The sequence below is a fragment of the Glycine soja genome, chromosome 10 (assembly GCF_004193775.1).
Source record: "Glycine soja cultivar W05 chromosome 10, ASM419377v2, whole genome shotgun sequence".
In the NCBI taxonomy this organism is placed as follows: Eukaryota; Viridiplantae; Streptophyta; class Magnoliopsida; order Fabales; family Fabaceae; genus Glycine; species Glycine soja.
Window position 1 is genome coordinate 5,358,831 of NC_041011.1, and position 72,089 is coordinate 5,430,919.

General features: G+C 31.1%; 7 protein-coding genes across 10 annotated transcripts in view; 4 read left to right on the top strand and 3 right to left on the bottom strand.

Moving 5' to 3' along the window:
- Positions 1–476, bottom strand: part of LOC114372131 (RNA polymerase sigma factor sigF, chloroplastic-like) — a 5,461-nt gene extending 4,985 nt beyond the window's left edge. Inside the window, exon 1 of the mRNA XM_028329551.1 lies at positions 148–476. Within this exon, the coding sequence (XP_028185352.1) occupies positions 148–247 (100 nt within the window). The 5' untranslated portion in view covers positions 248–476. The remainder of the gene's footprint in view (positions 1–147) is intronic.
- Positions 477–7,229: 6,753 nt separating this feature from the next.
- LOC114370425 (transcription factor TCP11-like) lies at positions 7,230–8,160 on the top strand. The gene has a single exon (XM_028327774.1). It carries the CDS (start codon positions 7,314–7,316, stop codon positions 7,884–7,886), a length of 573 nt encoding a protein of 190 aa, XP_028183575.1. The 5' UTR covers positions 7,230–7,313; the 3' UTR covers positions 7,887–8,160.
- Positions 8,161–12,061: 3,901 nt separating this feature from the next.
- LOC114372532 lies at positions 12,062–18,729 on the bottom strand. Of its 3 annotated transcripts, none has more exons than XM_028330138.1 (11): positions 18,709–18,729; positions 16,062–16,478; positions 15,805–15,962; positions 15,192–15,265; positions 14,899–14,953; positions 14,688–14,762; positions 14,502–14,575; positions 14,354–14,402; positions 13,415–13,499; positions 12,928–12,984; positions 12,062–12,431 (listed from the first exon to the last, which is right to left on the bottom strand). In XM_028330138.1, exons 2-11 carry the CDS (start codon positions 16,381–16,383, stop codon positions 12,370–12,372), a joined length of 1,011 nt encoding a protein of 336 aa, XP_028185939.1. In that variant the 5' UTR covers positions 16,384–16,478; positions 18,709–18,729; the 3' UTR covers positions 12,062–12,369. The 3 variants fall into 3 exon arrangements, with proteins under 3 accessions (XP_028185939.1, XP_028185937.1, XP_028185938.1); XM_028330136.1 differs by lacking the exon at positions 18,709–18,729 and adding an exon at positions 18,397–18,700; XM_028330137.1 differs by lacking the exon at positions 18,709–18,729 and adding an exon at positions 18,580–18,698.
- Positions 18,730–25,195: 6,466 nt separating this feature from the next.
- On the bottom strand, positions 25,196–29,591 carry LOC114372323 (serine/threonine-protein kinase PCRK1-like). The gene is made up of 5 exons (XM_028329821.1): positions 29,104–29,591; positions 28,202–28,603; positions 27,254–27,514; positions 26,910–27,032; positions 25,196–26,192 (listed from the first exon to the last, which is right to left on the bottom strand). The coding sequence occupies exons 2-5, from the start codon at positions 28,580–28,582 to the stop codon at positions 25,662–25,664; spliced, it is 1,296 nt and encodes a 431-aa protein (XP_028185622.1). The 5' UTR covers positions 28,583–28,603; positions 29,104–29,591; the 3' UTR covers positions 25,196–25,661.
- A 5,436-nt stretch (positions 29,592–35,027) lies between these two features.
- Positions 35,028–46,352, top strand: LOC114369650 (putative white-brown complex homolog protein 30). 2 transcript variants are annotated; one of them, XM_028326885.1, is made up of 15 exons: positions 35,028–35,320; positions 35,993–36,066; positions 36,878–37,150; positions 38,354–38,417; positions 38,491–38,637; positions 38,818–38,852; positions 40,131–40,204; positions 40,501–40,753; positions 40,823–41,420; positions 42,733–43,029; positions 43,142–43,636; positions 44,156–44,304; positions 44,651–44,940; positions 45,494–45,627; positions 46,177–46,352. In XM_028326885.1, the coding sequence occupies exons 1-15, from the start codon at positions 35,130–35,132 to the stop codon at positions 46,331–46,333; spliced, it is 3,231 nt and encodes a 1,076-aa protein (XP_028182686.1). In that variant the 5' UTR covers positions 35,028–35,129; the 3' UTR covers positions 46,334–46,352. The 2 variants fall into 2 exon arrangements, with proteins under 2 accessions (XP_028182686.1, XP_028182685.1); XM_028326884.1 differs by having other exon boundaries at positions 40,501–41,420.
- A 15,328-nt stretch (positions 46,353–61,680) lies between these two features.
- Positions 61,681–67,671, top strand: LOC114372162. Its single transcript, XM_028329598.1, has 9 exons — positions 61,681–61,828; positions 63,557–63,615; positions 63,949–64,042; positions 64,572–64,624; positions 64,854–64,944; positions 65,424–66,046; positions 66,703–66,927; positions 66,999–67,052; positions 67,248–67,671. The coding sequence occupies exons 2-9, from the start codon at positions 63,565–63,567 to the stop codon at positions 67,449–67,451; spliced, it is 1,395 nt and encodes a 464-aa protein (XP_028185399.1). The 5' UTR covers positions 61,681–61,828; positions 63,557–63,564; the 3' UTR covers positions 67,452–67,671.
- Positions 67,672–72,010: 4,339 nt separating this feature from the next.
- The window catches only part of LOC114369579 (indole-3-acetic acid-induced protein ARG7-like), a 469-nt gene continuing 390 nt past the window's right edge, over positions 72,011–72,089 (top strand). The window contains exon 1 of the mRNA XM_028326815.1: positions 72,011–72,089. This exon is cut by the window's right edge and continues 390 nt beyond it. Within this exon, the coding sequence (XP_028182616.1) occupies positions 72,069–72,089 (21 nt within the window). The 5' untranslated portion in view covers positions 72,011–72,068.

Below are 72,089 nucleotides of genomic sequence, written 5' to 3' on the forward strand. Positions count from 1 at the left end.
GTAAATTTGGGAAAATTCAAATGCAGAGGCAGTTATAACGTTGGTATAAAAAGTAAAAACACTTGTTACTAGTTACTAGTTACTAGAGACAAAAAAAAAAAGGAAAAGAAAACGGAATTGTAACAATTGAGTTTATAATAACAGCACCGGAAGAAGTAGAAGAGGACGAGGGGAGAGTGCTCCAAGGGTGATGAGTTCTTGGAGGGAACGGTGGAGAAGAACAGAACATGGTCCTGGCGAATTCCATAGCTGAGGAGGGAACAACAAGAAGAAGAACAGCATAGTACGCTAATGTGGTTGCAGCGTGATCATTGTGCAGAGGAAACGGAAGTGGTGTTTGGTTGTTGCCACCACCATGGCGGGGTGGGATATTTGGATAGAAACGGATAGAATGGGAGAAGAAGGAACAAGGCTTTCGTATAGACGTAGCCTATTTCGGACCTCTGAATTTCTTTCGTTTTTCCGACACTGGATTAGGTTGCTCTTTTTATTTTTACATAAAATAAGAATAAGAATAAGAATAGTGTCATTTTTTCTGTTTGGGTTTGGGCCACCCTGTGGAATGCGGCTACTTCTAGCCCGGTTTCTATCTAACTCCACTAGTTTCAACTGTGACAAAAGTTTGGGACTTGAATCCTGCAACTTCCTTCTTAAACCCTGGACCTCCCATTATTTAGTGAAAAGACCATTATATCCTTAATGAAATTTTCACTTCCCATCTACCAATCCTAACACCTCCCTTCTTCATTCTCTCAATTTTAACACCCCCCTGCGACGGCATCTCCTTTGGCAGCCACCCTTCACGACAGCATCTCCCTCCCTCGACGGCCACCCCCCGCGACGACATCTCCGTCTCGCTCCCTCATTCTCATTCCTCCTCCCAAGAAGGTAAGTGGCTTCTCTAATCAAATTTAATCAGCTATAAAATAGCTTTCGGAATGGCAATTTTGTAAGCAAAAAAACCTTCTGAAATGACCTTTCCATTAGCAAAAAAAACTTCTAGAATGGTTGTTCCATAAGTATTTTTGCTTACGGAAAGGCAACTCCAAAAAAAGTTTTTAAAATCAAAAAGGAGGTTCTGAAAATCAAAAAAGCCCATTCCATAAGCAAAAACTACAACCCTAAGTAATATTTTTCTAGAAGTGTATTTGGCAACTTTCAAGAAGGTCATTTCAGAAACAAAAATAATAATCCAAAATAGTCTTTTTGAAAATACAATTTGTATCTTCTTAAATGATTGTTCTGGATAGCACTTTTTTTCTTACGAAAAAGGTGTTCCATAACAATTACATTCTAGAAGGATCACTTCGTAAGGATACTTGTACCCTTACAAAACTCCTGTTCTAGAAACAAATTCTCAACGTGAATGTGAATATGCAGAGTGGAGAGTTGGAGAAGGAGAAGGACTTTTGCAGCGTTGAATTGGACTTACTTTATACCTTCGATGGATGTGAGAGAAAGAGTTGAGTTGGAGAAAAAGAGAAGAACTAAAAAAGGAGTATAGACTTTCGCTACAGCAAGAAAAGAAGAACCAGAGCAGGTTGACTACAAAAAAAAAAAAAAAAGGAAGAAGGAAAAAAGAGAAAGAAGATAAAAGGGATAGGTTGAAACTTTTTTTTAAAAAAAATAGGAGATATAGTATTCAATTGCCCAAAAGTTTGAACCTATGAAAAAAGGGAAAACTGTCCCAAACCCAATTTCAAGATTTTGTTTCAATTATATGTTTTTGTGAATTTTTTTGAAAAAACAATCACAACCCTTGGAATTGAAATGTGTACATATTTAAATCAGGCTTAATCATACTTTTAACCTTTAACTTGTTATTTTTTGGTATATTTTACATCCAACAAATTAATTTGACTATTTTGTTCATAATTTTTTAAAATGCAAATTTTACCTTTTATTATTAAGCTTGCATGGCATGCTAAAATAACTGTCCTTTTTACTCTCAACTTTTTTTCTTACAACTTTTACCCTAAACTTTTTTACGTTTTAGCTAATTTTTCCTCAATTTTTTTTATTGACCAATTTTACTATCAACTTTTTACTTATTAGGAATTTTACCCTTAACGTGTACGCTTATGTGAGCATGTTCACCTAAAAGATGAAAGGTAAAATTTGTAATTTTTTTTTTAAAAAAATTAAAAATAAAATACATCAAATTAATTTGTTGGGAATAAAATTCATAAAAAAAATAAAAAAGTATTTAAACCTTTAATTTATATGTAGGCTGAATTTCAAAGTGTATGGCGGTTTTAAATTAGTTTATGGATTCGAGTAAATTAAAAAGAAATATTGAAAGTAATTTTCATCTTTCACATGATTTATTAGTTTCATATAGGTTCTGCATTTTAATGATAACATATAGTGCATGCATTAATAGAGGTCACAAAACAACAAAGTCATGTAATTAAAAAAGAAGAAAGATAAATAAAGTATAAGGATTGAGATTTGAAATAATCAAAGTTTTTTTTTCATGTTTTTTAAGAAGCACATGCATTAATAGATTAGTAATTTTATAATGTGCGTGCATTTATATTTTTAAAAAGTACATGCTACCCCTCCCGAAGCAGAATCTTTAGCCCTTCTCACACGAGTCACGGCTATCCAGTGAGTTGCTTCCAAGAACATGGCAAACGTTATTTTTGAGCTTGGTTGCAAACACATTGTTGTCTGCAGGCATGCAAAGAAGTACGTGAATAATGAGTTTGGAGATATTTTGAAGATTTCTGAACATAGGCTTAGATTTAAAAAAAAAAATTGTAATGTTGAGTTTGTTGACAGATAAGCAAATTAAGTCGTATATTATTTAATAACAGAGTCTAGATTTTATGTTAATCCGCACGTACTACGATTACATTTCAAATTGCATTGCTTCAATTCACATTTATTGAATAATGATATAATATGAGCTTTGTTTTGTAAAAAAAAATAAAAATACACACATTAATAGATACCAACATGTGACAGGGAGAAAATGCCCATCTTTGTTGCTTGATCATAACTCCATAGATTAATTTTGGCTAAACTATAAGAATAATCTTTTATAACTTATTTTGTATTTTTAAACTGGTCCCTTAAATTTTAAATATTTTAAAATGGTCCTTTTATTCAATGACACATTAAAAATATCAAACTTATCTCATTAAATTTACTTAGATGAAACTATAAAAATTAACTAATGTGAAAAAAAATACATATATAAACAAGTTAAAAATGATTGTGCATAAAAACTTATTCTTGTGAGCAATTAAAAAATATGCATTTAATATTGTCCTCTAAAGCATAAGGGAAGAACATAGATAATGATTTTTTATATTTATTTATAAGAATTAAAATAATTTAACGTAGTTACACTAAAAATGTATTAATAAATATTCTTATAAAATTTGTTCTATTTTATTGAAGGTTAAATTATTCATTTGGTCTTTATGGTTTCACGATTTATAATTTTTAATTTATATAGTTTGAAAATGATTTTTTTAGTTCATATAGTTTAAAAGTAGTCTTTTTAGTTCTTATAGTTTATATTTTAACTCTATTTTAGTCCATATAATTTAAAAGTGATATTTTTAATCCTATAATTTAAATTTTAATTATCTTTTAGTCCTTACTAAAAAGTATATAAAAATAATTAATTATAAGTTAGTTATAAATTATTAATTATTTTTTATTACAAATTATTTTACGATAAATTAGTTACTAATTACTTATTAATGTTTTTGTAATTAATTGTAACTAATAATATTACTCATATTGATAAGGATTAAAAAAAATTAAAACATAAAATATAAGACTAAAAAGATCATTTTTAAATTATAAATATCAAGAGAGATTGAGAATAATAAGAACTAAAATAACCATTTTGAAACTAAAGAAATGAGAAGAGAAGTAAAATATAAAATAAAGGATTAAAAAATACTTTAAAACTCTAAAAATTAAAAAATAAAAATAATAAAATTATAAAGATAAAATAAACAATTAAACCTTTCCTAAATTATCATTGATGGAAGGGAAAAAATATCCGTGCAAACGTGAACCAAACTTTCCACATCAGTTCATCACAATTTCCAAAAGTAGTCAACATGTCAGCACGTTAGTTGACTCAGCAAATTTGAGACAAACCACCTGAACTCCCACAGTCCTAACTCCTAAGAGTCTCTGATACGTATATATTTTTAAATGTTTATTTATTTGAATTTATATGCATTTTATCGACAAAGTAATTTCAAAACAGTTTTATTATTATATATATTGCATAGAATGGTTGGACGATAATGCTATACTTTTTCATAAATTTTTGTACTTTTTGATTTTTTAATCATTATTTTGCTTATGTTTGGTATATGGAAATATTTTATTTTCAATTAAATATTTATTTAGATTCTCATTTTAGGAATAGATGTGTTAGAAACTTCTATAAAATTTAATTGATTATCATATAACTTTAAAAAAATTGTGTTTACAATTAATTGTCGTGAGAAATTTTAATAATTTTACCGTCAACATGTAAAAATACATTTTCTCCTATAATTTTAGAAAAAATTCGTTTTTACTTATTCATAAATTAACAAAATATTTAAATGTTTTTAAGGGAGAAAATATTTATATTTAAAAAATAAATTTATTTCCTTTTATCAAAACATGTGAATGAAAACCAATAAATTGATCTAAGTAAGGTTTTAGATTCAAGTTTTGTGGATGAAAAGATATAATTTTAAAGAAATACTCTACTAAAGGTAACTCGTCATGAATAAAATGGATGAATGTCATAATGATAAAAAAAATATAAATGAAAATATTTTGAGATTAAGATATGATGAATAATTCATTTAGGTTTCAATTTAAAATTTTGTTATAGTTATTAATTTAAATTTAAATTCGACTCAATTAAGATTCAACAATAATATATAAGATATGGGTTGATTTGTTAACATATTTATTGATATTAAAATTAAATATAATTAAATCATAAAATTTAGAAAAAGTATATAACTTAAAAGAATATTTTATAATTTCCAATATAAATAATAATATTACTGCATCAATAGAAATATAATATCATGTTAAATAAAATATTACTTAATAAGACAAGAAGTTGAATTAGTGATATATAATTATTTAAAAATTATACTTTAAAAAAATATATAGAACATCAAATCAAGTTGTGATATTCAACTTATAACTCAATTTGTCCATAAAATACATGGAAGTTATTTTTTTTAATCTCAAACAAACCCATAAAAAAATAACTTCGAGCCGCACAAAACTAATGAGTTGGAATGAATCATAAACACAACCAATATTAAGGTGGACAATCTTGCGTATTATGAACCACTTTTATGCACAGTTAGATTAATCACATCTACACACACGTTTGTGTGATAGCACAAAGTATTATTTCGTGTGAAATAGTATTTTTCTTTTATATTTTGGTTTGGAAAACTAAAATTAAAATTCAAAAATAGAAAACAATCACACCCTATATCTCTCCCCCAAACATAATAATTTTTATTTTGTGTGTGTGTGCAATAAAAAGGCCACAAAAAACTAAGGGTGTGTTTGGTTTGCATTTTCATTTTCTGTTTTCATCTTCTGTTTCCATTTTCTGAAAACTGTTTTCATTTTCAAAAGATTTGAATTCTGAAAACATGTTTGGTTTGATTTCTTGTTTTCTGTTTTCATGAAATAAAAATACTGAAAATTTATGATATATTGACTTATTGTCTTTTTGTATTTTTAGATTTGCTTAAAACTACATTAATTGTCACCGTAATTTCATTTTAACCAAAATGAGGTTTATGTTCTCAACTGAAAATACTGAAAACGAAAATTTATTGTTTTCATTTTCTAGTTGTTTCCTGTTTTCATTTTCACTGAAAATGTTTTCAGAAATCAAACCAAACACATCTTCATCACCGTTTTCTGTTTTCAGTGAAAATGAAAACAGAAAACAACCAAACCAAATACCCCTAAACATTTGAGCCTAAACGAGCTAATCAGCTGACAAAAGATCATAATAATTATTCTAATAATAATGCATATTTGTTTCAATTTTTTTAGTTTTTTTTAACTTCAAATAATTAAATTAAATTGCAACAAACAACTATTGAATATTTTTAAAAATTATTTAATATTTTCTATTCTTAATTTTCCATAACAGGAAAAATAGTAAAGACACCAAAATGATATATTCATTCATCACTTTTGAAAATATCAATAAAATAAACCTTTGTCTTTTTTTAAAGGAGTTAAATACACATCTTGAATGCCAACATTACATTGTTCAAAATTTAAGCTGAGCCTTTATGTAAAATCTCAAATTCTAATATTGTGGATAAAAATATGTGATTGGGATAGGACACCATATTAAAAAGTGGTCAAATAGATTTTTCAACAAAAATTACTCATCAACAAAATTGATAGATATTTTACACATATTATATAATAACAAAAATAATATACATTTTGAATAATTTAAAATTTTATCTTTTAGAAAAATTCCAATAATAAATATTAATCATTTTTAATTATTTCAAAATGCATACTTATATACACATAATAAAAAGATAAAACAATAAAACATTAAAAATATTTATGACAGTATAAAAATTATTCAATATTTATCCATTTGTATTAGAAAAATTATTTAATGGTCACTTATTATTGATTGAGAAATGTTATATCTTATTACAAATCTTCATGTTACTTTATAAAGGAATTATTAAATGATAAAAATAATATATTTAATATTCAAAAAAAATATAAATTCATACTTATCATGTAAACAAATATCCCATGAAATATTTAGAATTATTTTAAGTTAAATAGTTATGCACTTGAATTGTAAAAAAATATTATTAAATAATTAAAATTATTTATAATATGAGTTTTCAAATAATTAATATAAATTTTTTCAAATTTTATATATGATAATTTATAATTAAATAAAAATATAAAAATTAATATAGATGATAATGATTTATATCTCTTAAATTAAAAAAAATTATTTCCTATTAATATCAGACAGTAAAAGAAATAAAAGAATTAAACTGTTGTATATTATTAATGTATAAAATATTTTATCTTATTCTTTTTATTAATTATGGATTTGGGTTACAAAGTGGGGACATTCAACATTGGGGAGTGGGGTGCGAAGATTTGAAAACGCAAAAGTGAAGGCCCACTCACTTCAAATCCACGCCACTATTACTATAAAACCCCTCACTCTCTCACTCCATCATCACTCTCCCTTGTGGGGTCACAATTTCAACAATCAAAACCCTAAATTCCCAAATTCACCAAACCCTACAATGACCTCACAAGTTGTCCTACACAACAATTTCGAAACCCAACCCTCCGTCACCGTCACCACCGCCACCAACACCGAGTCTCCACCCACCGCGCCACCGTCACTCGCCGTCGTCAAGAGACCCTCCACCAAGGACCGCCACACCAAGGTAAACGGCCGCGGCCGCCGCATCCGCATGCCACCGCTCTGCGCCGCGCGCATTTTCCAGCTCACGCGCGAGCTCGGCCACCGCTCCGACGGCGAGACGATCGAGTGGCTCCTCCGCCACGCCGAGCCCTCCATCATCGCCGCCACCGGCTCCGGCACCGTCCCCGCCGCCCCCGTCTCCTCCGTTGCGCCCTCCGCTCCCTCCTCCGAGCCCATGGTCGCCTGCCCCGTCACGGCGGTTGGCGCTCAGGGAATGTTCGCCATGGCGCCGCCGCAGCCGCAGCCGAATTGCCGACTCGACCTCTCTCCGCCGGCGGGGTTGGAATTCGCGGTGAATGGTTACCGGCACATGCCGTTCACGGCGCTGCTGTTGCAGCCGGCGACGGCGGAGGATAATCAGAACGACGAGTCTCTCGGCGAACAATGATAGCGGTTCGAACCATTGAAAGCTTTATTTTTTTAATTTTAATTTTAATTTTATTGATTTTAGGGTTAGTTTTTAGTTTTGCTTGAAATCAATGTGGGTGTGTGTGTTTGGTTACATTTACAAGTGATTTTGTTCTGTGATAGAAAGAACAAGGTCAAATGAAACAGTTATGTAAATTACTATTAGAAACCGTATGAATGTGAATTACTATAATATATTTGGACCTTTTTTGTTTGGCGGTTTAATGTGTATAAAATTTGGATTCGGATTTGAATTTGATGGTCATTGGGAGTATATAGGATAAGACGAGCATTTTTTTCGTCGTGTGAAAACTTGAATGATGAATGGTTTTGCCCAAAAGTTTTATGATGATTTTTTAGGGGTGTAAATGTGTGATCGTGTTTCTCTGTTGGCAAACGTGGTTGAGTGTTTTTCAATTTTGTTGTGTTTCTGTGATAAGTCCACCATACCGTAGCATTCGTCTAATTTTGGGTAAAAGTTTAGGAGAGTTTTTGGGCAATTGATATTGGTAGATTGAAATTGTATAGACATGATAAAAAGGGGTTTGGATGCAGTGAAATGGTAGTCTCTAACATGTAAACTAATGTTTAAATTCACAATAGTAAAAGTGTTTGCCTTTACACTTTGTTTGATAGGAAGAAAAGAAATAAGATATATATAAGTGAGAAATAGAATAGATTTAGGTGTTTGGACTTTGGATTACAAGAGAAATAGAGGTGGACAATCTCAAATAGCTAGATAAATAATGAGGACACAACTGGGGACCTGAAGACAAGATTCAAGTATGCCAAAACAAAACCAAGTAGATTTGGCTTGAGTGCCTCAAAGAGACTATTGATGGATGAGAAGGACTTGAATCAGTATGTTTCCATGCTGAAGATGAAGGCTAAGGAGCTCCTTCGTGCATCAAAGTTTGGATAAGAAGAAAAATAAGTCAAAGGTTGATTCTGGCAAGATAACTTCATCAAAAGTGTTGTGGAGAACAAAAAACCAAACACAGAAGAATCAAATATTAATATGGATAATCTATCAAGGAAAGCCAAGAGAAGGCGACATTTCAAGCCAAGAGAAGGCGACATTTCAAGTTATCACAATCGAGGCCTAAAGCATATGGAAAGATACCCTCAAAATCGAAGCAAGGAGGAAAGCACTGAAAGCTATTAATTATTTTATGAAGGTAATTACTTCACTGTTAAGTTAATTTGAACTAGTTATGTAAAAATAGGCAAAATTATAAATTTGTCTATTTGTCTCAGAATTCAATTTTGGTCCTCCTATAATTTAATTTACGAATTTAGTTTTCAGTTTTTTGTAATTCTGTTAATGTCGTACATTTAAATAATGTTAACCTCCAATAAAATTATGACACACGACAGTTAATGCTTAATAGAAACATAACATGTAACGGTCAAAACATAACATGTAACGGTCAACATTGACAAGTAACGATTAATGTATAATTTCAAAGATAAAGACTGAAATAACGAAATTACAAAAATGTATGATTTAGTATAGTAAAACATTTTCTTTCTGCTTAACAAAGACAATTTATTTTAACTTAATATGATTATATTCAGCCACAATAAGGTGATATTGGATTAAGTTTATTTATTTATTTTGGAAAAAGAATTGTCTACCTCCCCCTCCACAACCTTGCCTGCTTGTAACTTTTTTTGGTGTTTTGCATAAGGATTGGAGCTTAATATTGCAAAATACTACTGTATGGTGGATGTTTTGGCCAAGTGTTTTTATGGAGAAGTTTTGTTTGTCTTTGTGTTTTCTCCAAATGATTAGAGTCTATGGAATTTGTCAGTACAAAACTGTCAATTGGACCAGCAATTCAGTTTTGACCAAGTTGTGTTTTCATTATTGCATCTAAAATTGTGCTTTAATATTTGTCCGTCTTGCTGATTAACAAGTTATTTTTGATTGAAAACAAGTTGCAACTGTTTCTATAACTTCATTGGACCCAATTGATCTTGCCATACATACTAGGCATAGGATCCCAACTTCATTGAGCCGTGACATACATGTCACACTATCATGTGATCCATCACATCAGCATATCAATAGCACTTTATCACTAGCATATCACATCAACATTTTTTTGTTAAAATTACTTAATTTTAAAAACTTAAAAACCAAATGTGTAATAAAAAAAAAATTCAAAAATCAAAATTGTACATGGACCAAAAGTGAATTTAAGTTTGTATTTAATGATTCAAACAATTATTTTTTTTTCAAAAATTAAAACTCACCTTCAAAATGCTTATTTACATACAAGTTTTTTTTTCTACCATAACCCATTAATGGTCAATTGGTCTAGTTTGTCAAAATTGTGTCAAAATTAAAATTAGATGAATCCTAATTTGTTTTCAAAGTTTATACTGCTAATTCCTCAAACTACGGGCCTGCTTGTAACAATTTTTCATTAAAAAAATCCACACGTGTTTTAACTTTTCTAAATAATCAAAAACAAAAAATGATTAGAATATAAAACTATTTCAAATAATTTCTCATAAACACCAAGATATTGGTGGAGTAAATCGAAACACAATCTCACATTTGAAAGGTCACAAGTTCGAGCTTGCAATTGTTTCTGGACTTGGTTAAATCATTTAAATTAAGTTTAAAGGTAACATTTATCTCTTAAAGTTTGTCTCAATTTTGATTTTATTTATTACATTTTTTATATATAATTTAGTTTATATAATTTTAGAGTTTTATGATTATGCATGGATAATATTATTTTATATTATTATTACAAATCACTGTAGATATAACTTTTAAAATATATTATAAAAGTTAACATATCATTAATGATAATCTATAATTAAATAATGATGTAATTTTACATTATAACTTTTTTTTTCTCAATTTTAAAACTACTATAAATTAGTCTCTAGTAAGGGTATGTTTGGCCCAACTTTTTTATACTTAAAAGTTACTTTTAAATTTAAACTGTAAATACGAACTTAAAAAAATAAGTAAAAGTTGTTTGTTAATTTTTATTTATTTTAACTTAAAAACTCCTTTTAAATTAAAAGTTGGTTGATAATTTTTTTAAAAGATTTAGTTTTATTTAAAAATAATTATTTCTTCCAATGAAAAAGTATATTTATAATGTCAAAATATTGTGTAAAAATAATTTAATTTACATAAACTTATTTTGTTGATATTGAAAAGCATTAATTTAAAGCAATAATTTATGGAAATGTAAAATTTGATCTTTTATATATGGGTTTGCTAACATACTCTTATGTCAGTATTTTAGTAACCTATACCAAATTATTTGGATCAAAAACTTATTTTTTTTACAATAAATTTATTTTCAAACAATATGATAATTTAATATTTATATTTTTAAAATTTATTTAGTTTTTTTACCCCACTCATTCTCTCTCCTCTCTCTAATCCCTGTACCATTTTTACCTAATCAGTGAGGACCATAAATATAAACATTAAATTAATATATTGTCTCAAAATAAATTTATTATCACAAAAAAGAAGTAATTGAACTTTTGATTCAAATAATTTGGTGCAGGTTGATAAAATACTCCTACATGATAATATGTTAGCAAACCCCTTTATATATATGTGTGTGTGTGAACGTGTGTTCTTTACTGGCGTTGAAATTAGTCCACATTACAGGAATTTGAAGTTTTATTAAGAGGTGAAAAAGTGGTATACTTGAGAATCAAATGTGCATCCTCTAATAAGTTAGCGAAAAGTCAAATAAAGCTACTGGATTGAGCTTTTTTTACGATACTTTTTTTTTTTTTTCATTTTTTCTTTGTTAAAAATAAGTTCTTTTTTTTTTCAAGAGCTTTTACTAAAATGTGTTTGGCCCAACTTTTACTTATAAGGAGAAATTAAGCTAAAAAAAAAGCTGGGCCAAACACACCCTAAGTACCAGAAATAAAATGTAAGCTTGATGACAAGGATCAATTCTTAACAAGTTTAAAATTATAGGAACTTAAAACCAAACCTTTCAAGTATAAGAACAATATTAAATATGAAAGAAATTATAAGCATTAAAAACATATTTAAACTTTTAAATTGTGAAATAATTGTCATGTTCAAAATCAGTCCGAGCACAGGTACTCGTTATTTCAACCTAACAAACTTTACTGGATAGTACAGCACTAATATAACCTGGTGAATCAAGAAACAAACTAGATAAATTGTTATACTTAAACCCTTTATGTATAAAATGTCATTGGGATGTAGCTATTTGTAATTGATAAAAAGGAAAATCAAATCATTCATACAAAAATAAAAGAAATGGGAATATAAAAATTAAGGGCTATTCTATAGCACCCCAAAGGTTTGGTATCCCTGCTAAGTTGAAGGCATCCTTATTGGCTGTTGGCTGACTCTTGGATGAATTTTGATACACAGTCCAAAATGCAGAGGCACCAAATTTTTGGATACATGTTCAGGTTATATGTCAGCCACACTATTAATGCTTAGTCCCAAAGCTCCACCACTTTTTCTTCTTTCTTGACTCACTTGAAGGTATATCTGGATCAATAGGTTAATAATGTATATATGATAAACCAACTCCATACCATATATTTGGAAAATAATAAGGCTAAAATAAAATTTTGGTCCCTTGTCTGAATTTTTGGTTTCAGTTTGGTCCCTTAATGTGTTTCTGCTAGATCAAGTTTAGTCCTTTCATCAATTGATCACACTAATTTGGTGAACTCAGTAACACAAAACAAACTGTGAAAGATGTCACGTGAGCCAAAATTAATAGTTAGTGCCAAAAACTAACAAAAGGACCAATTTGGTCTAACAAACTTTAAAAGACCAAAATAAAACTTTTTTTAACTTAGAGGACCAAACTGAAACAAAAAATACAAATAAGGGACCAAAATTATGTTTTAGCCTAAATAAACATCTAAGTGCTAACACAGGATTTGTCAAATATATTAACTTCCAACCAAAGCATTCAAACTATGGGTGAGCTTGTTTCAAACTGATTCAAGCTAAATATAAAAATTCATAAAATTACCTCCTTGAGGATAGATGGAGTTGTAATGCACCTCTGCCCAAAAACTAAGGAAAATCACTGCCATAGAAATACAAAATCAATGCAAGTTGATTATATGTGATTGATGAATGATGAACAATGAAAAAATGGTTGTAAAGCAATCAAAAATAAAATGCCAAAGCCATCAATGGTTCACAAATTCATAGATTTAGTATAACACAGAATATTGATCCTGACACACAAATCAAACTTTATCCAACCAATTTCCATAATTAGGTTTCCAGATAACAGATATTGAAGTTACAGTATTGTTCATTAGCATCTTGTGAATGAAGGCACCAAAGCTTATAAATGAATGTCAAATTAACTAAGGAACAATTGAGAAAGATTTCAAGAAACAATGTGATGTGAACAGAGTTAACTAAGGAAACAAAAGTTTGAAGAGAAAATGAGACAAAAATAAAAAATAAAAATTTAGAACAGATAAACAGAATGAAGAAGATCTTACCTCCTTTTGGCTTCTCAAAATGAGGAAGTATCTCTATGCAACAGGTGTCCTTGAAAGAAGTTATCACAAATATTCTCACACCATACTGGAGAAAAAAGGAAAACAATTTCAGAGGTATCAGTCATAAATAAAAAGACATCATTTCATTGTCATTTTCAGATATTTTATTATTGCTATAAACTAAAAATGACATCATCTTAGGCATAATTAAATAGGAAAAGAGGGTCAACAGAATTAAATCGGATAAATTATGCCTGAAATTTTTGATACATGGATTCATCAAATTTAAATCAACACTTTCTTTTAAAGGATCACAACCCTGCATTAAAGACTATTTATTAACAGTTTAGTGCCTGTGATAATAATAAAATGTTAGGTAATGTGTTTTTAGACCTTGGGATTTGGAATAAAGAAGGAAAAGGAAAAGCCAAAAGCTCCTAAATAAAACTAAATTTTCTAAAGCTCTTTTTTTTTATAAAAAAAAATTTATTCATTAAAAACTTTTTTAGAAACATTTTAAAATTATATTTGGTCTAAGTTCTCCCTTTAATGAGAAGAGAAGCTTAAAATATGTTATGCCAAACATTACCTAACTGGCTAACTGTGACAATTGAAAATATTCCAACATCAATAAGGCAATAAATGGTCCATTTTGTAGGCACAACAGTTTGGTTGTTAACAGCCAAATTAATATATAGGATATTTTCTAGAAAAATTAGAAGTAACCACTGTAACAAAATAATTGTTAAGCAAAAAGCAAACTACCAAATTTGAAATTTGCAAACCACATATTGTCAAAATCAAATGGTCACCTTACTGATTCATTATTTCTCTAGAAGTTTGGCAAAATAAAAAATGTCTCACAGCAAATGGAAGAACAATGAAAAATATTCAAACAAAGTTCAACAGAAGATAAATAGTAAGTTGCATGACTTATACCGAATCTGCAGCTGCTTGAAGGGTGACATGATCCCCCCATTCACCACTCCTAGTTTCATTGACAGTGAAAACAAAAGAAGCTATTAATTTGCTCAATAGAAGTTTTACATATGGATAGATAGAAAGAAATAAGAGTGCAGATTATTACTTAGACATCTTCTCCAAATATTCGTCATATTCCATGGGAACATATCCCTCATAAATCTCTGGATGAGACTTCAGCTGGTTAAAAACACCATTCAACAATCTGAATCCAAGAATAATTCAAAAAGAAAAAAAGCATTGCAGACATTAAAATTTAGACAAGCATAATTCACTACACTAGATTACAAACCTGGTTCACAACTTGTCGTCTCACATATTTGTGGTGATCAGGTGTGTTATACAATTGATCAGACAACGCACGAAACTGGAGAGGAATAAAAATAAAGAATTGATACTTATATTAAATATGGAAACTAACAACTTAAAACTGATGAATGCTACCATGCACATGTTGATAAAAAAAAAGAATCGGAGAGAAATGCAAATTAAAAGCAACAAACCTGACAATTACCATCACCTTGTACCATATGCTCCACAAAGTCATATAACTGCAATCTGGTTGAAAACATAGGCGGCTTAATTTGGCATGTTGAGTGTAAGACCAATAAAAGAAAATGTACATGAAATAAATTATTCTAAAAATTATGAATGAACAAAAAAAACACTCAATGAAGCCCATTCGTTTCCCTAGTTTCACTGTAATTGCAATTATTAAATTACTGGCCAATAAAACATGCATCACGACAACATTTTGTTAGTTTCTCACCAAGGAGGAATAATGCTTATGACTTACCTATCCAGAAGCCTTTGATGATCTGAAGAGGCTTCATCTATAGAAGGAATTTCTCCATTGATTTTTGGAACATGCTACAAAAGAGGGTAACAACCTATTTTTAGGCACGAAAAATCATACAATTGATCAAAAGATAAGAACTTTCTAAAACCATACTACATGGCCTGGGCAGTAGGATGAAAACAAAGAGATAAAATTCATCATAACAAAAACAAAAATAACAGCATCTAGCACTTCTAAAACTCATTTTTTACTTCCCACCCCCTCCCCCAAAACTGACCACCATGTATCAGAGTAGAAGATTCAAACCAGAAGTTGCTTCATTCATCATTGTGTATGAAAACTTGTGGACTGCAGGATTAAATCTTCAGTAGTTCACAATTAAAATTTAAAAAAAATCATGACTTACTAGTTACTATAAATACCAATTAATGTAATGAGTAGAAAACATAGGTCAGAGAGAAGTTTATAACCATAAGTTGACAAAAATATCAAATTGGAACATAATAAATAAGCTATTTCGTACTTAAATGACCATTAAAGGGTGCAAAGTATATATATTGAAGGGATGATCCAAAAATAAATTGACAGAAGCAAAAGAGGTTAAACATACAGGAGTCGGAACCATCTGGCTCAATCTCCTCCCTATTTCATCGTCAAGTGGATAGTTGTCTGTAAGCTCCAATGAGCTTTCCTCTGGCTCACAGGGACTGCAACATGAAGAACTAGAAGGTTCTATGTCACCAACTCCGTTGTAAGCATAATCATGACCTGAATACAAAAGAAATCTGATTGAACTAACCAAATTCATGCAAAAAAGATAATTATAAACTAAAAGCAATCACAGAAACTTTGAGCCTTAAATGATACCTGAACAATAGTTCATCATCGATGTATTATTCCAATCATATGTAGGCTCAGAAGCATGGAACTGTTCTTCATCTGTCTGTGAATATCCTGAACACTCAGCAATATCTAGCCGGGAAAATTCTTCTTGAAGAGCCCGTGCAATGATCTCATCATTTTGTATTTGGTTACTTTCAGTATCATAATGGTTATGGTAGTAGTGTCCATTATAGACATCACCGGTATCATGTTGAATTATGTCACTGTAGTATCCAGGACTATAAGCAGGGTCACTGAAAAGATTAATACCCCACTGCACAACATCTGGATGCTCATATAACCCCATCTTTAAGTATTAAATTTGACTAAAAATCTGAAAGTCTTCTTCCAGATAATGTTGAAATGATTTCACACCAGCTAAAATAAACGTGCCTAAATAAGCTGTACATTAACAGATTGGACATTTATCAGTGATTAAGACAATGATATGCTAAATCAAGAACAAATAATAGCATTGAATACATCAGACCAGGCATTGTGTGTCTAATTAAACTGAATCATTAAAGATCTAAAATAGAGGTGTCATGCAAATCTGAGAATTAGATCCTAAAAAATAGACGGGTTTAAGTATAACAATTAATAAAAAAAAAAAAAAACTGCTACTTGCCACTCTAGTATAATTTATATAACTTTATCAGAATTGTTCACAACAAATTTGACAAGTAAATTTTACTGTATACATTATCATGGCCTATAGTTGATATTTGATACTAGAAGATTTTTTGCTTTCCAGTCAGTGCTTTCACAATAGCAACAACAGCCAAACCCTCTTCCACTAAGTAGGGTTGATTACATGGATAAATCAGTGTCATTAGATTTTTTCAAAAACACAATTTCACCAAAACCATTGAAGTATATTATGTTCCTGCACATTAAAATTTGACTAGTTGAATTTTTCTAAATGCAGCCACAAACACAACTACGTGGTCTAGCATGACTGGCCAAAGACTACCTTTCAGTTTCAGATACAAAAACTATACGAACTTAAGCTAATCTTCACCTAAGTAATAACACACCCTCATTGATAGGCTAATATGATGTTAATTATTTGAATATCAAAAGTAAATGAGACTGATTTCAACACTATCCAATGTTATGAAAGGAAATGTCTACTTTGGTCTCATTTCCAGAGAACAAAATAAAATCACTCTCCTCAATGGCTCTGATAAGAAGAAAGAGTGATTTGGCACACAATATCATGATTTGGGGAGGATTTGAGCATATCAAATGTAGACAGCCTTGGTCCCATTGAGTGAGCAGAGAGGCTGTTTCCACAACTAGGCCAATGACTGCCAGGTCAAGAGGCAGTAGATTTGACCTGCGGTGCAAGGGCTCAAAACCCTCTAGGAACACCTACGGGTGAGGTTAAAGTCAACACCTAAGTAGAGATTAGTCTCACGAGTCACACTAAAAGGATGTGAGGAATCTTCATGTTCTTAACAAAAAATAAAGTAGCAATCTTTTCATTGCACAAGTCTCCCTCTTGAAAGTAAAAGGGAGTAGGGGATCCAGCTCCTCTAAAGTGAGCAATTCACTTTAGAGGATTATGTAAATTATCTCAGTTGTTGATGAGAAAATCAATGGTTGCTATTACGTGCACACACAACAAATCATAGACGTGTTGGAATATTAGTATATTATCCTTTGATTTTCTCATCAACGACTAAGATCACTTACTTTACCTATTCTCACTTTAGAGGAGTCAAATCCAAGGGAATAACAAAAGCAAGAGCCATCAAGCATCTACTTCTTCCTTATTGTTAATTGAGATCAAACAACTGTTAGTATTACCCTCTATGGTCTTCTTCTTAGTCCTGCTTCAACATAAAAAAAATCACAACCACTCTGAACCTATTATTACCTGGATCCTCATTAACTAACTATGGGCTATAAAAAAGGACATGCACAAAACTATGTCTATGATTCTATTCCCCACAACTTTAGTGTCAGACAAAAACAATATGCGGAGTTACATATCACATATGCAAGTTCAACAGTTGTTGAAAAACAAACAAGAGACGAACCATAATTGAAAATCCAAAGCATCCTAAAACAATAGATATTTTTTTAATTCACAACAAGCCAACAAAAAAAAAAATCTCTCCATCACACCCCTGGAGATCATTACTTAACACCAATCCAAAACAAACCCAGAAACGCTCGAAAGAAAAAGTTTCCAACTTGGAATACAACATACTACCAAATGATCCAACACTTGAAAAAAAAAAAAACAGAAATTGAACAGCACAACGAATTAACAAAACAAAACATCAAAGTTAAATAAATAAAAACACCCCACCTCGGATTCAGCACCAACTCAATTGAGACAATACTCAAGAGACACAGCAACAGCAACAACAGCAATAGCGAAAACAAAGCGAGGTACGAATGCAATAGAAAATAGATGAGGATGAAGCATTGAATTGAATACTTATGGTAAGAAAATAGGACGAAAAAAGGTGCAGTTCACGCGTTTATATACAGTTTGCCACGGAGTTAAAGGTCGAACATCTTCTGCCACTGCTGCTGCTTCATTTTTGAAGCACTGGGCGGCATTTTTTAATCTTTAATCCCGAATTTTTCGTCAAAATCTAAATCATAAATTGCTTACCCATTTGGCCATTCGTCATGATTTTATCAAAAAGATTAAATTTTGGTATCCATGGCCGTTGATTAAGGTTTGGGAATATGGTGTACAGAGAGAGTTGAACGGACGGTTCAGATTTGGTTGCTGAGTGAAGAAGGTATCAGAACCAACGTCTCTGATTGGACCAGGATTGTCATTAATTTCTCTCTCTCTCTCTTCCTTAATGAATTTAATTTTTTTAGTTGAATATTAATATTAGAGTATTTAATTTGCATGTACCGTTAGTCAAACAATTTAATTTCTATGCACAGTAAAATTAATTAGAATTTATTGTTGAGAGATGTTTTTTTAAAGATAGTATTACATCCGTAGTGTGATATTTAATTTTTTAATATATCATTAGTTATTTTTTTCTACCAATACTCCTAATAAATATTGTTTTAATTTTTAAATTTAATATTAACATTATTCTCTTACATTTATTTGATGAGTTAATTTTGTAAAATTAACATTATTTTTCATCTATTTATTAGGTTTTTTATCTATATAAAATAATCAAAGATGATACTTATTTAATTAAGATGATACTTATTTTAAGACTAATGGAGTGATTATTATATAAATTCATAATTTATAAAAAGTAAATAATTACAAATTATATCTTTCCTGTATTGTAATTATACTACATTATTTTTATCTTTTTTCATCAAATTTTCATTAAATATTTAATAAATTTTATTGATATCATATTGGTTGGTGACGTGATAATTAACATATTATTTAATAAAAGGTTTTGTTAATTAGTGTTTTAGTGATATTAGTTAAAGAATTAAAAAGAAAAAATATTAATGTGTAAATTATGAGAGGTTAAGTGAACTCATGGGATTATAATTTTTTATCTTCTAGTAAAAAAATCTATTTTTAATTCCTTAACTTGTGCTTTAAGACACCTATTAACATTTATCTTTAATAAATATGCTAGTGTGATTTAATTGTATTTTTAGTTTCTCATTAAAAGGATAAAAATATAACTAAGTCATGTTAATATGTATGTCTAAGAACAAGCAGTCATACACATCATCATTTAGTGTTACTTATTAGTAATTTTTTTTAAATAATGACAAAAGATTAATAAAGGAATCAAAATTAGATAATTGTAAATATGAAAGACTTTTGTATGACAAAAATAAATATGAAAGACTTAATTTACATAATTAGAATAAAAATAGTATAATTATAAGATGTAAAAAGTACAATTAAGACAAAAATGAATCAATATATATATTTGTTGCATAGATCACAATTAATCTTTATTAGAGATAATCATAAAAATAAAGTTGTTCGGTTAATAAAATATAATTATATATATAGGACTTTAATTTGGGATTCTTATTAAACTAGAAAAATCCCCCACAAGTTAATCCACACACTAGTGAAAATAAATTAATATACAAGAGTAGATTTATTTTGAAAAAAAAATACTCTAAATTCCATTTTTTTTCTTCGTCGAGCAAAATAATTTTAGGTAAAATTACGATGTTAACTAACTTGAACTCATATCATTATAGAAAAATTTAATATTTAACTTGAAATATATCATATTTTAGATTAAAATTAGTTGAAAAGAATTTACTTAAATAAAACTTGGCATTTTTTAGTTACAATCTAACTCGTTTCTTTTAATGAATTTATTTTGTGACTTTATTAAAAATATAAATTATCTTATTTCGTTCTTTATATTTATTCTTTATTACTTCTTTTTTTAATTTGAATCAAAAAAATTATATGATAGAAAAGAGATGAGAAAAAATATTTTAGATTAATTCCGAATTGATAAATTTAAATAACATTAGAATAACAGAGTATAATTTAAATATTAAGACTACAAAAAAGTTAAATTGATAAATTAATTTCATAAATATATCTACATAAACCAATATCTATACGAGTGATATGGTAAACTCATAAATAAAATTACACATGTACAAAATTTGGATTAGTTTTTACAATTATATCTCAAATTCAATAACGAAATTTGGGTTTTCTCAAATTCTAGCTTCGTTTTTGTTAGTAAATTATATATATCTATATCTATATCTATATCTATATATATATATATATATATATATATATTATTCAGCTTTACAAATTATATTAAATTAAATATTTTATGAATATTTTTATTTATTTCACACTAGTAGAGTAATTTTTTCACTATGAATATATTCCCATATTTAAATCTGGATAAAGGTGGCATTTTTTTTCTTCCATATTTCTTTGTATAAAATTATACTGAAGTTTGATTTTGATTTTCTTATTTGCGTATTTAATATTTCATTTAAACTTTTTATTTAAATAATCAATATATCAATATATTAATTTAACAATATATAATTATTAACAATACAGACTCCTCTAAAAAAACAATACAAAAATTTATAGGTTAGTTTTATATTAATTTCTAAAATTAATATTTATTTATTTCATAGAAGGTTAACTTTCCGTCAAAAAAGCAGCACATGCGTTCCTCCAATTAGACATCTTATCATGCCATGTTACGTAACTTGGTATGTAAGTTACACTTGGTACGTATCATAATAACTTGTTTTTTTAATTATATTTATTTTTAAATTTTAACCCTGTATCTTTACAAATATTGTTATATAATTAATCCTTTAAATAGTGTTATATAAGTAAGAACAACAATTATTTTTTTTATAAAAATATTCAAACAATGATTTCTTATATGCAAGTATTATTTAGAATAAAGAAACAATTTTCTTGAAAAATATTATTCAATATACTTTTTTTAAAATGTCTCTACGGACACTGGACACTTGAATAATTTTTCTTTCTATTTTTAATATATAACAGTGAACATATATCAATTTACTAATTAGTCATTAAGAATCACTAATAATTTTAAATTAGTATTTAAAATATTAATTAAAAAGTTTTGGTATATTTACTCTATTACTTATTTAAAATTGCACAATAAATATTTTAATTATTAGCTTTATATAAATATTAGGAAGCTTTTGACTATTTAAATATATTTGTCAGACTCAATTTAAATTATTCAGATTCTAAGGTTAGTTTCCATTACGAAAGGTCTAAATGAAGAAAAAAAAACATATAAATTTTTAAGTCACATGCTCATAGTCTTATAAAATATATAGGAAAAAATAGTTATGTAAATAGTGTTTTCATTTTTTTTAATGGACGAGATTCTTTGTATTTATGGCGAGGTCTGCATTGGCGAGTAGTAAATACCCACTATCAAATACTTTATTCGTTTTCTGTCATCAATCAATTAATAAGTTGATTTCTTTTTTAAAATTCTAGTCTAGATCTCAAGGATTTTGATTTCTATCATCACGTACGGTCGTGTACTTATATTATTTATACTATTCATTCATATAATATTTTTTATTTTATTCACATCAATTATTTTATTTTCCATTCTTCTTTCTCCTTTTCGTATATATTTTTAAATGACTACAATTTTTTTCTTTTTAAATTGTTTGTGTGCATATCCCTATCCAGTCACAATCAATCAATTAGTATTTTCCTCCTCTCTACGCCACTGCTTCTCCACCTTCATTATAAAATTATCTCATATTTTCAAACCCTTAAATCATTCAAAGGAAAATGGCGTCGTTCATCCAATAAAATTAAACTAATGCGTGTGCTCTTAACGTCAGAGTTGATGTTTCGTAACCTATCTTGAAAATAATACATGTTCAGATATACGCCAAGAATGACAAATTATACTGTATGTTTGCACTATATATCAAAGGAGGTATGCATACATAACATAAACAAGTTAGGTATACACACACACACAAGAAGTTGGATGAGTGGAGTTTCAACTTTTAATACACTTATTTGTAAATGTGAGATTTTTTTGGGTACATGACATCATCAGTCCCTTTTTATTTTATAAATACAAAAGAAAATATGTGTGTGGTGTGTCTATATATGATGAGAAAATAAGTATTATCAATCAATTAATAAATATGCATACATCTTTTAATGAAAATTTAAATATTGTGATAGGAAAGGCCCAAAAGATAGAAAATTAAGTGGTTAAAATATTTTATTGGCTGTAGTTAAATAATTGTATCATAATTTTTATTTTATTTATACTTAAAATAATATCACGTTGACACTTGAATAATTATTATTCATTGATTAACATTTCTTAGGATTATATAACTGTATCCTTCTTTATCATCAATCAATAAAAAAATATCAATCTCTTATTTTATCTTCTCTCTTAGTTTTGTCAATGGTAGTTTCTTAGTTTAAAGAAAATAATTTTCATATTTTTGTAAAGAAAACAATTTCTATGACGGTTTTTAATAAAATAATTTCTAATGGTTGTTGATAAAACAATTTTTATTTTTTTAAGAAAATAATTTCTAAAGAAATTTTACTTTTAAGATGGTTTTAGAATTGCCGTAAAACATTTTTTCATGACAGTAGTTTTAACCATGATGGAAGATCGTCATAAAAAATTTCTTAGAACCGTTATAAAAAATATTTTTTTTAATAGTTTCGTACGGTAAAATAATTTTAGCTTTCTATCATATTGCTTCATCAAATTGTGAAGGACTAGTTCCTCCCACTAAATACAACTTTATTATATTTATATACCACGAAACAAAGATATTATCACAAAATTTAAAAGTGAAGAGTTATTACGTTAACAATACCTTTATAATTTATATTATAGATATAAGAAAACAAATATTCTAAGAAACTCTACTCGTTTAATAAAAACATATTAAATATTCTTTCATTAATATCCAAGGTACACGTTAACAATACCCTCTAAGATAAGAGCAATGGTATTTGTTACGAAAATAAACTACTCCGAATTGCAAAAAAAAAAACTAAAGTGAATGGTTCTGATTTTTTATAATGAAAATATTGGTTAAAATAAATTTGACGAAAAACACGAAATAATGTTTATTTATCTTTTCGTACCTTTCCTGTAAGTTATTCTTCGTAATATTCAGCATTTTCCTTAAAATAAAAATACATGTCTCTTAATCACTAAGCAAACCTCCTTAATTTTAGCTCATCCAAAAATAAATTAGAAGACTCCTTAATTCGTCTTCAATATTTTAATAAGAGAAATTTTGATAGACTAATAATGCTAATTTATGTTTGATTCCTTCAAGGGTGGGCTTATTTTTAGTGAGAAAATAAAATAATAATGATTATCGGAACGAATTAAAAGAACCATTAAATGCTTGATTTGTCGTATATACATGGTATATGTCGTGTCCAACTACTATATTTTTTTTCCTTAATTTAGATATCCAACTACTATTTTCTAAAGGAAAAAGTTACATTCTTGTATATACGATGTTGATAGTAGTATTATAAACCTCACATTTTTTTCCCAAAGCCAGATTATCCGCTATTTTACAATCGAACATGGTACATGCATATACTAGGTAGTATTATATAGCTATACATTTTTCAAAGTGAACAGATATATCCACCCAACAATTAAAAATTTAAAACACCGAGAGCATGTGATGGTGGGTCAGAGACTCATTTAACGCTCTATGTGCCCCAAATTGTGTGATCTGTAGCTCTTTTGGTAATTAGTAAAATCAAAAGAGGAATCATTATTTACATGCTATTACTTTCTACACTTTCGTGTTGCTTCCTGCATTTTTTGGAATATTTTTTAACATTCCAAAATGATTATTTCAGAAGTTAAAAAAGAAGTGCATTTCAGAATGAAAAAAAAAAAATACCGGAAATAACATGAGAAGTGCAGGAAATAATAGTCTTATTTACAACTCTCCTCAGTTCTCTATACATAATTTATTCAGTTAAGAGTATTTTTTATTCAATAAATATTTATATGAAAAGGATATAAAATAAATAATAGATGTTCATCATTTGTTAAATTAAGTTTTTTTTTAAGTGTAGTAGGCTACCTTAGTCCAAAGCCTTGGATTAGTCCAAATTATAAGTATTGGCTGAAGTCAATACCACTCAGATTCATATTCAAGAATCCTAAAATACACCTATGTAGAGTGAATCATGCATTGCTCTGGTGTAAAATTATATTGTGGCTACCCCATAGTAGGCCTAATATTACCTCTCAAAGGCCTTGAGTCCTATGTCATGGAATCCAAACCTATTTCAAACTCTTATAAATACAAGTAACATCACTATTGTAAGTGTTGATAAAAAATAAAAAAAACTATTGTAGGTAAGCATTTTATTACACACTAGTGATATCATTGTTGATTTGGGCATTGAAGTGTATTTTACATGTACTTATCCCTCGTTCATGGTATCTTATTCTTGTCGGAGAGTTGCACCATATAAAGTGCACTTCGAACTACACATCTTATTGTTGGCCAAAGTCAATAGTCCTACCTTAAACACATCAAATTAGATTAGCATCAGATTTGATTTCTTCTAATAAAATATGATATAATTATTTTTCTTTAATAAAAGTATAATCATGGTATAGATGTAAGTAATGAAATTGCATCATGTATATTTATAAAAAAAAAAATGTGAATATAAAGATATAGAATTTACAACTGAAGTATTTTACATCCATTAAAGTGATTAATTTTCCCTTTTCTGTATTGTGGGTTCTGTATGCTCTAGAGCAGCTAGATGCATCAGGCTCATCAACATAGCTAGCATATCAAAGAAATCCAGCCTCTACCTTGAAATGCACAATTCATTCCTCTTACTTACTTGAATAATACATCCCTCAAATTTTCATTAAATAGCTTGATAAGCAAGAAAGCACCCCTAAGTAGCACAACCAATTTATACACTTTGTTATGGGAGATGAAGAGGTTTGGCATTTCCTTTTTGTGACAACAATAGCATTAACATGAGCTGCTCTTTGTGGCTTCCAAGTATGGCAATAATAGATGATTCTTGTCATAAATAAACTTTGCCTCCAATTCAGTGCCTTGACCAGTTTAAACTTTAAAGCTACAACAATCTAATGCTCTTAAAAGCTTTGGCCTCCCCATCCTTAACCAATTGCAATCTGGATTTTGATCCATGGTCACTTTTTTGTTCTTTACTTTAGTACCCTGAGAAGCTTCTGCTGAGGCAGCTACACTCTTCAAGGGTGGCTGTTGATTAGTACTCACTGTAGACTCCACAACCTGAGTCACCATATCCAACACTTCACTCATCTTCGGGCGATTCTTTGGGTTTTTGACCAAGCATCTGTTAGCTATTATAGCAAGTTTTTGTGCTGACTTCAAGATGTGTTTTCTCTCAAGTCTTGGATCCAATATTAGTTGAAATTTCCTTCTATCTGAAAGGTATGGCCTTACCCATTCCAACAGCTTCTGCTCACCCTTGGGGCGATTTCGATCAATAGGATGCCGGCCAGTGATGAGTTCATAAAGGAAGACACCATAGCTCCATACATCAATCTTTGACGTGAGACGTCCAGTTTGAACATATTCTGGAGCTGCATAACCCATTGTTCCTACGACCTGATGAATGTACCAGCCATATGAACATAAGTTGTATTTTGATTCACTGGATTCCAGCTATAAATAGCTGTTTACTGTGTTTGGATAGTATGACCATGATGTATCACGTATGTTTTTAACTATAAAAGGGTAATTTTATCCATCAATATAACCATGTTAAAATGACAATAGTCAAACAGAAAATAGAGTAATTATTTTTGAGTGATGTTATATCCTCATATAATATCGTATTGATTCTCCTATAGTTGTAAGATATTATAGAAGGATCTAGAATTATTCATTGGCACAAGAAATGAATTTATATTTTAACATAATTTTTTCCCCCAAAGGCACCAAGAGAGAGAGGCCTTATGATTTCCAGAACTAAGGAGAAGCTAAATGATTTTAGTTTCTCCAAAAAGCTAATTTTAACTTATGGAAAAAGCTTATTTTATTTTTCTTCTTATTTCTTTTTATCTCTTACGAAGAAACTTATCCAAACTTGGCCTAAATCATGATTCATATGATGACATTTTTTTTTTCATAAGCCATATGCTGACATATTTGGCATGACCATTTTTACTCTCAGCCCCCTAAAATCATTAGCATGCTTCACTGATGCCTATAGATTCATGTCTCTATTCTAATATGCAAAATTCCTCTCTTGCATATTAAATCTCTGCATTTGTGAACAGTGGATTAATATATGAAATCTGAGATCAATAAACATGGCCATACCGCTGTGGAGACATGAGTCAACCCATCAGATGGTCCCAATCTAGCTAGCCCGAAGTCTGACAGCTTTGCATTCCACTGCTCGTCCAGAAGGATATTTGAAGATTTGAAATCTCTGAAAATTATCTAAAACCCAACCCAACACATAGTTAGCACAGCAATAACAAACTGCACAACATGTTTAAATAGCAAACAAAGTAGTTTCAAAAGAAGTCCAATTTAGCTACTTACAGCTTCCTTAATTTTTTTTCTTTTGGAATGTCTAAATGGGATCAAAACAAGTTTCTACTTTCTACACAAGGCTTTACCTAATTGAGAAGGAAATTAGCTATACAGTATGTCTATACCTGAAAATCCATTTCCTCATGCAGGTATGCTAAGCCACGAGCCGCATCTTGGGCTATTTTCAACCTCCTATTCCATGGGAGAGGATTTTCTGATCGTGGTGATAAATGGTGTTCCACACTTCTGTTAGGCATATATTCATAAATCAGAAGCCGCTGGATTCCTCTTTCATCATCATCAGCACAGTATCCCACTAGTTTCACCAGATTGGGATGCTCCACAATACCCAGAACATTCACTTCTGTCACCCATTCCTTATGCCCCTGTATTCAGAAAGTAACACACATTGTAATGTAGAGTAAAAAGTACACAAAAGCAATCAGAGAACCTTACTTTACATCAAAACTTGAAGTATCGGGAGATAAATGCTCATTATTATAACTTCTAATCGTCTTTAATTGAAGTAATTCATGTGACAATTCAATAATCAAGCTTTACAACATCATTCTTATTACGACTAGCATTATGATATTTTGTTGGAAATACCACCTACATTATGGTCACCCCTAAATAGAGGGGTGTGTTGAAAGTCTCACATGACGAATAGTCCTGAGCAAAATGGAAACATTTTGAAGTCTCATTGTATAAAGATAGTGCTAATATAGATTATATAAGTGGGGAATAATCCTTATCTTAAAAATCGATTTTGTAGGATTGAGTTAGACTCATAACTTACTTTCTGACATGTTTAAAAACATAAAAGTATGCAATATGATATTTAAACACATAGTACACAATGGAACCAAATAATGTATACACGCATGACTAGGCCTTATTATATTTTACTATGATCCCTCCTTACACTGCAGAAGCAACAAATCTGTATAACTAGTACTAGAACGGAAAAATCCATTAAAAAATAAACTATTGGTTCTAAGCCATCTCTACCAATGAATCAACAATTCAAAATATTTCAAGAGGACAACATAGAAGGCAAAACAAAACCTTGCCTGAATTCCTCGTCTACCAAGTTGTTTAACTGCAACTTCAATTTTTGTGGAAGGATCATCTACACTCTTGATCAACCCCTTGTAGACACATCCGAACCCCCCTTCTCCAAGCATGACAGAGCGACTAAAACTCTTTGTGGCTGTTTTCAGTTCAGATACAGTAAATACTCTAAGGTTGCTGGGTCTTTGGGACAAACTGGGAAAAGAACTTCTCCTAAGGGAGTCTGTGCTGTTGTCTGAGGCATCCATAGAGTTCAATTCAGAACCAGATCTTCTCATTTCAGCCTCAACATAAGTAGAACTGTTGAACCGGCTCAATATTGACTGCAAGCTCTTGTGACCATCCTTCTTCTCTCCAAAGTAGAATGAAAAACACTTCATTGCAACCTGACTTGAACTAGACTGCATTTTCACGAAATTTAAGAACAAATTAAGAAACATAGACTCATTGAAAAGTAAAATGGCATCTAAATTGAAGGTCATACATGATGTTCTAGCGTGTTTGATTTCACATTCCAGATGTGGTTTTCCACGTTTACTAAGAAGCTAATAGTTATTTATAACTTCCACATCCCGCACACGATTTTTTTACTTCTCAACAAGTTTCCAAACACGCACATGCTTTCCTAATTCTTCACCAATTCAGAAAGGAAAAACCCATTTGGAGCCTCACCCCTCCATCCCCCTCCCAACAACTCTACTTTTATGACACAGAATTTGGCAACAGAAACTATATGCTGTGGAAAATAAAATTCACTAATTCAGAATGGCACGTGTCTCCAAATTCAAAAGAGGGGATGCAAGGAAAATAGAAACCTTTATATACCTTTTAACTCAATTCATTTGGGATCAATTGCAGGCCTTATTTGTTTCCAAAGCAAAAAATAAATACTAAAACTCACCTCAAGTTCAAACAGATATAGTTTGATCCCAAAAAGCCTCAGCTTCTCTTAGCTCAACAAAACCAAAAATCCCATTTTTCTCTTCTGTTTTTGTACCCAGATTCTGAGAAGAGAAGACCCACCACCACTTAAGCCATTGCATAAAAAAAGAGAACAAAGAGAAAGACTTCAATAGAGGTCTCTGCACGGCTTGTTGCAGCAGGGTCAGCTCACCAACCAAATTGGAAAAGAAAATCAAGCAAACAAAAACAACCTTAATTGGGTAGTACAATTTGATATCTCTATAGACTATAGTAGTAGTATAATTTAAGATCCAAAAAAACTGTGTAGTGTGAACGTCTATTCCGGGTTTGAGAGACCAAGTAATAAAGAAAAGAAAAAAAAGAAACAAAGAAACAAACACAACCAGGAAATGTTGTTACTTGTTCTTGTTGTTGTTGTAATGGGCAAGAAGCATAATTGAGCTAAGTCAAGTCAAGGTGGTACACACGCAGCCTTGTCTCTTCTCTTTTTTTTTTTATCTTTTGGGTGATTTCACAAATACGTAGGTAGAGTTAGTTAAATTGTAGATGTAGATAGAATAAGTCAAATACGACACAGATTTTGAACGTGGTACGTTACAGTGTAAACTGTAAAGTTAAATTGTGGAAAGGATACGAATTTTGCACATTGTACGTGGTGGTTGGTTGCTTTTCTTTTTTCTTTTTCTTTATTTTTTTTTCCTTTTTTACCTTAAAGGAAGTCGGATAATCATGATTGATTCCAATGAAGGATTACATTTTGTTTGGTTGATCATTGTCATATAAATTTCTTAAAAATATAAGTAAAATAATATATTTGTTATAACCTTTAACTATTTATCTCATTAAATAATTTAATTAGATTAATCATTAACGTGATATTTTTAGTGTAATTAAACTTCTTTTAGCTTTCAGTTTTCATTTAAAAAAAATAAAAAAAAATGAGAGTAAAAATATGCTAGATTAAAATTTAAAAAATTGAAAATATTTTAAAAAATAAGTTTAAAATTGAAAATAGTAAATCAATATTTTCTGTGTTTATTGAAGAAGTAAAAACATGACGAAAACACGATAAATATTTGTTTTCTAAATCAAAATAAATATGCTTTCTAAATTTTAAAAATTTGAAAATAAAAGTTATTTTTCAGAAAATAAAAAAAAGTAAATACTTAAATTAAGTATCACCTTAGATTTTCAGCTTTTCTCATGAGAATATTTTCATAGGAAATTTGGTCAAAAACATTTCCAAAAACATGTGAAAGTTATTTTTTAAAAATCAATCAAACATTTTCAACTTAAAATTCCTCAGAAACTAAAAATTTTGTTTGTATTAACTCGAAATAAAAAAGTAAGAGGAGAGGGTGTTGCAGGTAAAAAAAAGAAAGAAAGAAAGTAGGAGGAACATGAGTGCTTTCACTGCTTTGTATCAAAGGGATCCTAAGGACCTTCGTGGATGATACGGAGTGTTGACCGTTGACTGGGTCAGTATGGATTGTGATTTGTGAAGGGTGGTGAATCAATTGTTTTGCCTTTGGAATTTCGTTATCAATAGTGAATTTGAGTTAATTATTTGTTTGGGATTGTTGCGATAGATTCCAGTTTCCACAAAATAATCCGGTGCTTAATTGATTACTTGAAGTGTTTGGTAAAGTTTTTTTCTTTTTAGGGTTAGTGTTTGGTAAGTTTTTTTTTTTTTTGTTGATATTGAAGTTTTGGGAGCTACCATATAATCCTATATGACTTTATTGGCAAATAATATTTATCAAATAAATTGAAATTAAAATAGATACAATGTCATGAAAATGGATATGTTTTAAACTTGAAAGTACCGTATAATATATATATAATATATATATATATATATATATTATATACTGAGAAATAGAAATAAGAATGAACTTCACTTTAGGAACTATATTTTTTAGAAGATGATGTTATGTCGCTTCCTAAGAGCAACCTATCAATCTCACCGTAGGGATTTACTAGAAACCATAACAATTAATATTTAATCAATTGTCGAGATTCAAAGAATCAATTAAAATATAATATTTGTTTACAAAATAGTAAATAAAAGAATTTTAAATTCTTTTCTTAGAATCTATTAGAAATATATCTATGTATTTATTTATATATAGATACAAATAGGTATACATAATGTAAATACCCTAAATTAATATTATACTATATTAGATTAGATATTAAATTTATGTTTGTATTTTTTTGTATTTAAAAATATTCATTGAATCCGGTTAATTGAAATTATTCTCACGTTTGTATTTGTTGCAAAAAAAGCTTTTTAAATTGTCCGTAAAAATAGATTGTGCTAATGAAAAAAACTTTCAATGTTGTACAATATTCCTTTTTTTTCTTCCATAAAGTGTTCTGAATATATATATTTTTACATAGATGTGTGTTTTTCAGAACTGTCATATAATTAGTATAGTTTTTGATTGTTATATAATTCAATGTAAAAGACATTTTTATCACTAAACAAAATTGACTAGACAACAACAAAAAAAATGGTGGCCTAAAACGAAAAAACCATGGCCTAAACTTTAGACAATGGTTTTTCAGGTGTGATATAAGTGGGCGTTGCCAATTTTAATAGGTAACGATTTTTTCACTTTTGTCCACAAAACCTCAAAAACCGTTGCCTAAGATCTCACAATAAACAACAATTTTATATCCCACTTTTTCTGCATTTTTTTAATAAGTGTTGCCTATTTATCTTCCATTAACCATGTATTTTTTTTTTATCTATCTTAGTTCCCATTTTTTTTACTATTTCAAGTAAAACATTGAACATTATACTCCTTTTTCTAAAGTTTTTCAAACATCGATATTATTTATTGTAATAAAAATACTAAACTAGTTAAAAAACAACTAATGTTTTTTGAGAAAAAAATATATTTACTTTTTATTAACAGAATAATTAATAATAGAACATTCTATTTTAATTAATTTTATGTTTACTTTTTATTAACCAAATCCCTTCGTAAAATAAAAATAAAAAAATAAGAAACAAAATTGATTAAAATCAGATTTTTTTATTATATGAAATATACACATCAATATTCATGGATTAAACCTTTTATTCCATTTCGAGTTCCTATGTTAATAGGAGTGAGATTTCTACTTTTTCACACAGCAACCAAAAATCTTCTTCTAATATTAACACTATCACTTCACTTATGCTATTTACATGATACACTTGTGTTTTAAATCTTTTTTTCTTTTGTTGAAAATATCTTTTTCACATAAACATAGTTTCATTGCAAAATTATACAACAAAATTATGTTATGTTACATCTCCTTTTATACAACAAAAATATTATTCTATTATGTATTTTGTCAACGGAATAATGTTTCCATTGTATAAATTTTTTTCTTTTTTTATTATGGATGTTTAGAATCAAACCAAATCGAGTGTCAAATCGAAAATGATCAAAAAATTAAAAATCAAAGGTCATTGGTTTCATTTAGTCTTTTTTTAATTCTTCAAATTGTGCGATTCGCTTCAATTCGCTTCAATTTGCAGCTTAGGCTTAACACACAAGAATCAAATCAAATCAAACTACACTATGAACACTCTTGAAAACTATTATTACAATTAATATTTTTATTGTTGAATATCTACTTTCTAAGTTGTCATGATTAAAAGTAAGTATTATGAATCTTGTTTTATTGGGTTTTTTGAAGTTCGGTCAATGGAATTTGGAAGTATGTATTATGTACTGTTTTTACTTTTAAATTTAATAGTTTATTATTTAAGTTGAAAAATTATTATTCAAATATTATTCAATTTGAAAATAATTATTATTTTACTCTAAATTTAACCGTTAAAATTTTTGGTATCTATCTATATTGTTGAATGTTGACCTAGTTATTATTCAAGTCTTGAGCATTTTTTAATTTCCATACTTACTAGGTTTTCAAACCACAAAAACTGAACTGTAAAAAAATAATTTGGTTTGGATTGGATTTCATAAATACTTTAAAGCAAATTAAATTGAACTTTTAATTTTTTTTATTTGATTTAGACTAATTTTAAGTTAAAATTGCATTAAACCGCACACTGAACATTCATTTTTACAAAACGAAATTGTATTTTTTTTATCTATTTTTTAAAATTTTCTTAATTAATTATAAATGCGAGTTACCATTCTTAATAGTATTCATTATCATTTTTAATTAAAATTGAATTAATTAGTTATAAGTTAATTTTTTTAAATGTCATCATTAATTTTAATTTAAATAAAAAATAATTTATATCACAATTAATTTGATTACTGTTAAAAAAAGTAATTTGTGTCATCATTAATATAATTTGTATCATAATTAATTCAAATAAAAAAGATAATATTTATCATCATTAATATTTAAATTAATTACGCTGTTTTTCGTAAAAAAAAACTAAATGAAAATATTTTTTCATTATCTAAAAGGAATGAAAAAAAAATACATAACGAAGGTGGATCAAATAATCAATAGAATCACCTTACCATTTTTTTATTTTTGGTTGCACTCGCATTTTACACAACTAAATCATATTTTTGGGAATGAGAATAATTGTTCCGTGAATTGTTTGGTAAAATTAAGGCTTGGGTATTATTGTTTACTTTGGGTGAGGGTGGGGTTGGCTTTGTTTAGTCACATGTATTTTCCGATTTCCAATTCCAATTTTCTATTCTTACTAGTTTAGTTTCCGGTGTAACTGACGTATTAAATTTATATTTTATAATTTATAAAGTAACTTTTTTTTTATATTATTTCGAATTTGAATATATTATTATTTATTTATTTAAATTTTAACGTATGTTATTATGTCAATATATATATATATATATATATATATATATATATACACGTTACAAAAATTGTTATTATAAAAGAGTTGTTCTAGGTAGTATTTTACACTTGTATGTTTTAAAATAGAATAAATAGGTTTTTTTATTTTTTTTTTTAAATAGGCTTAAGTTGGTCTTTCATTTGCTCCATAAAAGTTTAAAATTAAGAAAAAAATTTATTTTAAATGGGACCAAATTAAATTTTAAAAAAATAAGGAACTTAATTGAAACTTTTTTTTAAAAAAGACCTAATTGAAATATTTTTAAAAATTAAAAAATCTAATTAAATATTTTAATAATAAGAAGACCAAATTAAACTTAAAAATAAATTAGAAGAATAAAATAATAATTAAATATTTTTTTAATTAGAATGCAGTGAAAATAAAAATTTGATGGCAAAGTGAATTGAATTTATTAGGTCAATCCATCTAATTCATATAGCCTAATATGCCAACTTGGCATATCAATGTGAAGGTGTTGGTTAGTTGGATAGAGTCACTTAATTCATTCTTAATTTATTTTTTTATTTGTAAGATTTGAAATTAGTGTCAGAGATGTACAACCACTTATCTTATTTAATTAATTGATTTAGATCTTTCATGACTTACCTTAATTTAATATATATATATATATATATATATATATATATATATATATAAAATGAATAATATGTATTTGCAATTATGCTTATAAAATAAAATTAGTGACGTGTTAAAAGAAATGGTTAATAACATGCTTTGTTTATTCTTTATTACTCACGTTTACTTGTACTTGATTAAAATATATTGTTTTTAGAACATATATATATATATATATATATATATATATATATATATATATATATATATATAAAATGGACTCAAAATAAAGCAAAAAACATATGCATGGCTCGTGTATTGGAATGGAAAGAAAGAATGTACATGCTTGAATCTAGCCACCCATTTCTCTGGGCCATTTCTTCATTCCAAATCCACGTCCTTTCCTTTCACATTTCCCTCAAACTCCACCATTTGCCAATGTCTCAAACTCATCGCCAACTATCCCCTTCCTCCTTCTCTTTCTTCCTCCACCACCTTCACCGTTCTTCACTATTATTCCATGCATGGCATGTTCTTCACCAAAGCTTGCTTGATCCACTCTCCTCCTCCATATCACTCAAATGAGGAACTGTGCATCATGGCTCCCTCTTCTTTTCACGTTGATCCCTCTCCTCGCGTCGCGGATTCGATGCGCCGACAACAACTTTGCACCCTCCTTTTACTCCGAAGAAATCTACAAGGAGCTTCAAAACCTCGCTTCCCTGTTAAACAAGGACATTAAAGCAGGTTTAGGTTTCTGCATCAAGGATGTGTGAGTCAGTCTGTTTTCTATATCATTTCCTTATCCTTGTTATTGACTCTACGTAATAACCATGCATGCATGCTATGCAAACAAATGAAATTAATGTCAGATTAATTAACATAAATCCCATAGATGTGTTTAGGATGTGAGTTCAAATTATAACATGAGAGGGGGATGAGTCTGGGGGTAGGGACTAGTTTCTTACAATGTGGTGAACCAGTGTTCGAGTTTTCATTGCAGAGAGAGATGCTTACATTAAGTGCCTGACCATGCTTTGAACGAGATTGTTTCCGAAGAAACTAGTTTCTTATAATGTGGTGTTTATGTTTAGTATCTGATCATGCTTCGAACGAGATTGCTTCATGCGGAACTAGTTTTCCACAACGTGCTGAACCAAATGTTGGAATCGCCACTAGAAGAAGGTTGCTTTGAAAGGAGATTTCTATCTGTAGGAAAAAAATATTATAACATGAAACACCTATGCTATGTTAATGTTTCAAAAGTTAGCATTGGTAATTGTAAATACTGTGTATCCTAACCCTATTATTATAGCGCAGTTCAAAAACTTTAAGTAGAAAATAGAATTGTTGTATGCATATTAGGAGTATCTAACATGAGATAGCACAAATGTTGTGTTGTAGCGTTTGTACTTCAGTGTTGACAGTACTGTTGGCATTTCAGGAATAAAGATTGGGAGGAAGCATTTGATTTTAAAGGAAGGTTGGATTTCGTGGATTCTTGTGTTAAAAAAAAAGGTATGAGCTCCCATGTTCGCCTTGTAGTGTAAATTGAAGTCAACTCTCTCAAAAGCTCAAACTGTTAGGGAAAGGCTTACAAATGATTATATATATATCTAGCGTGTTTCTTCATGCAAAAGTGCATTGGGCTTGAAGCATGGAAAATGCTTAATTCTACCCTACCTTGTGCTGAATTTCAAGTTTTATATTTAGATGAGTGGAGGCAACAAGGACCAAACTCATGACCATACTTGGACATGGAAGCTCTAAAACTTTGCTAATAACCAACTCTCCCAATAAAAGCCTAAGTTTTTAGGTGAAGAAGGCTTATGAATAATTTTATACGTAACATTATATCATTTACACCAAGATTATGATTACTCAAGATTGGAGGATTTCTAGTAGATTTTTTTCGCCTTGGAACATGACAACGATGTAAGAATAAGTTTGTCCATTAGGATTATAGATAACTCAAAAAAAATGTACAATTTTTCACTTGAAACTCACATAAACAAAAACGAATCCATTGTGTATAAACTTATCATATTGGTTTTTTTAGCATTTTCGGTCTCCTTATGATACAAGGAAACTACAATTCTCATAAATGTGTGTTGCATGAGATAGTGCCACAAACTAGTCCTTTCATCAAAACTTCTTGGTAATGATTGTCATTCACTATATCCAGTGCCAAAGACATACTTTTGTGTAATTGAGCCATTTGAATTTGTAGGATAAGGAACTCTATGGCATATACTGAAATTTGCTTTGTTCTTTTTCTTGTCACGTATTTTTATACAAGGTCCTAGATATAATGAGATTTGATTGACAGGGGATTTCAGAGATAGAATATGTACCGCGGCTGAAGTAAGGTACTATTTCCATGGTTTCTTGGAACAAGCGGCATCATCCACTAATTACGTAAAACCTAACAAGAATTGCAATTTGACCTCATGGGTTTCTGGTTGTGAACCTGGATGGAGTTGTAGTTCTGGCAAAAATGTTGACTTAAAAAAGGATGTAAAGGAGATTCCTTTTAGAACAAGTAACTGTCAGCCTTGTTGTGAAGGGTTTTTCTGCCCTCAAGGATTGACTTGCATGATACGTAAGTATGTGATACCTTTTCAAATTTTACCATTAATTGGTAATTTAGGATGAAATTGTGCTAATTATTGAGACAACCATCTTTTTGTTGTTGAAGCATCCATCAAATACTCTTCTTGTATATGGATCTCTGCTATTATCTGTGTCTTTGTTATAAGCTGTCATTTTTTCCAAGCTTGAATGCATAATATAAGATACAAGGAAATTGACCCTTCATTATATCACAGATACAAGATAAGAAATATGTATACCTCCGACAATTCCGTTATACCAGGCAGGATACACATAATATTTGTTAACAAAACATAATATATCTTGAAAATTATGTCTATGAAAAAGGCAACCATTGAGATCAAAGAGAAATAAATTACAAATAACACATTTGTTGCAATTCTTGGGATTTTGAAGTTTGAACTAGAATAATTTATGAAAATGGTTCCAAAGTCGTTTAAATTACATTATCATAAACTATAAAGATGGTTCCAAGATTGTTTAAATTACTTGGTTGTAAATATGGGCACACAAGTGCTAGGTGAGATGCAACAAAAACTAGAATCAGAAGCAATTTCATGAACTTGGGGTTGGGATTAATCTAACTCAGATACGAAAGCATTCAAAAAAGGACCGGTTCCGTATATGCCAAGTCAGTCAAAAAGAAAAATTATCCTGAATTTCTAGTTTTAGGACTGCAAGTTAGAGTTTCTTCAAAACATACTGAATGTCAGTATTGTGCTAAAATGAACTATGGGGCAAATTTTATCACAAGGGTTAGGGTCATGATTAGAGTATGAAACCTGAATTATATTTAGCATCCATGTTGATGTATATGGTTGTGAGTTTTTTTTATAAATAGCACCCCCTAAATGATCCCCTAAATGATTAGAGTATGAAACCTGAATTATATTTAGCATCCATGTTGATGTATATGGTTGTGAGTTTTTTTTATAAATAGCACCCCCTAAATGATTTAATTAATGTGTAAATAATTTTTGTTATCTAGCTAGATGAAGAATATTAGTGTATAATGCATACACGAACATGCATATTCTTTTCTTCAAGTTTGTTTTTGTTAGTCATGGTGCTAACTTCCATATCATGCAAAAACCAACTTTTCTTTTGTTTGAAATTTAGAATTATCTCTTATGGATAAAATCAGCTGCTTAACCATCTTATTTTTTAACTTTTCTGATTTTTCTCTGTGAAGCTTGCCCGCTAGGTTCTTATTGTCCACTTGCAAAACTGAACAATTCAACCGGAATATGTGACCCGTAAGCTCTACTCTTGATATTAATTTTTCTCCATATTGTTTTCTAAGCTTCATCACTAAAAATAAATTTGCAGATATAGTTACCAGATACCTCAGGGAGATACAAATCATACTTGTGGCAGTGCTGATATTTGGTCTGGTGTGATGAACAATAGTGACATCTTTTGTTCTCCAGGATCCTACTGCCCAACTACAACACGCAAAGTTTCTTGTGATAGTGGGTATTGATTTATCCTATACCTTATTTTGCGATGTTTAAATTATCTAAATTTCCTTTTTAGCAATATAATGTCCTCTAAATAAAACTTCATTATTACATGCTACTACTTTTCATGTCCATTACAACCAGCCTTGTACTAACTATTGAGCATTCACACTCATTAGTTTTTTCCCAATTTCAGATATTATTGCAGGATGGGTTCTACTCACCAAAATCGTAAGTTTTCTTTTTTTCTTTTTTGTATATATCATAAGTATAATTTATTTGGTTAATTTATTCCACCGTTATATGTGTTTGGAAATCCAGTGCAACATGAAAAACCACATCCACGGGAAGTAATGGTCTATTTGGATACAAGACTAGAAGTGAGTAGAAAAACTCTCAAAAGCACTTCTCACTTGTATCCAGACAGGTCCAAAAATGAAGTAGCTTTCACGTATTTTACTCTTTATGGAGAGAGAGAGTGTCGATCAGTGTGTCAAAGTTGGTTCCTAAAATAGAGGGACAAGTAAATTGTGGGATTCAAGTGGGGTGGTGAATTGGATGACTGCTTTGGGTGTTATAAGACTTATGATGTTGTGTGGAATTGAATGCTGCATAGTAAAAAGCCAACAAAAGAATAAATTTAATGTTGCATAAATGAGAATGTTGTGTTGGTTTAGTGGAAAAACCAAATAAGATAGGATTAGGAATAAATGCATTGGAGAGAACATTGGGGTATCACTTATTATAGAAAAGATGGTATAAGCTAGGCTTAATAAGTGTTTTTGAGATATATGGAGAAGACCTGAAGAAGCCTTGGTAACGAGGGTAGATTACTTGGAGGATAGAATAATTGCTAGGGGTCAAAGGAGATCAAGAGAAGCTTGGCAAAACGATTAAGAAGAAAGGTTAATAGTGTCTCTATATAAATGTTTCTCCATGTGGCAGCAAACCTCACCTAGTGAGACAAGGCTTGGTTGTTGATATGTTTTATCCTTAATTTCTTTTAAATGTATTTATACTCTTCTAAAATCATGCTTTAATTAGAAAATTGTGATTTAACTTACTATTTTTAACCAACCTCTTTGGAGGCTCTCCTTTGTCTTTCTCAGTAAGTACGAAAATGCTTTAAGAATAAGCAAAAATTAAGAATCTTTTTTAAGTCCCTATCAATCATTGTTAATGTTAGAGACTCAGAAGTCCCGAAAGAAGTGTATTTTAGAAGGAAGTTGGGAGTATTGTTGCAACAGATTGTAATAGATTGGTGTAGATATATACAGGATGTTACAGTTAGAGGGGAATTACAAACTAAAAAAGAAGATATCATATTTTAACTTTTTTCCATAGTGGGGTGAATACATTATAACAAAGTTGATATGATAAACTGGACCAGATCCTGAAGGTTATCTATCAGTAATTGGATTTAACTTTTGTCGCATTTCCATGCTTTATTTTGTTTGAGAATGGAGGGTACTAAATCAGAATCTTAGTCTAAATTGTTCATTTTTGCAGCATGTTCCAAGTTGAGTACCTGTAATCCAAACACAGCAAACCAAAATATGCATGCTTATGGCGCTTTGCTTATTGTAAGTAGAATCTAATATGGTATTGGATAAGGTCATGCTTTGCTTCCCTTCTATTTCATTTTTCTTTATTAGTTATGCAGTATGGAAAACTTTCATTCAACTTTCTTTTGAATGCATAGCTGTTATGGTTTATTTTACATACACATTATTAAACATTAGATCAACCTAAAAATGTTCCAAAGTTTACTTGCTCTTTTTTTAGCATGTGCAATAACATGAAATATTGTCAAATATTTTCCAAGAATTTCTTCTCCCTATGTCTAGTTTATCATATTTGATACTATTTTCCCTTGTAGGTTGCATTGAGTACTCTCCTGATCTTCATTTATAATTGTTCTGATCAAGTTCTAGTTACTCGAGAAAGGAGAAAGGCTAAATCCAGGGAATCTGCTGCTAGACAAGTAAGAGAAACTGTACAAGCCCGAGAAAGGTGGAAAATAGCAAAAGATGTTGCTAAGAAAGGTAGAGGGGGATTGCAAGAGCAATTGTCTCGTACTTTTTCTCGCAAAAAATCGTTAAAGCAACCAGATCATTCTAGCCAAGCTAAACGTGGTACGGGCGATACATTTTTGCCACCAATGCCTCCAAATTCTTCAGGCATGTATGAGCAGCCATCAGCAGGTTCAAAGGCACAAAACAAGGAACCTACCAACCTTACTAAAATGTTGAATTCCTTCGAGGATGACCCGCATAGCAACGAAGGATTCAATCTACAAATTGGAGATAAAAATATTAAGAAGCAGATGCCAAAGGGCAAGAATTTACACACACAAAGCCAAATTTTAAGGTATGCTTATGGTCAGATAGAGAAGGAGAAAGCTCAACAAGAGAAGAACAAGGACTTGACTTTCTCCGGAGTTATTTCAATGGCGACTGAAGGCGATGTTCGAACAAGGCCTGTGATTGAGGTAGCTTTTAAAGATTTAACTCTTACTTTGAAAGGTAAAAGGAAACATATAATGAGATGTGTGTCTGGTAAACTCATGCCGGGTCGAGTTTCCGCTGTGATGGGTCCCTCTGGAGCTGGCAAAACTACATTTCTTTCTGCCTTGGCAGGGAAGACAAGAGGATGCACTATGACAGGCTCAATTCTAATCAACGGAAAGCCTGAATCCATTCATTGTTATCAGAAAATTATTGGTTATGTGCCACAAGATGATATTGTGCATGGAAACTTGACAGTGGAGGAAAATCTTCGTTTCAGTGCAAGATGCAGGTATCTATGTGATTTGCCTCGGAGAACTTACTCTGTGCCTGTCTTTTTTTCATATGCTTGAAATGTGTGAACTTTGTTTGTTATTACCTCTAGTTCATTGCACTTGATTCAAAGGTTAATTAATTAGGACAATTTATTTTGTATACTCAGCAGTTATATATGATGCATTCCTAATCTCATGTTTATGTTAATCTTTGACAATTTGCTTCGTATAATTTAAGGTTAATTTAAATAATTATTTTTTGTTAACGATTTATGAAAAGGTACTAGAAATATAACTCTGTTTTATCTATATTAACTTATTAAGTAACAATGCAACTCTTTTCATACTATCCATATGGAATATATTTAGAAGATATAGAAGGAGAGATATTTAGTGCAAGAAAAAAAAATAATGCAAAACTTTGGGGTGTGTTCCTCTCAAATCTTTTCCTCACCAGATACTTCCTCATTTCTACTACTCCTTTCTCAGCTATATGTTCACCCTAATAATTGAATCCCTTGCTTCCCTCACTTTTACCTCAAAATTTTTGGTACGTTCCATTCCATGACCATGTATATGCTCCATATTTCCTACTCTACCCTCTCCTTTCATAGACCTTAATAGTTAATAGTGACCAAAAAAATTGAAGCTGTAGGAGGTTTATGTAACATTTAAAATAACTAACAAAAAATGTTATTTGTATAAATTTGTCCAAAATGGATTTATGTAATTTACTCTTGAAATTTGGTTTCCAGTGTCTGACAAAGTAACTTTTTCCACAAAACCAAATTACACAGTTTCGTTGATAACAATTTTAAAAGGGTAAGCTGATAGAGGGCAATACTTCAGAGTTCAGAGGGTGTATGTATTTTACCCTCTTATTTAAATATGAAGGATTCATTAAATTAGTTCACCTCTCCCATGTTAACATCAATCTTGTTTTCGTATTCTACTGGTTATGCTAGGACTTATCTTTCTAAAAACTTGGAATACATAGTAATAATAATCACTAGTAAAAGGAGCCAATAGAGATTTAGAATTTATTTCTAATCATGCATTTCAATACTTCTTACATTTTTACGTAGGTGCTAACTTTTAAAATGAACTATGAAGATCTTTGAATGACGAAATATTTGCAAATAGAAAAGGATGGATAAAAGGAACTGGTTCAATTGCACCAACTACATAACTATCTTCCTGATTATATAGTGAACTCATGCACTGAATGTCTCATACAAAATAAGAGCATTAACCTATTCTTTTGTATATTATTTATTGTGGTCTTCTAATTGCTAATTCCATTTTAATGGTTGTTTCTTATTACCGAAGACTATCTGCGGATATGCCAAAACCAGATAAGGTTCTGATTGTTGAAAGAGTAATTGAGTCCTTAGGACTCCAGGCAGTGAGGGATTCCCTTGTTGGGACAGTAGAGAAGAGAGGTATATCTGGAGGGCAACGAAAGCGTGTAAATGTAGGGATGGAGATGGTTATGGAGCCTTCATTATTAATCTTAGATGAGCCTACAACTGGCCTAGACAGTGCATCTTCCACTTTACTACTTAAAGCACTTCGTCGCGAAGCACTTGAAGGGGTAAATATTTGCATGGTACTTCACCAACCAAGGTAAGTAACAACATGCTTGAATTAACGTATTCTAGAAAATAAAATTTGCTTATTGAGTAATCAGTCAACATATATATAGTTCATATCTTATTTTGATTTTGTTGTATTGCAGCTATACTTTGTTCAGAATGTTTGATGATATAATCTTTCTAGCCAAAGGTGGCCTTACTGCATATCATGGCCCTGTTAAGAAAGTAGAAGAATACTTTGCCAGCATTGGCATCACCGTACCGGATCGCGTGAATCCTCCAGACCATTTTATCGACATTTTGGAAGGTTTAGTGAAACCAAATGGAAATGTGACCCATCAACAACTTCCTGTAAGATGGATGCTACATAATAGTTACCCAGTACCACCAGATATGCTTCATTTTGCTGATCAAATTGCTGCCTCCTCCTCCTCCTCCTCCACCTCAAATGTAAATGATGCAATAAAGGGTGCAGATGAAGCTGTTGATCAATCCTTTGCTAATGAGTTTTGGGAGGATATGAAGAGTAATGTTCAGATGCAAAGAGATCATATAGAGGCAACCTTCTTAAAGACTAAGGACTTATCAAATCGAAGAGCTCCCGGTGTATCTCGACAATATAGATATTACCTTGGGCGGTATGAATTATGAAATATTTGGATTTAATTTAGGAGGAGTACAACTAACACACCTTTTATTATTAGTTGAAATTCATTGAAAACTATCAAATCATGAGAGAGAGTCATTTAATAAGACGTCAGATTCATAATTTTTTATAATTTTTAATAAATTTTAATCAATGAAAAAAAATATATTTAAAAATGTGTTGTTATACAAATGCCCTTATAGAGATAGCTAACTAACAAGGCTAGATTTCTAGTTTATTTTAATCAAGTTTATCAATACTTTGTCTAATAAGAAATAAACTGTAGATAGAGTTAAGTAACTACCTATGTATCTTAACATACATATGCATAAGATATAATGTAGAGTGTTCAGCATGAAACTTGAAATTTTAGTTAATCTGTCTGTTTAAAATTAAATTTCATAGTATATTTTGAACAAATTGAGTTGTTTATACTTTTTGTATTCCAATGAATTATATACTTTTTGGATTATTACGTGGGTTAATTATTAACTATCTTCATTATGTTCAGGATTTGTAAGCAGACACTACGGGAAGGAAAATCACAAGCAGTTGATTACCTTCTCTTATTAGTTGCTGGTGCTATATTAGGAACTCTTACTAAAGTAAATGATGAAACATTTGGGTCCCTTGGATATACCTATACCGTTATTGCTGTCTGTAAGTTTCAAAACTCCCGGCTATATTTAATTCTCATTTTTTCTTCTAATAATGAACCTGTCTTTTTCTTTCTTGGGTTAATTAATCTAATCATAAATTACTATTGATATGATTTTAAAAATAATTATTATAAAAATTAATAATCTTATCCTATTAAGTTATTAGTAATTGGGTAACGATATAAAATTATTTTACATGTCTAACTTATTTTTTAACCAAAGTTATATCAAACTTTATTTCTTATTTCTTATAAAGAAGACAAAATTTTGATTTGTTTTTTTCACTAAATTTTCATTTAAGCTAAGCTTTATGTGTGTCTTCCCTCATACGTATTGCACATTTGCAGCTTTACTTTGCAAGATTGCAGCACTCAGAGCATTTTCTCTGGATAAATTACAATACTGGAGGGAGAGTGCATCAGGAATTAGCAGTCTGGCTCATTTCTTGGCCAAAGATACAATTGAACTTTTCAATATAATCATCAAACCTGTAGTTTATTTGTCCATGTTCTATTTTTTTAGCAATCCAAGGTCAAGCTTCGGAAGTAATTACGCGGTTTTGGTCTGCCTTGTGTACTGTGTATCTGGCATGGCTTATGCAATAGCAATTTATTTTGAGCCTGCTCCAGCACAACTGGTATGGATCATATAAATATGAGGCGTAAAAATGATCCTAGATATCACAATTTTATGCATCCCAGTAAAAATATGCTTAAATATGTTAAAAATCTTTCATAAATGACCGAATTGTTCTAAATCTCAAATAAATTTTTTCATTATTTTGAATCTCTAATATATTGAAACTTTTGTTGAGTCTCTAAATCAATTAAATCATATATATCATCTTACAAATTGATCTTATAAATATCGTCAACATTGTGATGTTATCACGTCATCACAAAATTGACGATAGAGACTCAAAATAAAATTTTTAATATATTAATGACTAAAATTAATAAAATAATTTATTAGGAATTCAAAATAAAATTTGATCATTGATTAAGAACTCTAAACATATTTAAGTTAGAAAAATATTTCTATTTTTAATTCATTAACCAATTTCTATTTTTAATTCATTAACCAATGTAGAAATGACACCAGATTATCATTTGCCCACATTTTCAAATTGCTGATAATTAATAACTGCACATTTGACTTTCTCTTTGTGGGTCTTTTCTTATCACTTGTAGTGGTCAGTGCTTCTCCCAGTTGTTATGACTCTCATTGCAAACCAGACAAGAGATACTGTCTTTATGAAGATCCTTGTAAAGTTGTGCTATCCAAATTGGGCTTTGGAGGCCTTTATCATTGCAAATGCTGAAAGGTCTGTTTTAATAATTAGTGATTTTATAATCCATTTGCTTATGGGGAGTGTTGAATTTTTGAGTGAATGCATTCATGCTCGTACATATGAAAACAAATGTAGACATGTATGCACTCATGCACATTTTTTAATGCGTAATTGTATAAACTTCAACTCTAGGTTAGGAACAAAATTAGTTTGCAAATGAAAAAAAATGTATAATCAAATAACTGGATTATGATATAAATATAATATTCAAATGATGTTGTGTTAGATGCGTGTGAAGTCAATTAATGACATTTAAAGATTAAGATAACTGATATACCTATTGTTCTCCCTGTGTTATCTATTAAGCCATGTCTTAGAAGTTTTAATTAAGATGGTACAAAATTCATTAAGGTGAGATCTTAATAATCAAATGTTCTTTGTTAGAGACTTTGAGTTTATGGATGCAATGGGTTATAGAAAAACTTGAAAACACATGCTCATTTTAGGACATAAAATTGTAGTTTCAATTGCCTTATAATCTTGCCACAAATATAACTCTTTTAATATGCTATTTTTCTTTAGGTTTACTGGAGTGTGGCTGATAACTCGGTGTAGTTCACTAATGAATAGTGGCTATAATGTCAGCGACTGGCCTCTTTGTCTGGTTGCCCTCATTTTTTACGGTATAATTGCTCGAGTTGTGGCCTTCTTTTGTTTAGTGATCACTCAAAAGAAGTGATTTGGGGTATGATTGTAATCCTAATGCACAAATTAAAGATTTTAAGATGTCGTTGCTTGTGTGTTGTAGCAATTAGGGATAGTTTCCAGTTTTTGAAATATTTGGACTTTTAATTAGTTTGTGCAAAAATGTATAATAGCAAAAGATATAGTGTCTTGAGTTCTTTAAATTTTAATCCAACCACTCCTTGGAATCTTCTGGTTAATTTGCTTCTCACTGTAGGTAACAATAGGAACTTTTTTCTCATTTGCATATTTAACTCAAGAGCATATATGATATATCCATTTTATGTGAGACCCACGTTAAGATATACATATGTACTGTGGGTCTCTGAAAAGTTTGGCTTTAATGTGCTAGGCAATTAACAGTAACACGTGTGTCATGGACTCATGGCCAGTTTTATTAAATATGTCTAATCGCATATCAAGTAAAGATTACTCGTAGTGTTACAATGCTAAGACTAATATTAATATGCTTTTTAAAGAAATTTATAAAAAGAAAGTGAAGTTTTCAAAGTGTAAGCGCTGATTTTACTTTTGTGTTAGGTGATAAGAAAAAAAATCTTATCTTATATGGCTTAAAACATAATGAATGTATTGAGAATCACATATTCCCTGTTATGTTATAAATTTGAGTATTTATTTTAAAATGAGACAAATTTTAACAGTTACTTTTTTATGAGAATTTAACCGAAATGTATAGTGTAATATATATACATACATATATATATATATATATATATATATATATATTATTACTTATATTTTTCAATAATGGATTATTCTATAATTGAAAATTATTTTAAAAGTTACTTAATGTGATTTTTAATTATTTTTTGTTGAATGTGATTGATTTTTAATTAATGGACAACATAAATTTTTTTAAGCTTAAAATGTTTTTAGTTCTTATAAAATTAATAAGTTTTTATTTTAGTACTTTAAACAAAAAATATTTGATTTTTATTCCTTGAAAAGTTAAAAGTTTGTTTTTGGTCTTATACTATATGACCATTGTTAATTTTTTAACTTTAACAATTTAATATTTAATAAATATTTTAATACTAGAAAATAATTATTAAAAAAATGTGTTCAACATGTAGTATGCTATAGTGGGATTTATATATTTTTAATTCTTAGGTAATGTGATGTAATTTGTGGTAGTAAAAAAAAACACAAAATGTAGATTATGAATTTGTAGATTGTGACAATTTTTTTAATTACCACCACAAAATACTCTACACCTTGCTTTTCAAAATCAATTTCCGCCATCACCATCCTGTCTTCTTCCTCAAAGATGACCTCTCCTGTGGTCCCTCTACCTCCTCCTATGAGCAAATCCTAGATCTCTGAACGTCTTGGACGTTAACCCAGAATTTGGTCCCTAAAAGTGTCACACTATTTATCTTCGGTCCCTATAAATGAATGTTTTGTACAATGTATTTTTGTATAATTTAGTCTCTGATTTCTTACTTTTTAGTTTTTCTATCAATGCAGAGACTAAAAACTTAGCACTAAATTATATTTTTTTTTACCATTGAATCAATAATTTTTATTATTTTCTTATAAATCAATAATCTTTATTATTTTCTTATGTTGTTAACAAAATCACAAATAGAACAATTTTAGAAAAATGAAATGAATTATTTCATAAATTAAAATTAATTATTCATTAGTTAATCATTGTAAGTTAATTTATAGAAGCTTTTTCATATAATTTCTCTAAAAAATGAAAGAATATGTATAATTAGTTAATGAGAAATTAATTTTAATTTATGTAAAAACTCATTTGATTTTTTTCTTCTTGTAGAAGTGTTTCTAGAAAAATTTAACCAAACAAAATACTAAACCTTGAATTAGTTTAATTGGTCAAGAAAAATATATGGTGAACAAATTAAAGACTCTCCTAATTTTTTTATCGATAAATATTAGTTGATAATTATTAATTTTTTGTTAGTTGAAAATTAAACTCACAATCTTTTTTCTCCCTTTTTTTACCACTAAATCAACTTTATAAGATAAAATTTGGGTATAATATGGTAAATACACTAAATCAACTTTATAAGATAAAATTTGGATATAATATGGTAAATATATTGATGTTGTTTTCCAATTTAAATTTAAAGTTTATCTTGATAACTTATATAATAAAAGTCAATGTTAAAGGTCAATACATATTATTAAAGTATAACTTTAATTTTAATTAAATAATAACATAAAAATTATATACTTTGAGTCTTATGATTTTATGTATACTACCAAGATAAATGGAAAAGTTTCAATTAAAAATCATTACATATTTACATTCTTATTTAGCCAGATATTTATATTATTTCAAAATTTAAAGAGTTTTGAAATTTGATTATGTATGTGTAATTTTATTTTTTTTATCAATCGTCCCTAACGAAGGACATATATACAAATTATATTAAGTATATATGGCATATGTGCGTGGGTGGACAAATATGATCATAGATATATAACGTAATTAAACATACAATTATGTATGTTATATCTATATGACATTTTTTTTTTTGCTGAATTATATCTATATGACATATTGCCAAGGTATTGATTTCCTATTACGTACATATGTCCAAATATATATCTATAATTATGTGAGAATATATGTTATCATTCATGAGGGAGCCTTTGATTTAATAACTATATATAATATATTCTTAATAAACCCTTCTAATTAACAAGAATAAGTGAATTCTAGTCCTTACCATCAATTGTTTAAATATATTCAAATGATGTAGAAATAGCTTAATAATTAAAAATTCTGTTCTTCAGTCAAAAAAATAATTAAAACTTCTGTTATGTAAAAAACTAGAGTAAAAAAGAAAATATTATTTACAATATTACAATGTTTTAAATAATATTAGCAAAATAAAAACACTTTAAAAATATAAAAATAATTAGGTGGTTGAACTTTAAAAAACCTCATTTTCTAAGACGATTATTTAAAAAATTATTTTAAAAAGTAAAACAGTTCCTCACAAAACTGTTTTAGAATCTCTAAATTTTTTAATTTTAAAAAAAGATATTTTATCTCTAAGGTACAATTATCTACTAGTTTTTATCTCTAAGTTATGTATTATCTTTAACATTATCTATAAGATGATAATTATTTGCAAGGGTTATAACAGCTCCTATGAACAAGGACCCACAACTCCACTTTACTTCTATAAATACCCAATTTAATCGAACCCTCAACACATCCCACTCACATTAGCACACGTTTGTGCATACGCTCTTATATTTTTTCTCTTATTCTCTGAGGTAAACCCATTTGCACAGGGGTTGATGATGGATCTTCAAAGATTTTTCTTTCTATTTTTTTTACTTGTATGAAATTTAGAAAATAGAATGGATAAGGAGGATGAAGAAGGTGGTTGGAAGAATCACTTCTTCAGAATTAGTGTCACACACAAGGTGGTGTTCCTTAATAAACCAATTTCTTGAATCACTCAAGTAACTAAAGAGATTCACTCTCACACTTTAGAAGGTGATTAAAACTCAATTCAAGGTCTATTTTTTTTATTAGAAAATATGCAGCCTATAAATAAGAATGACATCAAGTTGATTACACAAGTGAGAAGATGAAATGATCACCAATAACAACAATTAATGGTGTCATTAAACCTAATTAAAACTATAATTAATAACAACAATTGATGGTGTCATTATACCTAATTAAAACTATAATTAAGACACAAAAACATATAAAAAATTGTGCAACTCCTTGGTCAGCCAAGAGGGAGCCACAATCCTAGAGTTTTCACCTTATTAAACCTTAATTTCTTTAAATTAAAACAAGCTCATAGGTGGTACAAATCTAAAGAGAATTGACAGTCACTTTAACACAAGTTTGGGCCTTTATTTCAACTAACAAAATGCTAATAAAACCACTCAACAAAAGTGGCACCCTCTACTCTTCTTACAACATGGTGCAATTGACAATCTGAAGCTTCTCAACTTGTTACGTGGGCCTAAATTCAAATAGCATGGTTAACACTCGTTGAAGAGCTTCCTTGGCCTTCTTTGTTCTAGTCTTTGTCATAGGTCCTCCAAGTCCTTCTAAAGGTTTCTTGCCCTTATTCCTTGCCTTTTCCTCATCACTCTTTCCCTCTTCAAAAGGATTTGTCCTCAAATCGGCTTCTCTATCTACATAAAAAAGAGTTAAGTCAGACATATTAAACGTAGTACTCACATTATACTCATCGGGCAATTCAATCTTGTACACATTGTCATTTATCCTTTCAAGTACTTGAAATGGATCATCCCCTCTTGGTTGAAGCTTGGATTTTCTTTGCTCTGGAAACCTCTCCTTTCTCATGTGAACTCAAACCCAATCTCTGGGTTGTAAAACAATCTTTTTGCGCCCCTTGTTTGCTTGTTTAGCATAACTCTCATTCCTTTTTTCAATTTGGGCCTTGACTCTTTCATGGAACTTTTTCACATAGTCAGCTTTGGCTTGTCCTTCCTTATGCTTAAAAACTAAAATATTAGGCATTGGCAACAAATCAAGAGGAGTTAGTGGTTGAAACCATAAACAATCTCAAAAGGAGAATAACTAATGGTGCTATGCACAACCCTATTATAAGCAAATTCAATGTGAGGTAAGCAAACTTCCCAATTTTTAAGATTCTTTTTCAAAACGGTCCTTAGCAAGGTACCCAAAGTCCTATTCACGACCTTCGTTTGTCCATCCGTTTGAGGGTGACAAGTAGTAGAAAATAGTAGCTTAGTACCCAACTTCCCCCATAAGGTCCTCCAAAAATGGCTTAGGAACTTGGAGTCCCTATCACTAACAATGCTTCTTGGTAATCCATGGAGTTTCACCACTTCTTTAAAGAACAAATCCGCCACATGATTAGCATAATCAAATTTCCTACAAGGCATAAAATGAGCCATTATAGAAAACCTATCAACAACATCAAATATGGAATCCTTACCATTACTTGTTCTAGGCAATCCTAAAATAAAGTCCAATGATAAATCAATCCATGGAGAATCCGAAATTGGTAAAGGAGTATACAAACCATGAAGCATTACCTTTGACTTGGCCTTTTTGCAAACAATACAACGCACACAAAATTTCTGCACATCTTTCTTCATGTTAGGCCAATAAAAAGACTCTTTCAATGTATCTAAGGTCTTTTGGACCCCAAAATGCCCCATCAACCTACCTTTATGGGCTTCACACATAAGCAAGTTTCTAGTAGAACACTTGGGCACATATAATTTATTTTCTTTGAAAAGGTAGCCCTCATATCTATAAAAACCATCTTTAGAAAACTTTTCACAATTTTTGAAGATTTCACCTAAGGTGTTATCTCCTTCATACATTTCATTCAAGCAATCAAATCCAATCATTTTTGTTTCAAGCATAGAAAGCAAAAAGTGCCTCCTTGACAAGGCATCCGCAACAATATTTCCTTTCCCTTTTTATGTTTAATAACATAAGGAAATAGCTCAAGAAATTTCACCCATTTGGCATGCCTTTTGTTTAGCTTACCTTGTTCCTTTAAGTATTTTAGGGACTTATGGTCACTATGGATCATAAACTCCTTGGGGTAAAGATAGTGTTGCCATGTTTTCAACGCTCTCACTAACGCATATAACTCCTTATCATAAGTAGAATAGTTAAGGGTAGGACCACTTAATTTTTCACTAAAATAAGCAATTGGATGACCTTCTTGTAACAATACAGCCTCAATCCCAACATTTGAAGCATCACATTCAATTTCAAAAGATTTTGAAAAATCTGGCAAAGCAAGTATAGGGGCATTGATTAACTTTTGCTTAAGAGCATTGAAAGCTTCCTCTTGTTTCTCTCCCCCATTTGAAAACAAAATTTTTCTTAATTACCTCATTCAAAGGTGCTGCCAAGGTACTAAAATCCTTCACAAATCGCCTATAAAAACTTGCTAGGCCATGCAAACTTCTCACCTCGGTCACACTTTTAGGCGTAGGCCACTCTTGGATAGCCTTGACCTTTTCTTCATCAACTTGAATCCCTTTGGAACTCACTACAAAACCAAGAAACACAACATGGTCTTTGCAAAAAATGAATTTTTCAAGGTTAGCATACAATTGTTCCTTCCTAAGCACACACAACACTGATTTTAAGTGTGCAACATGCAAATCAAGGGTTGTGCTGATGAGAATCCTGAAATTGGTCAAATACAGGCTAAAGGCCCAAGTGGAGAAGGACAAAACCCCCAAGTGGAGAAGGATGAAGGCCCAGAGGCAGAGACATTATCAAGACTATTAATTGTTGCTGAAGGTCCATAATAAATATGTTCTATTTTTTTATTTATAATTTTGTTGGCCCAAACTATTTTGAAGGTCCATGTCTATTTTTATCTTTTTGTTCAGATACACTATAAGTATTAGTTTTTGTTTTCAATAAAGAGACTTTTGGCATTTGATAAAATTTGGTGAGAGTTTCTCTTTGGGTTCCTTGTTGAACCAATCTCAGACTTATTAAGGTAATTCTTGTGGTGTCTACCCTGACTTATCTTCCTTCACCGAAGTGGCGTCATCCGAATCCTCGTTGCCTGTACCAAGCGTGTAGAAGCAAAGCTTCATGGTGAATCAAAGGTGATTCAAAGGTGTTTTGATGATAACAACGATGATAACAAAAGATGATGACAAGGGTGATGACAAAAAGCTCAAAGATCAATAAAAGAACAACTCAAGTGAATCAAAGATCAATCAAAGAACAACTCAAGTAAATCAAGAAGAATTCAAGACTCAAGAAGAAAGTTTAGAGTCAAGAATCAAGATTCAAGGTTCAAGATCTCAAGAATCAAGATTCAAGGTTCAAGATCTCAAGAATCAAGATCAAGATTCAAAACTCAAGATTCAAGAATCAAGAGAAGGCTCAATCAAGATAAGTATGAAAAGTTTTTCTCAAAAATTGAATAGCACATGATTTTTCTCAAAACATGTTTACCAAAGAGTTTTTACTCTCTGGTAATCGATTACCAGATTGTTGTAATCGATTACCAGTAGCAAAATTATTTTGAAAAAGTTTTCAAATTGAATTTACAATATTCCAATTAATTTCAAAAAGCTGTAATCGATTACAATGTTTTGGTAATCGATTACTAGTGCCTTTGAACATTGAAATTCAAATTCAAATGTGAAGAGTCATATCCTTTCACATAAAAGCCTTGTGTAATCGATTACACTGATTTGGTAATCGATTACCAGTGATTGTTTCTGAATAAATCAAAAGATGTAACTCTTCAAAAGGTTTTTGACTTTTTCAAATTGGTTTTAAGTTTTTCTAAAAGTTATAACTCTTCTCAATGGTCTTCTTGACCAGACATGAAGAGTCTATAAAAGAAAGGCTTTGTTTTGCATTTTCATTCATTCATTCAATACTTTTACACTTATTTCATACAATCCTTTACAAGCCTTGAATCTCTTTAAACTTCTTCTTCTTCTTTGTACCAAAAGCTTTTTGAAGTTTTCTGGTTTTCTAAACCTTGAAAACTTGTGCTATTCATCTTTTCATTCCCTTCTCCCTTTGCCAAAAAGAATTCGCCAAGGACTAACCGCCTGAATTCTTTTTGTGTCTTTCTTCTCCCTTTTCCAAAAGAACGAAGGACTAACCGCCTGAATTCTTTTGTGTCTCCCTTCTCCCTTGTCAAAAAATTCAAAATGACACAGTCTGAAAATTCTTTTGATTCTTCCCTTTCCCTAATACAAAAGTGTTCAAAGGACTAACCGCCTGAGAATTCTTTTGTATCCCCATTCACAAAGTCTCAAAGGTTTAACAGTCTGAGATCTTTGTCTTAACACATTGGAGGGTACATCCTTTGTGGTACAAGTAGAGGGTACATCTACTTGGGTTTGACTGAGAACAAGAGAGGGTACATCTCTTGTGGATCAGTTCTAGTGGAGGGTACATCCACTAGGGTTTCAAAGAGAACAAGGGGGGGTACATCCCTTGTGGATCTTTGCTTGTAAAAGGATTTTTACAAGGTTGAAAGAAATCTCAAGGACCGCAGGTCGCTTGGGGACTGGATGTAGGCACGGGTTGTTGCCGAACCAGTATAAAAACTCTTGTGTGTTTGTTTCCTTCTTCCCTACTCTTTTACTTTCCGCTGTGCATTTAATTTCCGCTTTTACTTTCTGTTAAGTTTCTCTTCTACTCCTTATTCTCTTAACAACATAAGTAAAAGCCTTAGAAGAGTAATTTTTTAATTAGTAAAGGTTTAGGAATAATTAATTCAACTCTCCTTCTTAATTATTTTGAGGCCACTCGATCCAACAAAGCGATCTGCTCCTAGTCAGGATCACATCATCTGGTATCAAAGCTTCGGCTCTTGATACAGGTTCTATCCTATCCTATTATTTTTCTTTGTAATTTGTCCAGGTTCGTGTTTTGTCCTTGTTCTGTTATTTGTTTTCTTATTTGCGTCTTGTTGCGTTCTTGTTTGTGTCTTTGTTTCGTTCTTGTTCTTGTTCTTGTCACGTTTTTGTTCTTGTTCTTGTTTCTTGTGTCTTTCAAACTTTGTGTCAAAAAAAAATTTGTTTGAGTTTTGTTTCAAGTAAAAAAAAAAGTTCAAAAATTTTGAAAAAAAAGAGATGAAAAGAAGAAAAAAAAAGTGGGTGTTTGATCTTTGAACATGAAATTGAGGCAGTTAGAGGCGTTTTTTGGGAAAATTGTAGGGCCAAATTGGGGATTTGCCCAGGGATTCTCCTCTAAATTTTGAGCGTTTTGATACATAGTGGGCCTCAAACGGACAACCATAGCAAAAGTTATGAGCATTTGAAGTTTACTGGTCTTATTTGTTATCCTATCTATTATCTTATTTGTTATCATATCTGTTATCCAAATTAAATCTAATTTGTTATCCAAATCCAATCTAATATGTTATCCAAATCAAATCTAATATATTATCCAAATCAAATCTAATCTTTTATCCAAATCAAATCCAATCTGCTATCCAAATCAAGTCCAAGTTGTTATCCCAAATCAAATCTGTTACTCAGTCTGTGATAATTATATTGTCTTTCCTTTTATTTTATATTACCTTGTGTGTCTAATTTGGTCCATCCAGGAACTTAAGAGGGAACACGAGTGGTAAAAGGCAAGAGGGAATACATTACACAAAAGCCTATATTGAGAGCATCAAACATGAGTGAACTACCATCAAAGAGAGAAACACGTGAGTAGAGTGTGGTGAGGTCCTGAATCTTTTTTTAAAATTATTGCAAAATTCTTTGTTCCTTAATCATGGTAGGAGCTGGTGACAATGGTGGTGTATATCATCAACTGGGCGGATTTCAGCGCTTATTATTGGACGCGATGACTACACAAATGCAACGTTTATTGAAACGTAACAATGAAGAGCTCTACAGGAGAATAGAAGGACTAGAGCACCAAATGAATCCAAATGCTGGGAGACCTTATGGTGGCAACAGAAGGGTCAATGATGGATCGAACCGAATAGAGGGGCAAGACAGAATTGAGGGAGTAAAACTCAATGTATCCTCTTTTAAAGGCAGGAGTGACCCAGACCCCTACCTTACCTGGGAGATGAAGATTCAACATGCATTCTCCTACAATGATTATCCGGAAGAGCAGAAGGTAAAGTTAGCAGTAGCTACATTCTCAGACTATGCCCTTGTTTGGTGGAAGAAAAATCAAAGAGAGATGAAGAGAGAAGAAGGACAGGAGATAGATACATGGACTGAGATGAGAATGGTCATGCGAAAGAAGTATGTTCCAACTAGCTACAGTAGAACCATGCGACAGAAACTCTAGAGGTTATCCCAGGGAAGTTTGATTGTTGAGGACAAGGAGATGGAGATGGCACTAGTGAGGGCCAACATTGAAGAGGACACCAAAGTAGTGCATGATGGCTTCACCAACAAGATTTCTTTCCAGGACCATGACCATAAAATTATTCTTAAACCTCTATCTCTTAGAGAAGTGTGTGATGACCAAATCAGAAGGAGAGAAAAAAGAGAACAAGAGAGAGACAATAGTGAGGCACCACAAAGGAATAGAAAAAGAAAGAGTGATACACTTGAGAGATGGAGTGATACACAAGAAAGAGAGAGTGACAATTCTATTCAGTTAACTATTTATGTTTCTCCTACTGTTCAACCCTTATTGCAGGAATTTGAAGATGTCTTTCCCAAGGAGATTCCTCATGGACTTCCACCTTCAAGAAGCATAGAACATCAAGTTGATCTCCCTCCAGAAGCTTTATTGCCTAACAAGCCAACTTACAACAGCAAGCCCCAAGAGACTCAGCATAAGGATGCACAGGCCAAAGTTGAGTATGTGAAAAGATTGTATGACCAAGTGAAGGTGCAAATTGCAAAGAAGAATGAAAGCTATGCCAAGCAAGCCAACAAGAACAGGAAGGAAGTGGTACTTGAACCCGGTGATGATCCTGGACATTTGAGGGCAAATGCTTTCCAAGAAGGAGGGAATGATGAGAATCCTGAAACTGCCCAAATACAGGCTAAAGACCCAAGTGGAAAAGGACGAAGGCCCAAGTGGAGAAGGATGAAGGCTCAGGGGCAGAGACACTATCAAGACTATTAATTGTTGCTGAAGGCCCAGATGAATTTGAAGGCCCATAATAAATATGTTCTATTTTTTTATTTATAATTTTGTTGGCCCAAACTATTTTGAAGGCCCATATCTATTTTTATCTTTTTGTTCAGATACACTATAAGTATTGGTTTTTGTTTTCAATAAAGGGACTTTTGGCATTTTCATAAAATTTGGTGAGAGCTTCTCTCTGGATTCCTTGTTGAACCAATCTCAAACTTATCAAGGTAATCCTTGTGGCGTCTACTCTGACTTATCTTCCTTCACCGGAAGTGGCGTCTACCCTGACTTATCTTCCCTCTCTGGAAGTGGTGTCATCCAAAAAAAAACTCCGTAACCTGTATCAAGCGACCCGCTCCTAGTCAGGATCACATCGTGTGCTATAAACAAGGATATCATCAAAGTACACCACCACAAATTTACCAATGAATTCTCTCAAAACATGGTTCATTAATCTCATAAAAGTGCTTGGTGCATTAGTCAAACTGAAAGGCATAACCAACCATTCATATAATCCATATTTAGTTTTGAAAGCGGTTTTCCATTCATCTCCTTCTTTAATCCTTATTTGATTGTAACCATTTTTCAAATCAATTTTGGAAAAGAAACAAGCACCATGCAATTCATCAAGCAAATCATTAAGTCTAGGTATTAGATACCTATATTTAATGGTAATATTGTTTAAAGCTCTACAATCGGAGCACATCCTCAAAGAACCATCTTTTTTTGGAACCAAAATTACCGCGACAGCACATGGACTCATGCTATCTCTTACCCATCCCTTACCAATGAGTTCTTCCACTTGTCTTTGGATCTCCTTGGTCTCTTGAGGGTTGCTCCTATAAGCTTGCCTATTTGGCAAAGAAGCTCCCGACACGAGATCAATTTGATGCTCAATTCCCCTCAATGGTGGCAACCTACTTGGAACACTTGATGGAAACACCTCTTCAAATTCCAGCAAAAGAGTTTTCATACTAAAAGGCAATTCAAAGTTGTCGAAAGTGTTAAAGGTCAAAACATAATTTTTGCAAATCAACAAGTATAAGGGTTGTTTTGAATGAAACAACCCTTTGACCTCTCCTTTTGTAGCTAGAAAATTCTCTCTCACTTCAAGTATTTCACTCATCTTTTTCCTCTCTTGTGTTTCCCTCTTTTTGTCCTCACTTTTTGAACTCTCAAGTGTTTAACTCTCTTTTTCTTTTTCTCTCTTTTCTTGAAGAATTTTCTCTCTCATTTTTCTTTGATCCTCACATACTTCTTGTGGACTCAATGGTTCAAGTACTATCTTTTTGCCTTGATACGTGAAAGAGATCTTGTTAGTGAAACCATCATGATTAGCCCTCTTATCAAATTGCCATGGTCTCCCCAAGAGTAAGTGACTGGCCTCCATAGGAACAACATCACAAAGCACCTTATCATTGTACTTTCCAATGGAAATATCCAACGCCACTTGCTTCCTTACTTGCACCTCTCCATCCTTACTAAGCCATTGAAGCTTATACGGCCTAAGATGTGGTTTTGTGACTAAATTCAATTTAGACACAAGTCTTGCACTTGCCACATTGGTACCACTCCCTCCATCAATGATCATCATGCAAACTTTGCCATTGATCAAACATCTAGTGTGGAAAATGTTTTCTCTTTGACTTTCCTCCATAGACTTCAATTGATGACCAAGTAATCGCTTAATCATCAACAATTCTCCCTTCGGTGTTTTCTCCACTTCCTCCTCATCATCCTCACTCTCTTCTCCCTTTTCAACTTCAGACTCACTAATGTACTCTCCATCTCTAAGAATCATGACTTTCTTGTTAGGGCACTCATATGCATAATGTCCCAAGCCTTGGCACCGAAAGCACTTCACATCTTGACTCTTTTTTGAGGATTGTTCTTGAAATTTTGGAGGAGTTTTTGATGGTATAGGTGTTGCATTAGAGGTGGCAACCCCTTTACCCTTGTCCTTCCAACTAGAAGAACCATAATTAGTGGAACGCCTTTTGGCCACACCTTTCTTCTTCAATTGTTGCTCTACTCAAATTGTTTTGTGAAGAAAATCCTCCATTTCAACAAATTCCTGCAGCTCAACAACATCATGGATATCACTATTTAAACCATTAAGAAATCTAGCCATAGTTACCTCTTCATCCTCTTCTATCTTGGCTTGAATCATGAGCACCTCCATTTCTTTATAGTATTCCTCAATGCCTTTGCTACCTTGGGACAACTTTTGAAGTTTGAATTTTAAGTCCCTAGTATAGCTTGCCGGCACATACCCGCTTCTTCATAATCATTTTCATCTCAACCCAAGTTTCCACCAAAGGCTCCTCATTTCTAGCTCTCTCCCTTTGCAATTTGTTCCACCACACAAGAGCATAATATGAGAATTCCGTGACTGCTAGCTTCAATTTTTGGGCCTCTTCATAGGTGTTACATGAGAAGATATGCTCTATCTTGAGCTCCCACTCCAAATATGCCTCCGGATCACTTTTGTCTTTAAAGGGAGGAATGTTGAGCTTGACTCCTTCAATTCGGTTTAGCCTTGGACCACCACCATTTCCTCCTCTCCTTTCTTCCTCATGATGTTCACGATTCTCTAATCGCTCAATTCTTTCATACAACTCCTCGTTGTTCTCTCTCAATAGTCTTTGCATTTGAGCATTGAGAGCATCCAACAAGAATCTTTGTGCCCCATCCAATTGATATTCACCACCACTTAACATGTTCAAAATAAAAATAATAATAGTTATAAAGAAAATATAATCTCACCACACTTAAGTGCATCTCTCAAATATGACTTTTTTTTAAAAAAAAATTTGTACACTCTTGTCTTTTCCCACTCTAGAATTCTCCTTGAATTCTAAAGCAATTCAAGATAAAGTTTACACAAAGTTAAACCACTAATTTATGACAAGGAAAAGGCTTAGGGTTAGACTAACAAAGGCTTAGAACAAGGACAAGAAATTCCAGCAACTACACAATGGGATTTTTTTTTGAAGGAATTAAACCTCATAATTTGGTAATTCAAACCTTTTAACAACCAATTATATTACCTTCAAGAATTTTTTAAAGCTATTATAGCATGAACCATTCAGCCCAAATATTTTTTTAAAATAAGTTTCTTTTTTTTTCAATAAGAAATTAAAGGCCTAATTTTTACAATGGTTCAACCTCAATAAAAAAAATAGCATGAACAAGGTAATATAAAATGGCAAGTAAGAAATTAGAAGGATGTTATCAAGAGATTTCAACCCAACCAGTCTTAAAAAACCCTTAAACTGGAGTTCTGGTAACCAAAATGATGTAAACCTATTTGCACAGGGGTTGAGAATGGATCTTCAAAGGTTTTTCTTTCTATTTTTTTTATTTGTATGAAATTTAGAAAATAGAATGAATAAGGAGAATAAAGAAAGTGGTTGGAAGAATCACTCATTTGAAATTGGTGTCAAACACAAGGTGGTGTTCCTTGATAAACCAATTTTTTGAATCACTCAAGTAACTAAGGAGATTCACTCTCACACTTTAGAAGGTGATTAAAACTCAATTTAAGGTCTATTTTTTTTTATTAGAAAATGTGCAGCATATACATAGGAATAACATCAAGTTGGTTACACAAGTGAGAAGATGAAATGATCACCAATAACAACAATTGATGGTGTCATTAAACCTAATTAAAACTAGAATTAATAACAACAATTGATAGTGTCATTATACCTAATTAAAACTAGAATTAAGACACAAAAGCATATGAAAAATTGTGCAACTCCTTGGTTAGCCAAAAAACAACCACAATCCTAGAGTTTTCACCTTATCAAACCTTAATTTCTTTAAATTAAAACAAGTCCGTAGGTAGTGCAAATCCAAAGAGAATTGACAGTCATTTTAACACAAATTTGAGCCTTTATTTCAACTAACAAAATGCTAATAAAACCACTCAACAAAAGTGGCACCCTCTACTCTTCTTGGAACATGGTGCAATTGACAATCCAAAGCTTCTCCACTTGTAATGTGGGCTTAAATTCAAATAGCATGATTAACATTTGTTGGAGAGCTTCCATACTCTTATTTGTTCTAGCCCTTGCCATAAGTTCTCAAAATCCTTCTAAAGGTTCCTTGCCTTGTCCTCATCATTCTCCTAACTCATATACTTAGTTGAGTATCAGATCCTTTTGTTTTACAAGTTTCCTTCTTGTCATCTTAACAAAAGTTATTCTCAAAGTCGACATGCAGAATCTGAAAAGTCACTTTAATCACTTTGACCTTATATGTAAAATTTGTTTTTTAGTTTTACCAAATAAACAAATCAAATGAGCTAATTATCTAACAACTTAACACCCTTTTGAAGAATAATTTATTTAATGATTATGATATATAAAATTTTCTTAAGCCAAAAATAACCACTCAAATGAATTAGTATTGAGTTGAGATTGACACACTGGTGTTCATGGGAAAAAAAAGTCACTAAAATTATTAAATTTAAAAACTGTGGGCAGCTAGTAGATTGGCACGAGAAAAACGCGAGGGACGGGTGAGTGACGGAACAAAAACGACGTCCCCTTAAGCACTACTACTAGGCACTAGCAAAGGCAAGTGGGGCTGTGGGAGAGTAACGGAGTTTGTGACAGACAGCGTTGAGACGTAACAGCGTCGCGAGTAAGAAATTCACCACAAGCAGAACCAGTGAATGTGGGACACGTGTCCGGTTCCGCAGACTCGAAACTCGAAACGCACAATTTGGATGACAACCCACGTCGGAAAAAATTAAAAAAAAACTCGGGATTCCGTCGAATAAATACACCTCTCCTTCCATCCCTCCGTTTTGTATCGCTTTTTGGCGGTTTTAGCCTTTTTCGGTTTCGAACATTCGGACGAATTTCTCTCTCTCTCTCTTCAATTCAACACTTGGAGGTTCGATCTTCGACCTAGCTCTCTCTGCTTTCTGCTGCATATTAGATCTTTATTTTCTATGTTCGTTTTTTTTTTTTTACTTAATTCAATTCTCTCTTTCACTCTTTAATTTCTGAGCTTAGAGCATCCGTTTAGTTCGGGTCGATGAATGAACGAGATTCGGGTTTTCAATTTTTCGAACTTCATTTCTTAATCTCTATTTTCTCGGTTACTTCGCTCGCCTTGTCTTAAGTAGCTCACTCGATTTTACCGATAAAAAAAAATTAAGGAGAAAATTGTGGCCGAGAATAATTGGATTGCGTTTTTTTCTAGCGTACTACTATATTTTTAGTTATTTTTTCTTTGGCTTGTAATGAGAACCTTAATTTTGATTTTATTTATTCATTTGAGAAGGACTTAAATTAAATAGATAGTTTGTTTCAGTCGTGCTGCATGTAATACTGTTGATTGAAAGCTTCGAGATTTTTCATCACGCACTCTACTCAATCAACTAGACCCCCTTGACAGTTGTTCTTTTTTCTTTCTTTTTTTTTTTGTATTTTAATTAATATAATTGTTTAATGGTATTGATTTAATTTAGAATGAGCAGCAATGGTCGGGATAATTTTGGTCACTTTGGTTGAGTGTGTTCTTTAGAGCCAAAGAAGGTTATGAGTGGAATTAATTAGAGAGGGAATCTTTTGAGGCTGGATGTGGTTCTGGTCCTGGTTCTGGCAGCGGTATGGTCTCTGTGAATTGAGCGATGTTTGGATTTTAAATGAGCTTTGTGTCAATGGGAGTGTTTTGTGGCCTCTGTATGCTGTTTGCCCTTTTGGGGATGTACAGAAGGGTTGAAGAGCTTTGTAGTGTTTTGTTTTGTTTATGGATTTTATTTTTTTCTTCCTTTTGTTTCTCTCTTAGAGGACATTTGGCTCCCAACTTGTTTACTGTTCCCTCACTCCTTTCTTATAATAGCATTTGTTCTGAATTTTGACAATCATGTATTTGAAATCCATTGGTTTTAATTGTGACATACCGATAGAAAAAACAATGACTAGAAACTTGAATAATCAGAGATGTGGAAGTTATAATTGGGAAATCAAGTCAAGAGGGCTTTGGGGAATTATTATAGATGAAAAATAGATGAATGTTTTGGTTTGGCTATTGTTTATATGCTTTTGGTAATATGCATTCTTGATTTGAATAAATGAGAGTACAATATTGCTTATGGACTTGATTTTCTGCATGAATGCATTAATATGAAATTAGTATAATTCAAGTATTGTGCCCAAGAGACACTATATTTCTGAGTTTGAACCTACACATGCTTCCAAAAACTCTTATTGGATTGGATTGATGACATAAATATTCATTTGGCGTTTCGTTTATGTTTACATAAGCAGTTGTGCTGTTGACATACTGCTTGTTCTTTCCATGTTGAAGCTTTACAGTTTCAACATGGACAAAACTTAGGTGTAGTGCAAATGTGCAATTGGTGCTTTTGGTGTTTTTTGACTTTTTTCCAAAATCAAAACTGGAGTTTTTCACCATGGTAACATGCACTGACCTCTATTTTGCAAGTTACTGAGGTAAAACTCCAATGTTGATTGGAGAACAATACTAAAAGCACCTATGGTACTGTACCTTAATTTTGCCTTTCCAATAATATTTTACAAGTGTAGATCACATGTATATATGTGGATATAAATGAGAATAAAATGATTAAGTTGATGCACATTGAAATTGTAGGACATGAGATGGATCGGGAAGAATATTTGGGGAAGTGTTCCAATATGAAATGCCAAAGAGTAAGATTTTTGCCATTGTTGTTATGCCTTTAAGCACAGATATTTTAAGTTTTAATCTATCATGTTACTTCACAATTCACATTCTTTTTAGTAAGTGTTAGACAACTGTACCTTTGATTGGAAGGTTTTCTTGATCTACAGTATACTTGGTCTTGACAAGCTTAATCTTTTGACAGAACCATTTTAAAGCTATTTATGTGTGAACACTTGTGTGGATTTATGGCATTGTTTCATAATTCTCTTCTTTACTATTGAAATAAATGAATTAGAAATATGGTTTTGCCTAAAACCTATCACTTATGACATCTCTGTTCTAAATTTCCCTTGGTTTAGGTGGATGAATCATATGTACATGCTCTTCAAGATGAAGTAATGGAAGTTGAGCATTTGCTTGCAGAACCTAGAAATGATCATGCTTCCCTGGATGGTATATTACCCTTTAATGAGGAGAATATAGGGAAATGCTATGATACTGAAAATCTATCGTGTGGATTTGAATTTGGTTTGAAATCAAGTAGTGGTATTTCTCAAATGAATTAAAGCCGTTCTTTCTGATTCTATTGCTTGAAATCCATAAATTAGGAAATAACATTTTACTTTGACCATTGGCAAGAAGCTGTGGTTTTGGGTTTGCATTTTGTTGCTGAAAAACTGGAATAAATGAAGTAAAATGATGAGGTGAAAGAATGAAGATTGAAAGGAGAAGCAAGCTGTATAAGAACTTGAATATTGTTGACAGAGATTGCTTAGAAGTCTAGAATTGATATTGCATTTTCAAAGATATTAAATAAAACTTTTTTATATTTGAGATATTATCTTGGATTAGATAAATTTTAATGGTTGATAAAGCTGTATTGTTGTCTTATTATATTCAGAGCACAACAATACTTTTTGCGTTCAAACTTTGGTCATTATATTGATGTTATATTTAATACTGGTGTGTTTACATTCATCAGGTAGTTTGGATTCTCATACAACTTTGAATGGAAAGGATGATTTGGAACTGGAGGTATTTGTCTACACTCTGTTATTGTTGGGGTTATAGTGAAGCTAGTAATTCATATATTTTTATATTTATACTGTTTGTTATTGATTATTTGACTGCTTGAGTCTATTTATCTTCTCAGGTTTTATATCACCTCATCTAATGTCAATTGCATAACATTGCTAGTTACTTAACTGCTACATTGTTTATGGTCTTATTTTGTTGGTCTGAAAATTATCTTTAATTTTGTTAGGCCCTTGATGGATTGCTGGATGATGTTGAAATCAATGATCTTGAAGGAACTGTTGGTTTCCCTGGTGGTACATGTGAAGAATATTTTTTGGGTAAATTATTAGCTGTTCTTAGTGATGTAATATAAAACAATTCATGTCTTCCCCTTACAAATTATGCTTTTTAGATAATTGGTTCATTACATTATATGATAGTCTGTATGATTAAATGATATAGGTTCAAAATTGATCCTTTGCTGCTATTTTTGTAACAAAAAGTTGGTTGTTAACACAAGGTAGGCCTGTGCATTGTCTATTCTTCAAGCCCAAAGGTTCCTTGACAATTGACAACTATAAAGATGTAATATTTCTGCTATGATGTTTTGATAGAAAGAGAGAAAAAAAAATTCATGTTTTTTAACCTAACAGCTGAGTTTTTGACATAGTTGGTTCATGACAATTGACAACTATAAAGATGTAATATTTCTGCTATGATGTTTTGGTAGAAAGAAAGAAAAAAATTAGTTTCTGCTTCCTCTTTTTTGGTACTCCTTTCTGTTTTGCTTATTGAAAATTATTTTTGCATTCTACAGATTTTGGATTTGCTGACAAATTTGAGGAGGTACTAGGCTCTGGTCCTTTTGTAGGTTCACTCTTGCAAAACTCAAGTTCTGAAAGTCATTCTTCCGGATTAAGCGGAAGTAGCATTGTTGATGGGGTATTAGAATCAACAGAAGTACCTATTGCACAATCTGAATGCAAAAATGATTCTCTAGATGAGACAATAACCTATGAATCACATGGTGCCTTCAGGAACAATCCAAGTCAACCATCAAAAGTAAATTGCAGATACAACATTTCACTTGATATACAACATCTGCAAGATTTGGATAACAACCGTCATTTAGCTGGTGGTATATTGACTTGTAAGAAGGAAAAGGGTCCTGTTGAAAAAGGCCAACCTGCTGCACTTAGAGAGAAGAGATTCCGAAAGCCTACTCAGAGGTACATTGAAGAATTTTCAAATTCAAGGTCAAAGGAAAAGGCACCAACTGCTGGTACAAAAACTAAATATTTAAGTGACTCATCATGTGATGATGTACTTCATATAAGAATTAAAGCATTCAAAAAGAGTCCAAGTGAAAAGTCTAGTATTGAAAATAGAGATGTGATGCTTCCTGAGTTGCAAGTTCACAAAGGGCGTCCGAAGAAAGAGGTACTGTTTTCATTAGAGGCATTTTATTCCTTTCTGTAAGAAAGTTATAATTCTATCATCTATGTACTATTATTTATAATCTGTTTTCATGTACATTCTATATCTTCTGGTTTTGGATACTTATGCTTGAGCTTGAATATCAATATTTGATGATTATGTGACCTATTTATAAATTTTATTTCTCACCTTGTATTATTTGTTAAATTTAGTCCACCTACTCTTAATGAATTGAAGTGTGATGTTTGATTCAGCTTACATGCTAATTGATATGAATGAGTTTCATCATGCTTCCCTCTTGTCTTGGCTCTGAGGGAGTGGTGCTTGCTTTCTTTGTACACTTTTTCAAATGCAGGATCATTTATAACCTAGAACAGTCATAAATTTATATTCTTTTATTTCTAAAGCATGATATTCATGTACAGTTCATTTGTGCTAAGTTAAGGTCCACAACTGTTTCTGTGACTGGGCTTTCGAAACAGAATTGTTCTGTGGTTGAGATTTGGTGTTTATGTTATCTACGAGATTTCCCTTGTGTTAGTTGGAAAATTGTAAATTTAGAGACGATAACTGCACATTGATTTACTTGCCTAATACTGTTGGCTATGGTCTGCAGATTTAAATTATTCTCCATTTAACAAGACATATTTCTTTTCTAGAAACTTGAGTATGACATCGAGTCATTTCCCTTGGAATCTGAGGATGAATGGTTGACATCAAAAAGATCTAGAAGGAAAGATCGAAGAAAGCATCAGAAGATGTGGACTCTCCCTGAAGTGTTGAAGTTGGTTGAAGGCATATCTGAATATGGAGTTGGTCGATGGACTGACATAAAGAGGTTTCTGTTTTCTTCTACAAGCTACCGAACTCCCATAGATCTCAGGGTACTTCCCAAAGCTTTACTCATTCAGTTGCACCTTCTTCCAAACCTGTTTTCTAAATGTGATTTCTGCAGGACAAGTGGCGAAACCTTTTGAGAGCCAGTTCTGCACAGAAAAGCACGAGAGAGGTTAGCTTTCTTTTTTTCCTTTCCGGAAACTTTGTTCATTGATGTTCCAGTACTTTATGTAATTTCCAACCTTAAGTGATATGATACTTAAATGAAGTTTTTTTTTTTTCTTTTGAAAATATGCTATCTCTACTCTAGCAAGATTTAGTTTGGGGAACGGAGATAATAATGTAAATGATCATGTGGTGATTGCAGGCTGAACAAAATGACGAGCTTGCCCTGCGTCCCTTGCCATTTAATGTGGTACATCGTGTGCAAGAATTGGCTAAAATTCACCCATACCCTAGGGAACGTGGATCAAAGAAGTTGCGTGTTAGCCAAGCTGGCTCTTCTGTCATTGCTAAAGATTCTCCTCCCCTTAGTCTTAGCAAAAGAAATGTACGTAGGAAGTTTACTTAGAAGTCCATATGGAAAACAGTCCATGGAAATCTATAGTCAAAAGAATCTTGTTGAAATTTAGGTAATCACATTTGCACAATTTTATACTGTGAATTAATTTTATGTTTACAAAGGCACAGAAATTTTGAATTGTAATTATGAGGAATCATTAGTTGTCCTACAATAGTTTGCCATGCTTAATGCCTAATACTTTTATAGTATGATTTTATTAGTGCACTAATCTTGATGCCCGACTAATGTGTTAAGAGCTGTGTCTAACTCAATGTTGCAAATGAATGAATGGTTGAATGAATGAAGGGAACTGATAATGCACTATGTATATAAGTTTTTCAAGATTCTTCAATCACTTTATTTTTTAATAAAAAGGAAATTGTATCTTTAATTTTTGGGGAGAGGAACCGGAAGCATCTAGGGGATGGGTCATTGAGTCACACATCCCATCCTACCCTAAGGCCCTTGATTGTGCTACGCTAGAGCCTGGAGCTCATGATGCTCATCATGATTGGGGTAAACAATGCTGTGTGCTTCATCTTGCAGCATTTTAGTGGCTGTGCTTTCTACAAAGAGTTATATTATTTATGCTTCTCTTTTTCATAATATTTTTTAGAATTAACTTTTCCCCACATCCTTTCATTACATTATCTTATAAGACATTTCTCTCTTTTCTCGTGTCTTGTCTCTTTTTTTTTTATTGACAAATGTTAACAGTTAGTTTGTTAGTAAAAGAAATTAAACCTATAATTTTTTTTTTAATCATCCAATCAATCTGATAGCTCCTCTGGTGTCTTGTCTTGTATGAAAAGTAGTATAGAACCTCTTTTGATACGAGACTAATAGTGTTGATCGAGAGTTTTCCACTAAAAATGGTTTATAATAGAGAAGTTAAAAAAAATACTTTATGTCTTTTATCCAAACAGGCCCATTATGATCGTGGATTTCAGAGAGGCCCCAAGAGGTGAAAGTTAAACGTGATCTTTTTGTCTACTTGAAAAGCACTTGAATTTTGTAACAAAAACAAAACTGCCCAAGCATATTTGTGTTCAGCCGTCAAATGATCTAAAAAAAAATTAGGCCTTGAGAACTCTACCGACGATAAACTCCATTTTGAACTTGACGCGTTATTGGGCCAGGAACAAGTTTCCAAAAGAAGAAATAAGAGGAGTTTGCTTCCCCGAAGGAAGCATGGAGAGGTGTTAAATTAAGGGATAAGGGAAATGGGGCAGTTAGGGAGAAGTGGGAACAAAATGATAATGTGACAGCTCAAGATAACACAGGATTGCACGTGAAATGGAAGCAAAGCAAATTGTGTCTAATCAAATAATTTAGATGCACAAAATAAAATGGCTGCGAACCACAGAAGAGTGTGTGTGAGTGCCTTGAGGTGTCACCAACTAATACCATTTCCTCTCTTTTAAGAGTTATGACACATAATATCCTCACCCACCCGTGAGCCCCCTGGCCCAAACCTCATCTGCACCACTTCCTTTCCTTGTTCCCTCCCTCCCTCTCTCTCAACTCAACATTACAATTGCATTATTCTTATATGTTACTTTAACCAAAATCTAAGTCTTGTAGCATTACTTATGTATAATGTGAGTCGTTAATCTCAGTCATACTAAAATGAGTCAAAAGGAATCCATCAACAGTGATTAATTAGATTTTTTAAGGGAAATTAACTTTTAATAATAAAAAAACACACATATATATAATGTGGCATAGTCTGTTTTCTGAAATTGTTCCTTCATTTTCAACAAATTATGAACTAAATCTATCACATTGATTCAATCAATATAATTTTACGACTTTTGGAAACTTTTACGAAAAAAAGAGTGTGTGTGTTTGTGTTCATTGTTCAATCAGTCTCCGTTTATTTTGACCAAGTTAACTGTCAGAAGGTACATAGTATAGATACGGATACCCAGTTAGTGTATGTATGTACGTGATTCATCACTTTTTATATTATTATAAGACTCTATGTTTTAAAAAAGAATCGGGTATTTGAATTTAATACAACGTACACGGGATTATTGGAAAAGTCTTGTGTTTGGATATATGTTATCTGATAAACCACGTCGGTTATAACTGTTGAAAGCATGTCCCATATACGTTCAAAATTATTATCAAGCATGGGAATCAATTGAAGTGGGATTGTTCCAGCTCAACAGAGATTAAATAGTTGGAGGAAGAGCTTTATTGTCATAATGATCGTCCTCAACTCGAACAATATTACTTCAAGTGAAGGATACCAAAAGAAAAAACACGTTCAAAATTCTGTAACTATGAGTTTGACTGCCTCTGCCCGTGGCATGATTAGAGGTCTGTCTATATGAGAATTTGGACCAATGACATGCAGAAGGAATTTATTTGATTGCATTTTCTATAGTATGAAATGAAATAAATGGAGTTTAATTTCCAGAACATATTATTGACTAATTTCTTAAGATCCTTGAATGGCTTTTATTAAATCATTCAGCTTTTTTGTCTCATACGAAAAACTGTTGGCAGTTTACTGCAAATAATCATGTGTGAAACTGAGCGTGCTGTTCTTTTCAAACCAACCAAGCACAACCGACATTTGTCTTAAAGGGGATGAATCAATGTGCTGGCTCTCAATCATCTCTCTGAGCAACTGTGTAAGACAATAACAGACCCAGAAAAAAAGGTGAACCTCTAACACTGTCTTCTACACCTCTTTCACTAAAAATTGCTCAATTATTCTAACAATTAAGATCCTTTTAATTTCACAATTGCACAACAAAAACTTGGACCTCAAAAAGTATACTCCAATCTTTTCTTAGCTAAAAGATAGTTAATTATTGGTACAGATTATTTGTTTGTGTGCTTTGTTTTTCCTTCACTAGAATATTGTGTTAGATGTACTAATTCTTAGGCAATACTATATAGTGTTACATTGATGATATATTATTCATAAAATGAAGCCAATTAATTTTTAAGCAATACTATTACTGGTTAAGTTTTCTAAAGATCCGTTATGAGGAAACATAGTAAGGGGAATCAAATCAAAGATGTCACATCTACATGTGGTCAAAGTTTTCAGTGTGAAGAGCTGTGAGTTCCATTCTCCACTCTGCAACCAAAGATATTTGATATTTTCCTTCCATCCCTTTTGCAATACGTAGCCCATTTCCTGTGCTCCTGTGAGCTATGGAGGGAACAGTGAAACTTATCCCAAATCCATTTGCAGCAGCATGTAGCAACTAGCTAGGAAAGTTTATATGTCTTGTTATGTACGGATAGTACCCTCTTTTAGTTCTTAGAAAAAAGAAAAACAATGCTTTAGCCAACATGCACAAATTTAAGATAATTTAAGATATGTAAGTAGTGAGCTAAGACAAATCCAAATGGGAATAATATATTCACATTCTAACAAGGAAAAAGCACTGAAAATTGATAGAGACATTAGCATTAATGCATTATTATTCATAAAAAGTGGCTGATTAATTACAAGTTTACAACTTAGCTCATCTCCCACAATGTAAAAGATTAGTATTAAATCGTTGATAACCACATAACTCCACTTCCTGAGCAGATCTCAAATCCATAATCACCAGTATGCACACAATCACATTATTATCATATATATTTTGATCCACTTTGTGGCACTAAATCAATTGTATTGTGGACTTTAAAATACTTGACTGTACAACATTTTTTTCAACGATTGCAATTCATAAAAGTTGAAGCTAGCCCTTCTCTGAATATAAAGAAAGTGCCTGTATCTTTTATCCATACCTATGTATTAGAAATAAGTGGGCTTGCACTTTGTCCAAGAAACTTATCCCACCCCCTTTTGCATATCTTATCTTTGTGGGGTCTTTAAATATATAACATTGAGGAGAACTTGGAAGTTGGGAATGAAACAGTGATTAAGCACCACCCCTTGGAGAATTGCAGAGAAGGACAGAGCCCTTACTTCCTAGGATTGATGTTAATTAATCAGCCATATATATGAATGATATTATATATATATATATATATATATATATATATATGGATTTGTTAATATATACGCTTTTATTTTTTTCTTTTATAAGTACGTTAACAAGTTATAATTAAAAATAATCTTAAAATATATTAATGATATAACTTCGTAACATACTTATTAAAAAATATAGGAATGTACACGTTAATAAATACTAATGAGATTTTTTAACATATACACCCTTATATGCGTTAACACGTGTATATGTTAACAAAACTTATATATATATATATATATATATATATATATATATATATATATATATATTATCTTAAAATCATTGCCAATTGCCATGCATGTTCGTACAGTTTCGTATCAGAGATATATACAATAATATTACTCTAGCCAACAAAGTCAGCAACTATCATTCAATAACTGGCACATTTGAATAATACTACATATATATAAATGCTGATCCCCATAATTAAATTAGTAGCAAATAGCATAGGCTACCAATCATGTCAACCATTTAATGCTCCAGACCATAGGTTCTTGCCATGCCACAATTATATATACCTTATCACTTTCGATCTCAAGTACTCACTGCACTTTTAATCCTATTCATCTCTTTCTTTTTCACTCTCTCTATCTCTCTCTCTCTCTTGCAAGTAACTATGAAGTCAAGATTTCTTAGA

Bases quoted from the DNA above. Each gene is read 5' to 3' on its own strand.
- LOC114370425 (XM_028327774.1), top strand. From the start codon at position 7,314: ATGACCTCACAAGTTGTCCTACACAACAATTTCGAAACCCAACCCTCC.
- LOC114372532 (XM_028330138.1), bottom strand. From the start codon at position 16,383: ATGGGGTTATATGAGCATCCAGATGTTGTGCAGTGGGGTATTAATCTT. The intron at 14,954-15,191 runs GTAAGTCATAAG...GTTTTCAACCAG, and splicing joins CATCAAAGGCTTCTGGATAG to ATTGCAGTTATATGACTTTG. The intron at 14,403-14,501 runs GTAATAATCTGC...CAATGAAACTAG, and splicing joins TATTTGGAGAAGATGTCTAA to GAGTGGTGAATGGGGGGATC.
- LOC114372323 (XM_028329821.1), bottom strand. From the start codon at position 28,582: ATGAAGTGTTTTTCATTCTACTTTGGAGAGAAGAAGGATGGTCACAAG. The intron at 27,515-28,201 runs GCAAGGTTTTGT...TTCTGAATACAG, and splicing joins TTGGTAGACGAGGAATTCAG to GGGCATAAGGAATGGGTGAC. The intron at 26,193-26,909 runs GTATGGCCATGT...TACATTCATCAG, and splicing joins TGACTCATGTCTCCACAGCG to GTCGTAGGAACAATGGGTTA.
- LOC114369650 (XM_028326884.1), top strand. From the start codon at position 35,130: ATGAGGAACTGTGCATCATGGCTCCCTCTTCTTTTCACGTTGATCCCT. The intron at 40,205-40,500 runs GTAAGTAGAATC...TTTCCCTTGTAG, and splicing joins CTTATGGCGCTTTGCTTATT to GTTGCATTGAGTACTCTCCT. The intron at 44,941-45,493 runs GTATGGATCATA...TATCACTTGTAG, and splicing joins AGCCTGCTCCAGCACAACTG to TGGTCAGTGCTTCTCCCAGT.
- LOC114372162 (XM_028329598.1), top strand. From the start codon at position 63,565: ATGGATCGGGAAGAATATTTGGGGAAGTGTTCCAATATGAAATGCCAA. The intron at 63,616-63,948 runs GTAAGATTTTTG...CCCTTGGTTTAG, and splicing joins CCAATATGAAATGCCAAAGA to GTGGATGAATCATATGTACA. The intron at 64,945-65,423 runs GTAAATTATTAG...TGCATTCTACAG, and splicing joins ATGTGAAGAATATTTTTTGG to ATTTTGGATTTGCTGACAAA.